This window comes from Manihot esculenta, chromosome 6, assembly GCF_001659605.2.
Source record: "Manihot esculenta cultivar AM560-2 chromosome 6, M.esculenta_v8, whole genome shotgun sequence".
NCBI classification, from domain to species: Eukaryota; Viridiplantae; Streptophyta; class Magnoliopsida; order Malpighiales; family Euphorbiaceae; genus Manihot; species Manihot esculenta.
The window spans coordinates 6,324,856-6,396,944 of NC_035166.2; the positions used below are offsets into that span (position 1 = coordinate 6,324,856).

Here is a 72,089-nt window from a genome sequence, read left to right on the forward strand (position 1 = left end):
GACAACTCCCTTCAGCATCTGATAAATTAAGTCTTTTCTGGATGTTTTCTTTCATTTTCTTTGAAAGAGGGCTTTGTATAAAGATTGGGCTTTGAGATGGAGATGGTGTAAGTGGCGAATGAGATTCTAAACATGCATGCTCATCTTTAAAAATTTAAGTGACTCTAAATGAAATATTTGATGCATGTTCTATTCTTGAACTTAAAACTACTAGAAAAATTCTTTCATTATTATATATCCTTATTAACACCGATGGAATTGAATTCTTATCCCTTAAGCCATGAACCAATGTAGATGCAAGAACACCGATCAAATCTGCAGCCAATCTACCAAAAATAACAAATATAGTCATACCATCGAATCTTCAACAATGATGTCCAATTGGTACCAGTAAATAATTTATTAAAAAAATAATTGTGCAATAAGCAAATTAAAAATATAGATGATATACCAAGGCATTGAAGGTTCTTTTAACATGCCACATTTATTATTACACCAAACGTTATCATTATGGTTTTGCGTACTACTTTTACAATTTGGGTAAGTTTGTTACCACCAACCAAATGATTCATCAATATGCTTAATCATGGATTTGCACATAAATTTAATGTCCTAATGAAAGATATAGTTACATAAATGTACATAAAAAAAATTAAAAGAATAGATGAAAATATAAATTTTGAAAACATATACCTTATCAGTGTGAATGTCTACTGAAAGTAACTCACTAATTGTTTTTCTGTTGGTGAACCTTTCCATTTCAAGGTTTATAAGTGGTTCATCATTCGGTTTAGATTTCTCAAACTTTTTTTATTGATTCTAGAAGGTTGGTGTTTAATTATGTAAGTAAAATATTTCAAAATAAATATAAAAAATAAAATATTGTTAAGAATTACAAACCTTGTAATAAAAGCAATGACTTTTGGAATTTGTGGATTTATATACACTTTTGTAGCCTATGCATTAGGTTGTTTGCATTAGAATTCACGAATATGATGCATTGCATAATTTACTGTTGATGTGGATGGATGTTGGATGACCCACTAGCCCTCGAGTATGATATGTTATGGCGGATATAGAAAGACCAGGGCTGCCCATTCTACGTTCCTGGCACTATGTAAGGGAAAGACCAGGACTGTCCATTCTATGCCCCTAGCACTATGTAAGGAAAAGACTAGGGCTGCCCATTCTACGCCCCTGGCACTATGTAAGGGAAAGACTAGTGTAACGACCCGAAAACCGGACCACTACCGGTGCTAGGATTCAGGTCGACTTAAGGTCGCCGGAACCCGTAGTAAGCCTACTATGCATCCTGTGTACCTGATAAAATCCCATACATGAACATACATTTTCATAAAGAATTTTAAACTTTTCCATATATCAAGCTTGACCTGTGCATTCAACATAAACTGTATACATAAAACCACACTAGAGCCCTTATCAAATGCTCTAGTATGGTTAACATCACATACATCAAGCTTGGTTCAACATAACTCATTATAAAAACTTTTACATAAAAACATGTTCACTGGGATTAACAACATAAACTAGGGTAAAGCACAAATCTATTCCATTAAAAATTACATGTCCATTACTATCTATTACATAAATTATACCCGCCTCAAGCTGACTTCCCGAGCTAATCTTGACCCTGCAAACCTGGGGTTAGGAAAAAGGGATAAGTTACAAGTGCCTAGTGAGCAGAACCATAAAAACAGTTTAAATAAATATATGCTCGCATGAAATGCATCACAACACAGACAATTCACATCAAGGATGGACTTGTCACCAGTAACCCTTTACATATCCAAATAATATCCGGCCCTCGACGGAGCTCCTCAGGACTTCCTCTTAAACATAACATAACATATCCAACCGTGCCAAGGGCGTAGAATGGGCCTCGACCTGGACTTTCTCTTACATCGTGCCAGGGGCATAGAATGGGCCTCGACCTGGACTTCCGTATCATACCATATCATATCATATCGAGGGCTAGTGGGTCATCCAATATCCATCCACATCAACAGTAAATTATGCAATGCATCATATTCGTGAGTCCTAATGTAAACAACCTATTACATAACATGGCATTCATGATGCATGAACATGCTTAAAAGTTTGATAATCTTTAAAACAATGGATTAGTTTAGTTCTACTCACCTCTGGCTGACGCTTTACTAACACTGGAGCAGTTTCCTCACTGCTGGCCTTTACGGTCTCCCAGGTCCGATCCTACACAGGTGGACTTAAATGAGGGACCAAACATACTCTAACAAGACTTTAAACGTCTCCCCAAAAACTCCCTAAAACATCACAAAACATGCATATAAAATGAGTAAAGGAAGGCTGAGCAGAGGACTTTCGGCGGCAGGTTCGGCGGCCGAAGGTCCTCAACAGATCCGAAAGTCGGGGTCCTTCAGGGGCAGGTTCGGCGGCTGAAATTCCTACACAGATTCGAAAGTCAGGGACTTTCGGGGGCGGGTTCGGCGGCCGAAACTCCCTTCCAGGTCCAAAAGTGCATGCTTTCGGGAGTGTTGAGAAATCTAGAGATTATTGCAACCCAAAGGCGCAGCGGAAAAATAAAATTTCTCTGATTTTCTTTTCCAGAATCCGAGTGCTTCGTTTATTTCATAAGAAGAATATGAGACTAACCTGTTAATCTCGTAAAGAAGATATAATACCAGACTGATGGTGCTGCTTTTTCAAACGAACACCCTCAATGGTATTCACACGAATGTCTTCTATCCTTCTAGAGTGCTAGCTCTCGCAAGGATGGATAGATTATGTGCTCCACAATCTACAATTGTTAGACTGAATTTTTTCTCAAGAATTAACGTCATCCTTCCACAATTCATAGAAGGAGTATTTATATGTTTCAGTCTTTTATTTTTCCCACAACTCCTTTTCCTAAAAGGAGTTGTGTTCATAACCCACTATCACAATCTCACAGATACTTAAATATCTTATGTGTAATAGTTACAGATAGACTGCAGATCTTTTAAATATTATTATCTCATAATAATAAATAATTAATAATAATAACACTTTATTATTATTAATTAATATTAATAATAATAACACATTATTATTATTAATTATATTAATGGTTAATAATAATAACACTTTATTATTATTAATTATATTAATGGGCTTTGGGCTTTTAGCCCATTAATATTTCATAGCACATCAATAACGTTCTTTTGTGTGTGACCCAATAGGCTCACATTAATTGGTAATAGGCCCAGTCCCACAAGGCCCATAAGTCATAAGTGGCCTCTAGCAATATATTATGACTACCCAACTAATATGAGTATCAATAGTCCGATAAAGCCTAATAAATAGAACATGTATTAATCCCTTTGTCACACGATATCTAGTTTGAACATAAGTCGTGGTCAATGTCAAACTTATAATGTTCAAACTTATGATTTCTCGATCTCTAAGTAGACTGATAAATTCAAATGATATTGATCACACTATCAATTCATTTGAGCACGGCCATGCATTTCTCAGTCTCACTTATCGAGGGGTCCAGAAGATATCTCTCTCAGAGAGAGGGACAAATCCTATCTTGATTGTTCATTATCCTCTACATAATTTTTATTATGCTCAATCGTAACCTTTATGATTGTCCGATTAAAGACAATGTTTGGTTATGTCAAAACATAATAGTCCTTATGTTGGAAACTATGACAATCTCAAGTCAAAGGATTAAGACATAACTACTTTGAGATTCACTTATGACAATAACCCATGTAGTGATCTCAATGCGGGTCCATCCAATACTTTATTCTCTAACAAGTATCTATGATTATTGAATTATGTCAACATATACATAATTATCTCATGATTATCAATCAATAATCGTACTAGTTATATTTTATTATTATCAACATAATAATAAGTAACCAGGGATGATAATCATTATTATGTAACATGCAAACAAATAATAATGATTAAAAACCTCTTTTATTAATAACCAAACGACATACAAAAAGGTCCAAGATAATGGCTTAGGGCAAATACACCAACAGGGGGCATGTTAGGCAGCCAAAAGGCTGCCTCCCATGCAGGTTCGGCGGCCGAACCCTGCTTCGACCGCCGAACCTGGGTTCGCCAGAATGGCAGAACTCAATTCTGCCACATGCATTTCAACCCCAAACTCTCAAATCCTCACATCCAACTTTCTAAAACATGCATACTCACTCCAACATGCATAAGAGGCATAAAAACTAACCTAAACCCCAACAAACAACAATAAAACATAAGAAGGAGCATACATTCATCAAAAACCCAACTCCAACCCTATAGCTCTAGATCCAACCATAACGTGCATCTTTACTCCTTAACCCTTCATAAAACTTAATTAAAAACATAAGAGAGGTAAGGATCTAGGCTTACCTCTTGGAAATCTAGGAGTGATAGCAACCCCAACGTGGAGATGAGTCAAACGGTCTCCAAGGCTTCAAAAACTCGGGTTTAAGCTTAGATCTTCAAAGACAAGAGAAAGCTCGTGAAAACATTGAAGGATTTGAAAGAAAATCACAAAATCATCAAGGGGAGGGCGTGAACTTACCTTTGCCCGAAAATGGAGAGAAAAGATCGCTCGTTTTCAGACTGGGGGCCTCTTATAGGTGGCTGGCCAGACCACCTTCGATGGCCGAAAGAGCTCCCGCGGCAGCACCATGTTCGGTGGCCGAACCTGGGCTTATCCCTCAAAAACATTTTCTTTTCATTTTTAAAACTTTAACTCAAAAACTTAGCATTAAAACCATGAAAAACATTTTGTAAAAACATATTTTACCCTTCCAGAGGTTTCGGTATCCGAGATTCTGGACTCCAGCGGAGATTCCGTCGGAAGGTTGGAATTTTGACACCGGAGTCTAACCGGGTATTACAACTAGGGCTACCCATTCTACGCCCCTAGCATTATGGATATGTTATGTTATGTCTGAGAGGAAGTCCTGAGGAGCTCCCGTTGAGGGCCGGACATTATTGGAATATGTAGAGGGTTACTGGTGACAAGTCCATCTTGATGTGAATTGTTTGTGCTGTGACGCATTTCATGCGAGCATATGTTTATTAAACTGTTTTTATGTTCTGCTCACTAGGCTCTTATAGCTGACTCGCAGTTGTCGAAGCCGGTCAAAAATAACCTTTTCAGTTATCAACAATATTACTACTGCAGATAGTGGTGAAAGGATCAAATCCACAGGGGATTGAAAACTTACCTATCTTCCTCGTCAAGACCAACAGAATTAACTGAAAGCAAAGAAACTAAAAACAAAATAAAAATAAAGTGCAATAAAAGTAAAAATGGGGATTTTAAGATTGATTGAATTGATCTAATGCTGAAAGCAATAAAAGAAAGTGAATAATAAAAATAAAGAGATTTCAATAATGAGAAAGATCTAGTTGAAGAATTGGATCCACTTCAGTTGTTGGGATTGATCATTGACACTTAGTTTTCCTTAATAGATTCAATAGATTAGTTATGGATATGGAAGACGCTTCTCATCACCATGTCTCTCCTTAATCATAAACCAATTAGGGAACGTCCTCTAATTAATCAATAATCAACAAGTTGCCAAGGAACGTCCTTGGACCTTAGACATCAAAACAACTGTCAATTGCATTAAGAAATAGAGAGATCTAATCCTAACTACCCATACGCATGGTGATATTGCTAAATTATGCAACTTCCTTAGTTTTTACACCAAGTGTTCTTGTAATACCCGGCTAGACTCCGGTATCGGAATTCCTACCGTCCGGTGGAATCTCGGATGTCGGAAGCCTCTAGTAGGGTAGAATCATGTTTTTATAAAATGTTTTAAGGTATTTCATGGTTTTAAGTAAAATGGAAATGAGTTTTTGTATAAAAACAACCTTGAAGGAAAACTCAGGTTCGGCCGCCGAATCTCAAGTTCGGCCGCCGAACATGCATGCCTTCGGGAGCGCCTTTAGGCCCCCGAAAGCATAAGTGAGGAAAGTCCAGGTTCGGCCGCCGAACCTCAAGTTCGGCCGCCGAACATGGCATGCATGCAGAGGCACGTTCGGCCCCCGAACGTGGCTTGGCCAGCCACTATAAAAGGGTCCCTTAGCCGAAAACGGGCGAGCTTTTTCCCCATTTCCGGCCAAGGTGAGTTCTCCGCCACCCCTCACCGATCTTGAGTCCTTTCCTTCAGATCTTTCAAGTTTTTCACTATTTTTCATCTTGTTTTGAAGATTTCTGAGTTTTGAGCAAGTTTTGGGAGCTTTGAGGTTCAAGAACTCAAAATCTTCCACCTCCGAGTTTAGGACGTCCCTCCCTCGATCTTCAAGAGGTAAGAGCCGATCTTAAGCTCATTACATGTTTTAAGTGATTTTTATGCAAGATCTATGGGGTAGAATGCATGTTTAGCTCATGGTTAGGTTTATGGGTTTTATATGTGTTTATGGACAATGTGAGTTGCTTGTGTGTTGTAGTTGGGGTTTTTGATGGTTTGATGCCCCTAGGAACTTGTATGTTTGCTTGTGTATGATTGAGGAATGTTGTAGAATAGGTTTATGCATGTTTGGATGAGATAGGAGGCATAAATGCATAGGGGAGCTGAGTTTCTGCCATTCTGGGAGAAACCAGGTTCGGCAGCCGAAGGAACTTTCGGCCGCCGAACATGCTTGTGGAGGCAGCCTTCGGCTGCCGAAGCTTGCCCCCGAAAGGAGACTTTCATCTCTGTCTGGGACTTTTGGCCGCCGAAGGTGCCGCCGAACTTGCATGAGTTTCGCCTCTGTCTGGGAGTTTCGGCCGCCGAAGGTGCCGCCGAACCTGCCTGACTTTCGGCTCTGGAGGGACTTTCGGCCGCCGAACCTGTCGCCGAAAGTGCCCTGTTCAGCCATTTCTTGCATGTTTTTCTATGAGTATTTCATGATGTTTTAGGGGGTTTTTGGGGAATAGTTTAGAGTTATGTTCATGGATGTTTGGTCCCTCATTTGAGTCCGCCTGTGTAGATTCGGACCCGAGGAACCGAGGACCCCAGCAGTGAGTCTGTTGCCCCAGTGTCTGGTCAGAGCAATCCAGAGGTGAGTGGAATAAACCTTTACGTTTAAAGTAAATAATTTCAAAGTTTTGAGCATTGTTCATGCATCATGAATGCCATGTGATGAATTAGGTTGCTTGCATTAGAATTCACGAATATGTTGCATTGCACATTTTGATGTTGATGTGGATGAATGTTGGATGATCCATAGCCCTCGATCTATGATATGACGATGTGATATGTACGGTACGAAAAGTAAGACCAGTGGGACCCATTCTACGTTCGCTGAGACTATGTAAGGGAAAGACCAGGACCCATTCTACGTTCTGGCACAGTTGGACCATGTTATGTTATGATATGTAAGGGAAAGACCAGGACCCATTCTACGTTTTGGCACAGTTGGACCATGTAGAGGGCTATTGGTGACAAGTTCATCCTTGATGTGATTAGCTGTGATGTGATGCATTTCATGTTATCATATGTTTTAAGTGTTTTATTATTCTGCTCACTGGGCTCTAGTAGCTCACCTCTCTCCCAATTTCCCCAGGATTGCAGGTACAGGGTAGACCAGGAGGTTTACAAGAGTAATGAAGTCACGTGTATGTAATAGTTAGTGTGGACATGATAGATGTATTAATGTTATGTAAAGGTACAGTTTCAGTCATGTAATGATATTGAGGATTAGATATTATGCTTGACATTGTGTATGAGGTATCCCTTTTATTACATGATCAAAATGGTTTATTATGTTCATGAAAGCCAACTCATCTTATGATGTATCGCCCATTGGGGTATTGATGAGATCCCACAGAGGGATCATGATTATGATTATGAGTATGTTCAGGTTGAGTTGGATGTATGAAAGAAAAGTTTTAAATTTTTATGTATGTTGTTGATCATGTATGGGATTATACAGGTTTACAGGTTTCATGTTAGGCTTGCTACGGGTCCCGGCGGCCTTATGCCGACCTGGATCCTAGCGCCGGTAGCGGTCCGATTTTCGGGTCGTTACAGTTCTTATGTTTAAACAATCCAAGCAATTACGGACTCAAAATTATTCAAACTAACAATATATTACCTTGCAATCAAGAATCAAGTGGCCACATTGATCATAATAACAAAGCAATAATGGAATCAAGCATGAAATTGCACAAATATTGAATAACCAAAAGATAAACAACTTATGTTCAGATCTCACAATCCATAAAACAACCAAAGTATCACCTAATCTTCAACTAGAATAAAAGGTTTCAGCCACTCATGGCTGAAACAAAACAAGAAAATAAAGAAAGGAAGAAGAAGAGATGGTGTCACTTGCAATCCCGTATGTGTGTCCAAGGGAGAGTAGAAAAAGCATGGGGAGGCTCCTTATGTGTCTTTTTATAGTTGAAAGTGTTGGCCTAGGTCCTTACTTGCTGCCCAAGTTGTTAAGTTGCTGCCCAAGAGGCTGCCCAAGTGCTGCCCATGTCCTTGCATTAATGAGGTGGAGCTTCCTTTTGAATTTTGAATGTGCAAGACTTAAGGTGGCATGTGTGACTTCTTTGGCTTCTTTGACAAGCTGAATTTGAATTTCAAATTTGAATGTGCATCTTCTAAAGATTTGGCTTCTTCAATAAGAAAAAGGATTCTTGAAGATCTTGAATTTCAAACTGCTCTGCAGACTGCACTTTCCTTATTTGCCACTTTCCTTATTTAGCACTTTCCTAAATGAGCTGAATCTTGATTTTGAATTTTGAATTCTCTTAAGGATTTGAAATTTGAATTTCAAATTACTTTTCTTATTTGGCTCCTTTCAAGTTGCATTTGGCATGCTTGCTCTCCTTTGCTCCATTTTAGGCAGTTTTAGGGGCATTTTCACCAAATTGTCTCTTTACACGATTTTCTGCATAATAAAATTAAAATCACAAAATTAGACAGAGAAAGTGTAAATTAACATGAATAACATCATGATAATATGGTCTAAATTATGCTCTATCAATTCCTTTGTTTGATTCAATAAATTAGCTATGGAGATGGAACACGCTTCTCACCACCATATCCCTCCTTAAGCATAAATCAATTAGGAAACGTCCTCTCATTAATTACTAATCAACAAATTGCCAAGGAACGTCCTTGGGCCTTTGGCATCTAACAACTGTCAATTGCATTAAGAAATAGAGAGATCTAATTCTAGCTACCTAAACTCATGGTGATATTGCTAGATCATGCAATTTCCTTTGTTTTTATATCAAGAGTTATTTGTATTTAAATAATTCAAGCAATTACGGACTTAAAACTATCCAAACTAATAAATTATTACCTTACAATCAAGAATCAATTGTCCCTACCGATGAAGTTGTTGCTGACCGCCCTTGGAGCTTTTGTTGTCAGTAGAGTCGTTAATAGCAACCAGCATAACATCAACGCCACCTTTTATGGTTGTACATGGTGCCTACTCGGCCGGAATCTCACTTCAGAACTCCTTCATCCTTCAGGAGTGAAGTCCTATTCTTACGCTCGAAAGTGGATGCTGCAAATCCTCGTTAACCGCTTTGAATCGCAGTCAAAATCTGGAAATCTTGTTCGTGTTTTGGTTGGTATCAATACGGCATGTTTTGCTTACTAGTTTTCACGTGTTTTGGCAATAAGCTTAATCAAAAACAGATTGAATAAATCGAGAGAGTTGTCTGGCCAAGATTGTCCAAAATTGTGTTTCACAAATGCTAATCACAGTTCTCGCAGCTTCGGAAGGATCAAGAAGACGTATTAATTCCATTAATTAGAGCAAGAATGAAGGTGAAAGAAGAGAAATTAAGCAAATCCAACAATGAAAACAATGACTATAGCTTATAATATGTTGATACACATCTTCAACTCTCCCATGAGAAAGGAAGCTAAGCGAAGATGAAATTGTTTATGCGACGAACTTCTTAACGCCGACACAGGTACTACCTCCACAGCCTTGCAATGGATTATGGCGAATTTGGTCAAATACCCATAAATTCAAGAGAAGATTTTCGTGGAAATCAAAGGGGTTGTTGGGAACGCGACAGAAAAGATAAAAAAAGAAGATATGCAACAGAAGAGATAAAGAAAGAAGATCTGCAACAAAAGGAAAAAGATGAGAGAACCATCCTGTGAAATGAAAGAACCTATTCATGATTTCTACAGGAGAATCATGTGGAATGAGAGATCCAGAGAAAGAGGGAGAGAGAATGATTTCTGCATTTAGAGAAAGTATTTAAGACTTTTCTTGCGTATTTAACAGAAAAACTAACGATTATTAACAGAATACGTACTTGTTGCATTTTAAAAACATGAGAACATTATTATTTGACCTAAAACCAATTAATGAATTTCATTAAAACTCAAAAACCCATAGTAATTTTCCCACAATCTTAATATTTAAATTCATCCCCAATCTGATTTAAGATATCAGACTACTCGTACCATCCTCAAAACTGCATTACAGTCAAATTTAATTTCTTACCAACTAAATCTCTCTGATTTATAAGAATACTCGAAACATACAAGTAAATAGCAACTTCAACTCTCCAACGCCTGTAATATGGCTTCTCTAATTTGATTTTTAAATTAGGAAAGGAAAAGGGGACAAAATGTTCTCATTTTACAGATCTATTTCAAATTACACCCCGCCCAAAAAAAATCACTCGATTTGAAAAGGGCAGTATTTTCAATCGTCCTAGTTTTTATGACCATCAAGAAAATGAACCTTACAACCAAACAATATATACTGCGAAAAACTATCCTGTTCCTGCAATTTTATTCATTCAAATAATAACGAATTCAATTCTTACAACATCATGGTCATAATATTTCCCGAAGGAAAGAAGAAAAAATAATAAACCTATACAGTTTCACTATGCTACATGACATTTCTGTATGCTTATCATTTAACTGATTCTGGAGATGCTGCTTATGCAATCGGCTTTTCTTTTCATCCTATGCTCTCGTATGCGAGGTACTAATATGATCAAAATGTTCAGATCCTACATAATACTGATAACACAGTTGTTGAATTCACTCGATGGTACTCGTGCATCAAGCAAAACAACTTCTCCAAATATGCATAATATATATGTATGTATATATATTCTGACTGGCACTCGGCTTAACTCAATAAATGATCACTGTCAAGTGATTGCTTTATTGTACGAAGCTCCCAATTACCCTCACCATCAATAAGCCGTAATTCCACAGAATGGAATGGTATTAGAGCAGGACGCTGACAAGGAAAAAAAAAAAAAAAAAAAAAAAAAGAGAGAGAAAAGAACAGGTGAGGGATACTATTTAATTCTATGGTAAAAATGCAAAGCTAGGACAAATAGTTTGTTGGAGATGATCATATCACATTGCTATTATTATGTAAATTAATATTTTTTTTTATAGTATTGAAACGGAAAATGCGTGTTTTTTAAACTAAAATCAAAGATGATCTAACCAAAACCACGATGCAACTGCGATCATCAGAACTTGATCGCATCAGATCATATATACCATGCTTTCATTTCCATTAAAATTAACACGACACTTGCCTGTGAGGATGTAACAAATGTGATGTTCATATCAGTAGCAAGCCTATAAAGTTGTTCTTCAACATCAACGCTCGTGGCACTGAGGAAAAAGCAATACAATTGTAATTAAGGCACCAACTTGTAATAGATAAAATTGAAGGTGAGGTTAAGAAGAATAACATACTTGGTACACTCGTCGAGAATGCCAAATTTAGGCTTGTGGAAGAATAGGCGTGCCTTGCAAAACAAAAGCATCATGACAAATAGTCGAGGAAACCAATTGTGGAATCCTGTTCCTTATCCATTTAAATGTGAAAAGCAGTCAGATTAGCTTTACTCACCATGCCTAATCTCTGTTGTTCTCCAAGAGAGAGAATGTCTTCCCAATTCAAATTAGCATCCCAACCACCTTCCTCCCTTTCCAGAAGATAGTTCAGTCGAACATTCTCCAGAATTGCTTTCAAACGTGTATCCAGAAGCTTTGTGGTGTCACCAGATATTTTACCTAAAATTTAACACAAAGGTTACCAAGAGGACAACAGAATGGAGATATTATAGCTCAGAAAATTATATCACCACTATGAGAAGGGAAATAATGCCCAGGCATGAAAATTATAAAATCATTCTGCAACTTTACTTGGGGATAAAAAAGGAGAAGATTCAATACTTGACATAAAAAGGTACCAAAATAGCTGCATGCAACTGTTACTTTCATCACTAAAGCTAATGAAAGGAACTGGCATCTCTAAATGAAGATGTTACAAATGGAACACTAATAAAAACTTAAATTTTGGCATTTAACCAGTCTCTAGTATCTCCGTCAAGGACCATATTTGAGAGTAACAGAAGCAGAGAGCTAGAATTCCAAGGTTCTATGTGAAAAATAAAGCAAGCAGCAGCAAACATTTGTTTCCCAACAATTTCATACTCATACCAGTTTCAACAAGATATCAGTTCCCGCTGCATATTTCTCTCTATTTTTGCTCTCAACTTTCTTGGTTGAGCAGATAACCTCAAAGGCTGCTGCTGCTGTTACATTGCCAGAGGTAGCCCATCCCCCTTCTCGGTTTAGTTTTTTAATGCTTTTTTCTTTAGATTTATCAATTATTTGGTTGGATTCGGGAAGTTTCTGTATTTACAGTTATTTTCCTTCAGAAAGGTTTGCCTTTTTTGAGTCTCAGTCTTAGTTTTTCTCAGATTTTGGTCTTTCCTTACCTGAGGTTTGTTTGCTGGCTTCTTGGATTAGATCTTCACGATGACCCAGCATAGGAAAATTCCGAAGTCTTTTCACAACCTTTCCGAGTCTTTTACCAAAATTCTAACGTCCATAGTATTCTTTATACTCAATAAGTAATCATATGTATTTTATGTGCAACATGTATAAGTATATATGTAATAGGAATGAATAATTTGCTGATTACGCAAAATGTTAGGAGCTTACATTGTATGCATGCCTTGCCAGGTGCATCAGTTTAGACTTTCATCCATGTACATAAAAGACATGGGAACTAGGAAAAGATGAAGGATTTGAAACATATGCAAGTACTTTACCTCTACCATGCAGCTTTAATGTCATGCGCACTGCTTCATCACGAGAGAGAGGATATATAATTTGATCTCTCAAGGTTCCTAAGCATGTGTATGGTCGTTGAGGAACATAGAAGATGCCACAACCATATTCACTATCTTCATTAGAATGTGCTGGTTTGGAAAGTCTGCCACTCACAATGGGCCAAAGACCACGAAGGACTCTGAAAACAGAACTTTTCCCACTTCCATTTGGACCTTAATCATTTGATATAATATCAGCTTTAAGATTGTACAATAATAAAAATAATGCAAGTGCATAGATGTAACTTTGCATAACAAGGTAGCTAAAGAAATTAATTCACTACCTGTAACAAGCAAGCTTTTTCCTTGTACTACGTCACATCTCAACTGCCTGGCCAACAATTTCTGTGCAGGTGTAATGATATCAACATCCACAAAGGAAATGGCATCTTGCCCATCACTATCACTCTCCTTAAATGGAGATAGTTTTTCAGTCAACCAATCCCCTGATTCACCAACAATTTCATTAGCTTCTAAATAATATCAAACAAAACAAACATAATGGATTGTTTTGAGCATCCATAGGTAAGTACTAATGCCAGGATAAGCATGTGGATAAAGATAAAGCTGGCTATACTATATGGTATATTTGCTCAATATTTTGCAAAAGGGATATGTTGAAATCTTTAACCAATTAATTCTACTGCAACATATACATACAAGTTTATTTACAACATTGATCTCCTCCAACACCAGTTTCATGCCTCCCTGTGGCATTGCATTGCTGACGCAAGATTTTTCCAGAGAAAGATTCTTTTTTCTCCTGAGATAATAATTTCTCATCTATATTTTTCAATTCATTTCCATGATGAAAAATAAGAAAACACTGGTACCAAATGAAAAGGGAAAAGCAATACCTATTATTGAACTACTGAAAAAAGAGGACAGCATTACTAGGAAGTTAACTTAGGACTTGAAGTGGTCCCTGGCTTGGCTAGATGGGCTTTGATTCTGTAAATTAATTCTAGGTATTATATGCTCTGTTTCATTGAACCTAGTGGCTAGTCCATACCTTTTTGTTATTCTGGCTATATGTTGCCCTGTTAAAATACAGAATTCCACTTAGCTTCAATCCTACGCTAGTTCGAGAGGCTATATGGATCATTTCCTCCATTATGTTCAACTCAGGGAATAGGGATATATTCAATAGAGATCTATGGTCCTTATATATATGGCTGCTTCATTCTTTGATACCAAAGAATATCATAACAACTATGAAGCCATCCACCTCAAGGGCAAAGCACTTCAAAATTTCAAACCAATATATATCCTTTCATCTCACTGATAACTCCAGATAAAAGGATGAATGCTGTTGGATATCCTTCTTAAGCACTGGAGTGCACAAAGCAAGCAGGCAAAATTTAGAAGTCAAAGTTGGATAAAAGCATCTTTAGCAGTCGGACATTTCCTAAAAAAAGAGAAGGCAAAACCTTCTCAAGTGCGCAAACGCAAGCAAAAACCAGATTCTCTTCGAAACTCATCAGCTCCTTCATTAGAAGATTGAGTGCATATATATAGGCCATTCTGGTTCCGGTTGTGGGACTACTTAGGAACCGGAAAGAAACCAAAACTTTGGTGAAGTTCTGGTTCAGTGATTTGCTGTTCCTGTTCCAGTATGGTTCTGGTTTGTTTCTCAGTTCTTAAAGCTATTTTATGCAACTTTTTTTATAAAAACTCATACTTAAAGATTATTTAAATTTTAAAATTATTAATACAAACTATATTATATACATAATACACATGAAACTACTTACTAATCATATAACCTTTAATTATAGTGTACATCTACAAATATATATCATAAGTATCAAAATAGTAGTTTATAAGAATATCATTTAAAATAAATTTTAGTTACTTCTAATTATAGGATACATATATAACAAACGATTAAATATATTATAAAAGTAATACACATGTAACTAAAAATGATAAAGTGATTTAGTATATTTATAACTAAAGTTATTAAGAAAAGGTTTGTAAATAAAAGATATATTTTTTATATCGTGCATAATTATAATATTAGTGTGTGCATGAGTGTAGTGAGTATATATATATATATATTTATATATAAAAAATTATTAAAAAACATGTTTACATAATTGGTTCTCAAATTGCTTCCCGCATGGTATGGTTCCAATTCTGTTCTTAATAAAGAATCAGAACTGAACCAAAACAGTAGAATAAAGTCTGTTCCATACAATCCTTGTGGTTGTTTAGTTCGGTACAAGACCCCTGAGAACCATGCACATCTCTACATATTTATACAAACAAAACGACCTACTCCAACATAAACACAATTTTAAAATAAATTTACTTGGACGTATGTTGGTTACAGGTTGTATGCCATCTTGACATTTACTAAACCAAAGTATTTATCTGATCCTACTCAATAAACATCTTTTCTTCAAACCTTAGGGCTAAATAATTCTGCAAATTGTTTTTTCTTGTTGATAAATCACAATTTGGTTTCATTTGATCCTGCACTTATTTTTTTTCCTTGTCTGTATTTCTCAGTTTCAATTCTTTCTTACTGCAATTTGCAAATGATAGGCAGAGCTGTTCCTGTTTCCAGTAACATTAAAAAAGGATTTGATCTCCAACCTCCCCCCCCCCCCCTTCTTACCTAAGGATCAGGAATCGGGTTAAGCAGTATTCTAACAAACTATTAGTATAGGTATAAAAGAAAACAATCAATAGAATGAAAAATTTACCAGACTGAGCAGCATCCAGAAGCTCTTCCAACTCAAAAATTCTATTTATACTGCCAGAGAGCTCAAGGAACTTTTTATGCAGTTCAAGAATGTCTCCAAATGCTAAAAAGCTCTGAGATACTACAGAGGCTAAGAACCGCAATGCATGTGCCAGCTCACCTGAAAAACATTTAACAAATGTGTGAGAGAGGTAGATAGAAAGCTGCAACTCAAGTTAATTACAAGCTAATCTCACCTTGAGTTGAAATCTGAGCCCGGTCGCCCTTGTGTTCCATGGCATACAACAAGCTCAAACCCCAAGTCACATTATGTGGGAGTTGTTTTGTGACAAAATCATCTAGGATACCGTATAACCATTTCTTCTTTAGAAGTAACAAAGAATGGTCAAGCAATTCCCTGAATCTTGACTCAATCATCTGGTCAATGGAACTAATAAATTAAGGATGATAAAATATATATATAAATAAGCGAATAGTATTAGAGTTGGGTAGGAGATTACAAAATATTGCCAGAAGCACATTGCAAGACAAGAGATTCACACATACTGGACTGTGATTGATAGTAAAGCTCCTACGAAAAATCTCTAACCAAAAATCAATTTTCTTACGTGTTCTCTGGATGTGATGCATATGAAATGCCAAACATCTGCCACATCATGACAACATCACAAACGTATCTAATACAAGCTACCTACCAAAGTTTTAAAATATTTTGCAGGTCACCATTTACAAGCTGCTTAATAGTTGCTAGAAACAATGGTTGCGGTAAAATAGAAGTGAATTTATTTAAACAACTTACAAACAGAAGATAAATACTGATGCACAATCACACACATCTCTGCTGATTCAAGGAGGCGTAGAGCATTACAAAGTAATGTTTACCAGAAAATAAAGGTCACAGGAATAAAAGTTGACATTATTGTAACATACTCACATATTTTCGTCCATGTCTGAAATCCTGTATTCCATCTATAAAGCATGGTTCATGTCTAATAATCAATGGATAAAACATTAACCAACATCACACACAACTAGAGCAGTAACACATATACGTCTACAAACATAACCATGTGTCATGTCTCTTTTCTCGACAACAAGCTTCTTATTTTTCCATATAAGACAAACTTTCCATGTGGACATTGAGAGACGGATCTCTATTTAAGACATAATTATTATATGCCTTATTATGTTCATAATAAAAGTACATTTTCAATAAGTTATGACATTTTTATATTATAATATAAAATCATATCATAATAAAATATATATGGGATTTGCACGGGCATATGACTAGTTCTAGTATAAATTAAGTAAAATGATAAATCTCGAGCAGCTTACTGCTTTCTCTCTTGCACCGCCTCCAAAGAAAGCAACAGACTCGGCATGTGTACGCAGTCTTTCATGCATGAACCTGAAACATGCATGACAAAATGCGACCAGAAGTTATTGTCATCATATACATTTCAAACATAAATCTTTGTTCAAATTGAAAAATATATAGCAACACCAAAAACACTGTTATTGCTACAAGATAGGAGTATATTAGTGTTAGTATTGTTTTAGAAGTCTATTTTAGAATTCGTATTTTATATTGATTAGGAAAACTCTCATAGCTTGTATATAAATTCTACTCATTGTGAATGAAAAATATACAATTTTGCAATCAATTAACACATACAATTACTCAAATAAATTACCTAAAAGTGCCTTCAAGTTGTTGCTCTCGACTTGCAAGATCACCGAAGTCGGGGGTTACAGTTCTCAGAAAACCCAGACCAAGCAGCATATAAGCATACAATATGGCAACCCCCCTCCGACCTGTTAACAGCTTCATTCTCCAGGTGAACCTTACAAATTGAGCAGTGGAATCATTATGGCTCACAGAAATAGGAGAAGCACTTACAGAGTGTTAAATCCTTTTTTTTTACATTATACAAACAAGTGTTATAACCTATACCATAATAATTAAATGAAGTTGACCCAAGTACTCACCACAAGATGTCTACTGATGGCTTCACCATTCCGGTTACTAATCCAGACAAGTCTCTGGTCAGCTTTTCAAGATCATCAGTTATCCTTTGATCTGCATCAATATTTTTGCTCGACAAATGGAAGACCTGCAATAAAATGTAATGGACACAAAGAGCTTTTGATAGCTGACACAAGAATTATGTGAAATACTATCTACATATATATAAATACATAGCTCCAACTAATTAAAAACCAATTTGCGCAATAAAAGCACCTACACACAAAAAAATGCACACCCAAGAAGTTTTCCATTTCAATAGTAAATATCAGCTAATAACAGAAATTGTTATCTATTGTACCAGGAGTTCCTAAGCATGTAACTACTGTGCATTCCAATTGAGAATCAAACAACAAATATAGATGTTAAATATTCCAAACCTGATTACCTTGTAGAACGCATTGTTTCTCAAATAGCTCCTCAGTAGATGCTGCGTCAATCGGATTCTCCATCCAAGAGCCAACCTGGCGGTCAAGTGCCTGCAAAGGACAAAATAATTTACAGAGGAAAACAATCAAAGATTTTAGATGGGGCGATGAGAAGAAAATTTATTTGCATCACACCAATTTTAGGGCTAAAAGTTTGTCATAAAGGAATCAATAGCCTAGACTTCGACCCATGAACCCATTTCTCAGGAAGAATATCATATTCAATCCAGAAGGTGATAACTAATGCAATTTCCCATAAGTACCAAGCCATGAATAATAAGGAAAACAAGAAAATAAGGCCATTGCTCTAGATATTGTGGTCACCACAATAAAGTAACCTTGAAGGTTGTTAATTACCCAACCATAACATATATATGTTGAATTCAATGGGGACCCGTTTACTAGTGGAAAATTGAGAGAGTTTTCTAAAAAAAAAAAATTCAAAGAAATAGAAAACAGTGTTTTGTATTCACATATACTAGTTTTCCAAATAACAAACTGGAAAACTTGATTTTCAGTTTTCCTAAAGATTAACTGATTCAGAAAACAACAATATAAGTCCTATGTTCCAAATGGAAACAATAACTTTTCTACACCCAAAATCACTATAAATTTTCCATAACTAAAATTGAATAATTATTTAGGAGAACATTTATTTACGATCATAAAAAAAAATAGTGATATTAGTATAAAATAAATTAATAAGACAAATTAAAAAATTTTAGAAGTAAAATAAGTTTCTAAAATATATTAATTTTACCATGATTTTTTTTTTTAATTATGGATGACAGATAATTTTTTATTGCTTTGAATTAAAGAACTCAATTATTGAAAGGTGAATGCATTTTCCATGTTTTCCCTTATTTTCCACAGAAATTGAAACTGGAGTTATCTTAGGAAAATAAAATGAAAACAGAACTAATTTCAAGAATAAACAGGCTCTTTATAACTACATGAATCACATATCTAGTTGTAAATAATACTCAAGTGTCAATATAACACAATTCACACAAGAATTACCTTAGTGAAGGTGCAATGATAGAGGATGCAGCACTTTGAAGAATACTAACACCAATTAATCGAATAAAGGATGTCTTATCCTGCTCCAAAACAAACTTTACAGTGGTGCCTGTGAAAATTTGTGCATTCAATAAGAAGAAAACTATTCCTTGGATTATTGAAGGCATACAGTCAATTATGGATACTAATACCATTCAACGAGGCAATCCGATCTGAGACCCATGTTCTTGAGACAACAAGAAAAGCAACTGCAAGTAAGTGTGCCCCTTGTTTATCAAGCACAGTTGGTACCTGAAATGAAAGCATTAGAAAAGAAAAATAAATAGATAGAAACATAAAACAGACACCCAAGAATCGATAAACTTTTGAGACAGATGCATTGTAGAGGCCATAGCATCCCATTCAGTAGGTTGTGGGAAAATACCAATGCAACCAAGCAGAAGACCACAAATATTGATGGGATTATGATGGCAACAGACATACAAAAGGAGTGCCAAAGCTAACTATAATGACCGAGCACTTTGGGAACTTAATTAGAGATCCATTAGTCTTGTTTTGAGCTCCACTTATCTGGCACTTTGACGATAGGAATCATTGTGGGGAACTTAATTGGAGCCCTTCATCTTGTTTTGGTGTTCCTCGCCCAGGAAATTTGCAGAATGTTACTTTCTAGAAGAAGGTTGTTCTTCCAATTTAGAGTCCATAGAAAGTTCTAGATTTCTACATGGGTATTTATTTAAATTGCTAGTTGATTAAGGATTTTGGGTCCAAAGCAAAGCTTAACCTTTAATTTATCTAAAAAGCATAAAGGTTAAGCTTTACTTTGGACTCAAAATCCGTAAGAATGAGGATTAACTTTTTAAGTCTATAATACCTATGTGATGTTGTTTCATAGTTTTCTGATCAGCAAAATTTCCTGCATTTTTTTATCAGCAAGATTCCTGCAGTTTTGCTTCTTAAGAGTTGTTTGATACATTCCTACTCTTGATTGTGATGCCTAGGGATGTTTAGGTGAGAAGCCTACTCTTTGCTCACTTTGACTAATTTGGTCCTGTAACCAGGACTAACAATCTGCTTCTTGTACAAATTCTACTTCCAAGCCTATACCCTTGTAAAACTGAACTTTCCAATCACTTCCCACTTCAGACATCAACAAAACCTTAAATTTTAGCCTTAACCCTTAATCTGCAGGCTGTCTCCTGCATCAGATATATAATGCAGTTGCAAGAAATTTATAAGCTAACTAGCTCTCAGATTTTGTGTCTTGTGTATAAGCCGATTCCAAAATGATAACACTATCAGAATGAAGTCAGAAGTCATGAGCTCACTAATATAGCACTACAAATTTATTAAAACCTATTAATTAGCCACACAATCTAGAGTCGACAAAATCTTACGCCTCATGCAACTTTTTAGCTTGATATATGAATGGATAATGAATGCAGAAGTGAATTAAAGAATTAGCAATAGGAAGCCTCATGTGTCTGAGTCAAGTGTGCTCTAATTCCTTCTAGAAACAACAACAATCTACAGAGACTTGTGAGGTGTATCCTAACACCATGATTTGTCAGGCCTTACGATCTACATCAATTGATGACATAAATTAATTTCATGACCTGAGTTGAACAACTTGAATTTCTACAACATAATGTAGCCGTTCTTCTAGATGCAAATTGCTAACTGAAGGAGGATTAAAATCAGCCATATAATAATTTCCTCTTGAACTTTCACATATAATTTTATTGAACCCACTATAGTCCATGTCATGTGTACTTCAAATAAAATATTATCTGTGTAATATGGCACACTCTACCAACTAAAAGAACCACCCAGCTCTCTACTGTGAACAATCCATAAAAATAAAGTAAAATTGAAATCCGAGACCATATGCCCCTCTTTCCCTCTCTTCTCAACACAAGCATACTGATAGGTATCAACAGCAGATGGACCAGCCAGTTCCAAATGGGCCGAGACAGCTGCAAGTTTATTCCAGGAGAAAATTTAAAGAGTCCAAAGAAAAGGGAATTCTAGAAGAATTAGACGTTACTGCTGCAGGAATAAAGGAAACGGAAAGGACAGAAGGACAGATGGCAGAGGGAGCAAATTAGCAACAAGGACAGCAATGATTGTTGACGGTAAGAAATATATAAAAAGAAACGGGCAGAGAGTGAGGGTATGCTTGAATGTATTTCTCTCTCTCTCTCTCTCTCTCTCGGAGGGACGAATTAGCAATGATGACAGCAATTATTGTTGACAGTAAGAATTATATGAAAAGAAACGTGCAGAGAGTGAGGGTATGCTTGAATGTATTTCTCTCTCTCTCTCTCTCTCTATTAAATAGCCCGACAAGATAAAAGGAGACAAATTCTGGAGATTAAAATCACTATATATTGCAGTATCAATATTAACTTCATAGCACATCATACAACTTAAGCATAATCAAATACTCATCACAAGAATCCATAGCATTAGCTGATTTGCATAATGCATTCTCAAAAGAAACAAAACACAAACCAGTATTTTAGACATGGCTGCTACTCTCAATGCCAATGCCCTTGGAGCCCTTTGGAGTTGTGGGACAATTGGCAATTGAAGACCAGGATCTGCACCGTGAAATGCCACTATAACCTCTGAAATATATGATTGCGCCTTTGAATTTGAGAATGCAGAATCCTATATGAGGGTTACATAGGGAATCACATCCAAGTAAACAGAAAATCCATTTATTGAATATATATATAATATATATATATATATATATATATATATATAGAAAAAGAAAGAAAGAAAGAAGCTTTTAGGATAAAGGTCACCTTATTAGAGGTGGAAAATGCACGTTGAACTAACATTGCATCACTCTTGCGTTCAGTCTCACAAGCGCTTGTGTCATTGGTCCCAGGTTCAGTCAGGGCAGCAGAATCCCTCCTGAAGTCTCGAGTGTTTAGTACACACATTCCCATCTTCCCTTCAAACATATATAGAAAATAAAATAAAAATTTGACAAACTAAAAATGAGACCTTTTGTAACTAACTTGCCAGCCCCCTTCTCCATCCAAGGACAGAACAACATCATGAAACGCAACTAGAGCTGGACGGTGTGATATGGTTATACATGAAGTTCCCATAGCTCTAACTTTAGCACAAAATCGTTCCTCCATGTCAGTAGTCACTGCACTGGTGCACTCATCTAGAATTGCAAATTTAGGCTTGTGGTAGAATAGTCTGGCCATGCCTAACCTTTGTTGCTCTCCCAAAGACAATTCCTCACCCCAATTTACCTCCTGCTCAGGTGGATAACGGTCTAACAGATACTCAAGATCAACCTACACAGTGGACAACCAAATTTCCAGCACTATATGATTTGAATGGAATAATGTATTAATGTTACAGGAAAAACAAGCAATAGTCTATGCATTGTCAGAAAAAGACCAAGGAAAAAGGGGATAAGACAAGATACATTTTTCAAGAGCTCCAACATTCCACTCTGTGTTAGTGGTTCAACCTCCTGGTCCACAGTGAGAGGATAAATTAACTGATCACGAAGTGTGCCTACAGCTGTATATGGCCTTTGTGGCACATAGAAAATCTCCTTATTAAGATCAGAACCAACACCAGGTTTCACAATATGGCCAGACACCAAAGGCCAGAGGCCACCTAGAACTCGGAAGAGTGAACTCTTACCACTACCATTTGGACCTTCAGTGAAAATATAACACATAAATTTTAGACAGAAGCATGTCAAAAAAGCTAATGAGCAAATAAAACATGTTTTGACACCTAGTCATAATAAGCATTTTCATTAAATTATAAATAAAGCACAACATCAGAAAACATCAAAAGAAAGTAATACAAGTTACTTATGCAAACAAGATACCAAGAAAGAAAAAATAAATGAATAACACAAGATTGCCTCCAAGCTACATTTATTACTAAAACTCATACAACGTTGACACCAGGAGCTTAACAAAAAACAAAGGTTGCCAATCAGTTAGCGTGATGGCCAGCTGCTTTGGGAAACAAACGTTTCCCACATCGATAGATTAGGAAAATTAAGAAGAATATATAATTAGCTAGCAAAAACTAAATAACTTGGGTTAACAATTTTCAATCAAGTGGAACATGAGTCCAAAAATTATTTGGGTCAGTTTGGACCGAACTGTTACAATTGGTATCAAAACCACTCTGCATCAGAAAAATTATGCAGAGCTAGTGGACTTGCGAGGAAAAAGCTACCATGCAAGATGAGGTGGAGCCGCCCGAGACACCAGTGAACCATAATACCCGAGTGCATAGTCCGAACTTAGCAATTGTATCCGATTCAACGATCATGATAGGGACGTCACAAATTTAGTGGGAAAGAGTGTGACGGCCAGCTGCTTCTATTTCCCACATCGATAGATAAGGAAAATTAAGAAGAATATATAATTAATGAACAAAAGATACTACATAACTTGGATTAACCATTTTGGGCCAAGTGAAAAATGAGTTTAAAAGTTATTTAAGTCAGTTTTTACAGTTAGAATCCCAATAAAGCAATGTCTCAGGATGGCAATCTCAAAATGCAACATGCACCCTTGCACTGGCAAACCAATAATATCAATAACCCCTTGGCTTTTACCAAAAAATACATCAGCCAGTGATTGATATTATCTGCATTCAAGTCCATGAAGATCAACAATGACAAACCAAAGAAAACTTTTCCTAGTAAAGTAAATGAAGCCATATAGGCAAAGGTATACCGTCACAAGTAAATGAAGCCATATAGGCAAACGTACACTGTCACAACAAATATAAGATTTAAGTCCCTGCTCAACTGCTATAGATATGAAAACAAATGGGGACTGTAAATATATTGTTAACATAAACACTGCTTAGAAGAGATACTGCAAATACTAAATTTTTTTATAGGTCAATTAGTCTTAAAAAACCCCATCGTTTACGTGTTTTTGCAATTTAATCCTAACTTTTTAATTTCGGCAAACTAGGCCAAAATTAAATTTTTTTTTTATACTGCAAATACCATAGTTGCTTCTTAATCATAGCTCTTAGTTACCATAGTTAGATTAATAAAATAATTGTGGTTAAAAATTAAATTAGGTTGAAAATAAAAAAAAAAAACCCTAAAACAATCCCTAATTCATCTAGGGATCAGCCTCATCAAGACTATTCAAAGTGGGTTTCTTTTGAGGAGCTATCTTGAAAATCAATTGGTGGATACATATTATCAGACCATTTAGGCTCTTTCATTTTCAAGGATTTCTCGAAAGCATCTAAACTCAAGCATCCAATGGAGTTCTTCTTTAAGCGATTGTTTCCTTTGAAAGGCCCTTAGGGTTCGAAAAGGAGTCAATATCCATATTAAAGCCAAATTTCTTGCCGCAATCCCAATTATGAAGAATTTCCCGAATTTTATCATTAGAACTAAAAGTTGAAGTCGAAGCTCTATTACCTAAATTTGTGTCTATGGTCATGGATTCAAAGCCGACATCAGCGACATCAGCTCGGATCTTGACTAGATTTGTCAGTCTAGGAGCTCTGGGATGTTGGGAAGCAAAGGAAAAGGGTTTGGATGATTTAGCTGAATCAGAGATGGGCTAGAGAGAAAAGCTAGAAATATTATTAGCCAGAAGAGAAGCCATGGTTGTGGTTTAGATGGTAGAACAGAGAGGAATAAAAGTGAATTTAGATAGTTTAGATGGGATGCTTTTAGGATTTCTTTTTAATTTCAACTTAATTTAGTTTTTTAACCACAATTATTTTACTAATCTAACCACGTTAACTAAGAGCTATGGTTAAAAAGTAACCATAGTTGTTTACGTGTACAAAGGGAACCCACTTTTAATATTTAAAAATATCACGTGGTAAGCCACCTCAGCAACGACACACTCCCCAAATAGGATTTTAAATTAGGATAAAATATTTCCAAAAGTTTCAATCTTGGCCTAATTTGCCAAAATTGAAATATTATGATTAAAACGCAAAAACACGTAAACGTTGGGCTTTTTAAGACCTATTGGCTTTTTTATACTACCATCTAGTTCCTCTGTTAAATTCCAACTCCAAGCTGATACAAAACTGAAAATTCCATTAAAGCAATTTGTGGCATATAAAATTGAAAGCAATGCTAGAGAAACCACACAGTGAAATGAAATCTATGATACTTTCCCTTTCCCCGGATCATCAAGATAAAGTCAGAGAGCATGAGCATTTACACCTTTTGTTTTTTCATTTTTCTGTAGCAATTTATTTTCTTTCAGCATATTAGGAAGCGATTCCAAGCTAGCACACATTTAAATGAGGGAAAAGTAGAGTCCCCACATGCTTTGAAAAGAACCAGGCTTTATGAACTGCTCTTACCCATAGCTTGTCTTAATAAAAATCTTGACAAAATTCCCCTCACCTGTGACTCTTCATATCCAAAATGGAATGAGAATTTTCAATTGTTAATGTCAAAATGTGACAGTATGGGAATATTGGACTATGTCCACAACCTCTACAAATTTTTTCAACATAACTAAATTACTCAATCTCATAGTCCAACATATATTAGCCAAGGTTTTCAAACCCCAAGCCACTCTTCAAACTGGAAGAAATAGAGGGTGCCAGATTAAAAGTTTAGCTGGCAGTTGAACCAGGTTTCTTCGATATATATTAATATCAATGAAAAAGTACAAAAAAGTATCCTATGGTTTCGTTTATTTTCACTTCTAAGTCTATGGTTCAATTTGTAACATAATGGTACCTCATGGTATCGCACCATTAGCAAACAGCATCAGAAAACGTTGACATGGGAAGCAAAATATGTTTAATTAAGAAAATAAAAAAGAACTTAAAACAAGAGAAGAAAAATAAAATCAGATAACAGTACCCAATTTTTTTCTTTTTATTTCTTTTTATTTTTCTAAATTAAAAATTACATTTTACTTGCCACCGTTGCCAATGTCGCAATATCACATGCTACCATTTTATTATAAAAACCGCAAACCCTAAAGTGAAAAATCGATGAAACCACAGGGTATTCTTTTTGTACTTTTCCCCTGATATCAAATAACTATATTAAGAACAGTAGAACATTAAAATTCACAATTAAATTAAAATATAAAAATAACAATATAATCAAATTTTTGATATAATAAAACTTTTTAACAAATAATCTGATATTTTAAAATAATAAAATTTTACAATGAAAAATAATTAGAACTTAAAATAAAATTTTAAATGACAATAAATATATTTATCATAATGAAAATAAAATTAAAGCAGCTTTGGATATTACTTCTTATGTCTAGACAATGTTGACTTTGACCTTTAGAAAGTAAAATGAGGTTAACTTGGGAGAGAATTTAACCAAAATGGTCATGTAGTTTCTAGATGGAAGAGCTTAAAATTTCTAAAACAACTTTGTAGGCACAATTTTTTCTTTTTTTAAAAAAAGGGCTGGTAGCCCTTTTCATTTAAAATACAATCAGCAAACTAAATAAGAATTTATAAGAAGACCCACTCGCATACTTTTTAAAAAAAGACCAAGTAAGAGTTGGGTTTTCCAAAAGTGGAGTAAACAGTTCTAAATACACATAAAAAGAACAAAAGGAAAATGAAAAAGATGGAAAGAAAGAGCCAAACGGTAATTCCCCTTCATATCATGCTCTGCAAACAAGCCCATTACTTCTCACTATGTAATGATGTGCATCAGAGGAAAATTACAAACAACACATCCATGAATCCCAAATTCACCATCCCGTTAAGCACAATCCAATATTGGCCAGCATTTTTCTATTGGGATCGCAAAGATAAGCTGATCAAATATTAAATGTTTGTCCTAATCCAGTACTTGACATCAACAAGGGATTGACGATAAAAAGCTCCTGTGGGATGGCCATTAATAGGTATGCATATTACAAAAAAAAAAGGTTAAAAATTTGGGAAAGAAGTACCCTAGTTTCACATAAGATATGCGTGTTAATAGAAAAAAAAAAAAAAAAAAAAAAAAAAAAAAAAAAACTTTAAAAAAGTTGTGAAGAACCATACTGAAATGGCAAGAAAAGATAACTGATAGAATACAATTGAAAAATGGAGATATTTTAATTTGTAAGTTGAACAAATACCTGTAATTAACAGATTAGATCCTGATTCAACTTTAAGAGTCAGATCTTCCACCAAAACATTACGAGTTGGGGTAACAACCTAGAAGGCATTACTGCTATAAGCAACACAAAATGTGTAATAATAACAACATGAAGAAATGAACTCCTTAAGTTTTGACTTTCGAGTACCTTGACCTTAGAAAACTCCACATAATCAGCTTCACTGAAGTAGTTCCTACTTCCACTTCTTTGTAGAGATGTTTTATCTTCACAGTTTAGCTCTCTTGATATTACTATTAACTCATGAATGCGATCAGCATAACCACTGCAATAACACAAATATTAGGCTTAGAGGATAACCAGAACCATGTGTAAAGCATGCCCAAGGACAAATCAATCAAGTTCCCTACTAATCAGTAAAATAATAATCTTTTATTTGTTCTTTTGCACTCTTCCTCTCTTTTTCTCTCCAAAAATAATTTTCTCACTTCATTCCATAAATTATTTTCATTGGAGAAAAGTGGAACATGGATGTGATGTAGAACAAATAGAAGTATAGAACACTCAAAGGGAAATAAACAAAACTTACAAAACTCTATCAATCCTCAATTTTTTATAACAATAACTCCAAAAGACCTGAATTGCATAGGTATTTGTAGACTACTACTAGGAATTAGGAATCCCGAAGCAAGAAAATACTAAACCACTGCTAACTAGGAATATCAAACCACTGACTAATTAAATAAACATTACTTTCTAATTAAATTTCCTAAATCAATGTGGAACCTTCTTCTACCACATAATTTAGTTCTAACTTCTTTCAGAAGAAATTGGGTAGAGTTAATAACTACATAGGTACTTGTAGACTAATACTAGGAATCTCAAAATAAACAAAATAGTAAATCAATGTTATCTAAGTATATCCAAGCAACATTAACAAGGAAATTCTAAACAACTATATAATTAAATATTACTTCCCAATTAAATTTCCTCAATTTCTTCCTAAAATCCCTGATAGAAGAAGGTTCCACGTCAGGAAGCAAGAGCAGTTTTATGGAGGGAGGGGACCGGGGGCAAAGGGAAAAAACTGCTGATATTGAGAAGGTGAACAAACAAATAAGGCCTCCTTCGAGGCTAGGATGCCAAGAATATATTGTTAACCACCTGAGACGATTGAGTCGTCTTGAACTTATAGAAAGAGTTCCCAAGGACTGAAATAGTGATATAATAACACTGGTGTGATATCTTAAGTTGCTTAACATTGTTGCCCTTCCCAAAGTAGAGGCATCAGGTCTAAGATTGCCAGCAAAAAAGGGCTCTATAATCAATACAACTGCGACTGTAGCACCAAGATACTTCACCAAAAAATCTTGAATCATGCCAAACCACCAATGGTCATGAAGAACAATTCTCATGTGTCTTACAAGATCCTTAAATTTCTGCTGAATATGTGATTCCTCTCTACGTTCTCCACCATAGAATGCTATACTTTCAGCATGGGTCCTTAAACGTGAATGAAGCTGCCGATATTCACCTTCCAACTGTTGTTCTTTTGACATCAGTTTCCCAAAAGCAGGAGAAAAGTTTCTAATCATGGTCCCTGCTCCCAACACATAGGCCTGAGAACATTAACATCATGTGTCAACTATCAAGTGGAAAATTTTTAAGAGACCAATTTCATCATATTAAGCTCAAAGCCCATCAGAAGCCATTCAAAAGTATAAAATACCATAAAGAATATCAAGAATTCAGATAAAAAAATACCAATATCCAAAAAATATATTTTGGGCTAGCATAAGAGCACAGGCGCCAAGTATAGAGAAGGCCATCAGTAACTGCTGTCAGGTCTTCCTGTACCAGTTCACTCAACTCTGAACAAAATCTTGGCACATCACTTGCAATTCGTTGTTCAGGATTAGTAATCCGACCATCAACATGTGATATCTTATAGTAAGCCATGTTCTGAAACCCCAATAAAAGTATGAATAATTGCTCAGACAAAACGAAGCAAGCACTGAATAAAGCCATAAATGCATTCATTTTTCAAGAGAAAATAGCTTTTTCCTATACAAAATTGCCAACAAAGTAAAAAAGCTGCATCTACAGTAAAGCATGGAGACAAAGATCATATGTTCTGCAATGATAAAGCAAAAGCAGCATATTCTAAACTAAAGCATGGAGATACAGGTCATATATTCTGTATTGATTTCCAAGTTCCAGCGTAGTTCACAAAGATAGGATCTACACATGCCATATCTCCACCAAAACACGTGTATGTTTTGACACATGCACACTATGAATTTAAATCGCAGTTGCAGCCACATTCGCAGTCAGTCACAAATAATGGGAACAGGATTCATGTGATGAAATCCAAATGAATTGAATTCGAATACTAATAATAAAAAAATCAGGAATGTTTATTTCCCATCAAATATAAATGTATCATAATTACCTCAAAATAATGTGAATGGATACGTTTAGTCAATATTCTTCTGAAACACAGACTTAATGTCCCAGTTACATACTTTGAAGTAGAATGAATAGTGGATAGGAGAAAACATAATAGGATATTTTCAGATATCAGCCTGAAAAATAATGGCACGCGTCGAAGGAAGGCAGCACGGAATAGAAACCCCTGTACTTTTGCTAATCTATTGCTCAAAGCAGTTCTCATCACCTGCAAAACAGTGGAAAAGCACATTTCTAATCAAGTAATGAATAAATCAATAAACAATTCGAAGACAGAGGATAATGTTGGTTCTCATATAATAAACTAATCCTTTGCATTAGTTACAATTGCTGATACTCGCTTTGCAGGTATGAAAAATCCATTTAAAACAGCACTTGTCATCGCTAAGGTCAACCAACTCCTTGGTACACAACCTATTTCTGTTGTGTTAAGTTTGTTGTTTCATAAACTCTAGTTCCCAAGTAAGAGCACCCAAATTTCAAATAGTTCACTTATTTGATTATTTTATTTGTTTCAAGAAAAAAGTGCAGCAAATATCATTAATATAATGGTTTCCATCTGCAGAGGTGCAAGGATGGGCTGATCATTCTATTAACCAAAAAGAAATTGTCATGTCTTTCTCAGCAAAGATATGACTAAAACAATCAAAGTTGTGCTATTATCAATTAAGTTTGCTCAACCAATCATTAAGTTGTTAAATGTGACAATAGAGAGCCAAGGCTGCAATGGATTGTCGTACCTCAAAGGGCCTGCAGACAAGAAGTCCATCAACTCACCATATTATGGATAAAAAAATCTGATGCAGTAATAGAATTTATAACAGCTTAGCAGCAAAACTGAAGAAAGTAAAGGTGCAACGGGCTTATTAGGTTTATTTTCCAACCGTCCTCAGAAAGTTACGTATTTCTTTTTGAGATTAAAAATGTATTAATGGCTTATGCAGTAGGATGCCAAAAACTGTTTGCAAATAACATGCAACACATTGCTTATGTAGTAAAAAAAAGCCATGAAATCTCAGAATATTGAAGGGCCATAAAGAGAAAATTAAAATTTATAAACCTAAGAATTCTTATGCCTCTTCAACCAAAGGGAAGAAGTAATCAAGACTCTTTAACCCCTCTTCAGCTATGAGAATCCATGGAAAAATGTTACTGGGAATCACATCAACACAAATATTGCTACTGGTTCACCTCATCTTTTGACCATCTTCTATATTCAGTTTTGATATTAGGTCATTTTTTTACCCCTAACCTATATATCAAAATGTACTAAATAACTTTACTCTTAGTTGAAATCAATTACATTGGATATAAGAATAAGAGAGCCTTTGAGAGCTAATGCACTGCATTGTCCGCACGAGATACACAACCGACCAGTGCTTCGTGCATCTGATCACCAGCTAGCATTTACAGTGATGTCAGGTCATTTTTATCCCTCAATGTAGCATCACAACACAATATGAATGCTGGATACACAACCAGTATTATTTTACGTATTTCTTGCCAGTAGTACAATGCTTCAAATCATAATATCCTACAGAAGCTAGATATCTTTGGAACTTGTAAGATATTTGTTGCTGCAATCAACTACAGTAAAGTTGAACCAAGTGGGTTTTCTATTGTAAACTTGAATTTACAGGAGTCAACTGACTCCTGATACTGGACAGAGCCAGAAAACATATTTACAGTTGTATAACTTCTTTGCAATAAGTAGAGAAAAGTTCCCTTCTGGGGTACTCCGAAGGTGTAACCTAGGCAACGAAAAATGGGCCCGATACTTCTAAGGAACTACCAAAAGGAGTCTCAAAACTCTCCCTCAAACAAAAAAGGGGGAAAACTTTAAAAAACTATAGGTGAAGAATAAGAAAATTAAACCATTATTTGCATATTTGAGCATAAATTGTTTATGTACTACCAGAAAAGCTTAGAAGAATAGATGATGAAAACAAGAATATTTGAGTTAACATGTAACAAAGACTTACTGCTATGGCTATCATAGCAAAAAGGTCGCTTGTTCCCCTTTTGCCCATCTCAGACAAAAGAACAGAAGCTAGAACATGGAGTGATTTCAAACTTCCTTTCTTTTTAATAGTTTTCTTAACTTCTTTCGTAACCCGCTCGTCCGAATCGTCATTATCTTCTCTAAGCCCATTGTAATGACCAAAAGAATCAAACTTTTTAGAGCTGTTCCGTGACTTCACATATGCAGTAGTCCCACCAACCACCAAGATACCGGCAGCAAGCAGTAGAGATTTCCTGTTTAGATAACAGAAAAAAAAATAATCTTAGTTCATCCATGAAATAGACGACTCAGATTGTGTTTTGAAAGTTGCATGCAGCATATAATAGTAAATAAATGATTCTCTACCATAATGTTATCTAGTAGAGCAGCTAAAGTTATAATAAAAAAATTTAAAAAAAAAAAACAAAGGGGAATAAAATAGAAAATCATCTCCACAGGCACAACCAAATAGGAAGGACTACAAGCAACAATTCTATTATTCATTCTTTAAAAGAAATTGCCAACCAAATCGATAACAGATGAATGATAATGAAAATCACAAAAATATTGATATTTTTCTTTTAAATTAAGAAATGTAACATCAAAAATAACAGAAGTTTGCAAATTAATAAAAAGGAGGGTCTGCTTACTTGCATTAGAAGTATTCTTCTTCACGTTCTCTATTATTTCAAGTTTTATAATTTATTCAAAAGGGAAACACCTAACAGCCTTTCATCATTGCTTTCTACTACCTTCTGTTACTTAACATGTTGCACTTAAATCAGATAGTGTATTGAATTAATTATTCCCTAAAATATAATAGTAATGGTCATAGTGAGATGACAATGTTGAGTAGCAATAAAAGATTGTCAAGCTGGTGTTGTGATGAACGGCAACAAATTTGGAGGCGGAGGACGATGACGGCCACAGCATCCATATGGATACTTATTTGGGTAGTAAAAGTGTGTAAATAAGCCAACAATGACGGTGAGGTGCCTGTAGTTGACGCAGGGTTCCTATAAACCTATTATAAATATACTATTATTTTGAGTAATGTTTAGGTTTTATTTCCCCATATTTCAGGGTTCCTAGGACTCTTATTTAAATAAACTTGTCCACGTATAGTTAGAATCTAAATTCTAATAAATAGGCTAGACACTCGAACAAAATTTACTTTCCCTTTTTGGTCCTTGTGTGAACTAAAATTCATAGATTTACCAGTTATCCTTTCTCACCATTAAATTTTCTTTTTTCACAAATTATAACATCATCACAAAGCACTTCTGAAAAAGTAAAACAGTGAACCAAGTTGTGCCTAAACATATTAAAAACCTCGCAACCTTGTCAGGAGCACCCCTCGAGTAAAAGTTTCCACAGCCAATTGACCAAAATGAGGATCGAATTTGCACCAATTTAATTTGACATAAAATAGACAAATATGATAAATCTTTTTTTTTTCAGATAATGAAGGGATTCCCCCCATTCTATTATTGCTCATATTAACTAAAGCAACTAAAGAATGGCTCAATAATTTGTCTTTCCTTTTCAAAGCCAAAACTACAAGGCAAAATAAGAGGACCAAGAACATTTCATTGTATTTCGATGAAGGGAGAAGGGGAAGAGAGGGGGGACAATGCAAGTCATGGTATTAAAATATCTCCTTTACCAGGACAAATGTAATTTACTAATGAGTCAACCAACAATGCCATAACATCAGGTTCCTACATTGCTAACAAGAGACACAGTGTGATCTCCAAAAGCCCATGTTAGAAAGTAAAACTGGTTTGAGATCTCCTTCACTCTCATATTTTTCCTTCTTTTACTTAGAAATAAAATAATAATAATAAAAAAAGAGAAGCTGCTCACTAATGAATATCTAACAACTTCAAGGAAACAGATTCAAATGCAGATTGCCACCATACAACATTCTAAACACATAAGACTATCCACATATGGTAACTTCCATTTGTTATGGGATGTAAGTAGACAAAATTGCTTCCCCATAATCTCATCGAAAGAACAGTATGGATTATTTGTAATTTTTATAGATCACACCCATCCACTGGGCATCTCATGATAAATCACCCCCTCCCCTTTCCATAATTATCATCTACTTGCTTAGAAGCCTTAGGTTACATCATTAGTTCATCTCCTGTGTCATTTTGCTAGCAGAGATAAGCACAATGAAATATAAATGATTGTAGACAAAATGAGAGATGGCAGAAGCATTCATTTCATAAATTTCACATGAAATACCGATGAATAATAGCAATTGTTGAGGACCAATTCATTGGCTTTTAACAGCCAAATTATGCTATATGTACCTAATATTGTGGGAGAACATTCAAGTTGACAAAAAGCAACATTCTATGAATACAACTTTTTCTTCCAATTATGACCAAAACAAACATAGAAGAAAAGTTAATACCTTCTTGAAGCCAAGAGGCTTCGACCATGCTCAGTTAGTTGCAACAATTGCAGAGAAGGCATGGCAGTAAATAAACCTTCCCCTAACAACAGATATCAGCAGCTGGAATACCACCTTCTCGATTTAAAAGGAAACAGAACTGCAATGCACATGAATCAAAAAAATTGCAATGTACAGAGATCAAAGGGAGCAACATCTTTATCTCAAATAATCTGGATCATCTTTTTGTTATTTAATTTTCAAATTTGAGTAATGGGTTTCATGTATTTTTGAATTTCAGTTATGATGTAACTTCATTCTGGATATTGCCTTTCCTTATACAGGGCAGGGATTTTATTAATAGAAACAACCAGAAATTGAGTCCTACAATGAGTCCTCATCAACATTTCACAATAGGTTCCTCACGAATGAGTAGAAACATCAATAAAAGAAAGTCAGCCTGGCGAGAGGAAGATTTTCCAGTACATTGACAACGATATCTTATAAAAGGGGTGTTACCGAAGGGCCTAGTTAACACCATTGCCTTTACCTTAAAGTTCTGCTCTCATCCTATTGTAACTCGCTTCTCTTGAAGCCTAATTTTCCATGAAAAACTAATACAGTTAGCAGAAATTTGTTGATAAAAAATCAGAGAAACTAGTGAAGAGAAAATTATTAGGCGCAAGTCGTTAAGAGCTGGAAAGACATTTTGCTTTCCAGATAAGTCTCTCAAAAGTTCCCTAAAAGAACCTAATGCATCAACCTCAAACACGAACTTCCATCTTCACATGCTTTTTTCTTAATTCGTTTTTCTCGCTAACTAAGCCTATACCAAATCTTCGTGCACTACAGCTGACTGAAAATAACAGCAAATGATAACACGTATTCAATCAACAAAAACGACCCAAGCTAAAACGATTTCAATTCAAAACAAACAATCGCTAGTAAGCTGTAGCACACCTCAAGGTTAGCTAACGATAAGCAAAATGGCATCTCACTGGAAACGACATTCATTTGTCTGCCTCTCTGTCCCAATCTCCTCCAGTGCACTATAATAGCTTCAACCGATTCATGAAGAGTAGATTCAATCCAATAAAATCGAAACCCTAGAAGAATTTGATTTTTGCTACCTACCGCTCTTAAAATTTTGTAGAAAGACAAAATTGAAATCAATTCCCAAGTCTAATGGAGAGAAGGTAAACAGGACAATTTCCTTTTGCAGCTAAGACTGAAAAGAGATGATGATGATTGATGTTGGTGATTGATGATTCATGAAGTGGGCGAGGATCAATTTTCCTGGAATATAAAGGGAAAAGTATGTTTAGGATGACTATTGCCACAGCCATTTTGGCTGTCCGCACATCCTCATATATACTTAAAAATCTAAAAGACTAATTTATCCCTTTACCGGACCAGAATTTATCCCTTTATAATATATCCTTAACTCATATTTCTAAAAATATTTTGGAGTACACAAAGCATTCTCCTACTTCAGATTGAAAACCAGAGCATGCTGGAAATTTTTTGAAAGCTGTGTTTGATTGCTGGGAAAATTTGTTGGAAATTAAGAAATCCCCAGCCTTCATTCGCAACTGTTCGTTTTGAGAAACCTAAGGAAACTTGAAATCCTATGGAAGAGGGCATTTGGTTTGATTTATAAAAATTAATTTAGCCTCATTTGTTTTATAAAAAATAATTTTTATGAAAATATTTTCTAAATATTTTAAGTTTAAAATATTTAAAAAATTAGTTAATAAAAAATTAAATTATTAGAAAAATAATTTTTTCTTTAAAAAAATAATTTTTTTATTTTAAAAATTTTAATAACACTTTTATATATAAATTTATTAATAAATTTTATTTTTAAATTAAAATTAAATAATAAAAAATAGTTATTTTTGTTAAAAAAATTTCCACAAAATTTTTTAAAATATAAATTATTTTTCAACGAATTCTTAAAATTTTAAATGATTATATATTTAACTAAAATATGAGTCATAAGCAATTGGTATATTTGGTACTGTGTAATTTATAAGGATATTTATTATTAAAATTATTAAAATTATATTAAATAGGATAATATAATAATTTATTTAATTAATCCAACGTATGTATATCAAAATAAAAAATTGATTCATCTAAATTTTTTTTCAATCTGATTTTATAAATTTAGAAAATATTATAAACGAACTAATTAAAGTTATTTTTAGAGTTTACAACATATAAATTAAGATAAATATCTTTTAAATTATGATTTATATTCTCCGTTTACAATTTATTTTTTATAAATAAACAGAGATTAAATATTTATTAAATATTATTATTTAGTATTAATTTCATGATAACATATTTCTATATAAATATTACATCCTTTTTAAATATAATGTTATATAATTTTCTATATTACTGAAACAAAAATTTAATCAACGTTAATAACACATTCATTATAATTTACAAAATTTAGGTTTTCGAGAGTTTCAAATTTTACTATACTAATTTTTTTTCACATACCAAATTATTTTGTTAAGAAGATTTTAGTTCATTTTATAAAAAAGTGAATTTAATAATCATTAATTAAATATTATATTGATATTTATATAAAATTAATTAAGTATAATTTGATGAAAAGGTACGAATAACTAATCTAGTGGATATAAGTTTGAGTTCTCCTCATCATTTTCTTCAAATAAATTTTGGGTTTTTAAAAAATTTCAAACATACAGTGCCCCTTTTTTCTGTCAAATTAATGATTTAAGAATTTTTATTTTCAAAATCTTATTTTATTTTAATAATTTCAATGCCGATTTATTAAATACAACACCCATTTACGTGTACTTGTTATTAATTTTATTAATAAAAATAAAAAACAAAATTTTTATAGTTAAAAAATATACGCTCTTACAAATTTAGTATACAAATTTAATTTAATACTATTCTAACTTTTTACGGTTATTAAAATTATAATAAAAATAAAAAGAATATAAATTTTTTTATAAAATTTAAAATCAAAATGCTGTGCAAAAATACCCTATAAATTTATTAAAAATTTAGGTAAACTATAATTTAGTCCCTCTAGTTTAATAAAATATTTACTTTAGTCCCTGTATTTTTAAAAACCTACAATTTAATCTTTCACGTTTAAAAAAACTGCAAAATAGTCTCTACCGTCAAATTTTCAGTTAACATTCCATTTATTTTAATAAAAATGATTAAACTGCCCTTTAAATAAAAAAATCAAATCAAACACTCTTCGCTCCATCCCACTACCTCCCTTCCCCAAACCTCTCTTTCTTCTTCTCCTCGTCCTTTTCTTCTTTTTTTTAGTTGCGGCAGCTCTCCTTCTTCTTCTTCTCCTCATCCCACTACCTCCCCTCTCCAATCTTCTTCTTCTTCTCCTCATTCCAATCCTCACCCTTCCTTAATTGACTACCCTTTAAGTAAAAAAACTCAACCAAACACTATTCACTCCATCCCACTATCTCCCCTCCCCAATCCTCTTGTAACAGCCCGAAAATCCGGACCGCTACCGGCGCTAGGATCCAGATCGGCGTAAGGCCGCCGGGACCCGTAGCAAGCCTGACATATATCCTGTAAACCTGTAAATCCCATACATGATCAACAAAACTCATAAATCTGTAAACATTCTCATATAACAACCAAGCTCAACCTGCACATAAACATAAACATAAACATATCATAAACCTCCACTGGAGCCCTCATCAAATGCTCCAATGGGGTATCTCATCATACATAAGCTTGGCTGAAACATAACCTCATATCTCATATCATAAAGACCATGTACATACAAGTGGGATCAACAATCTGTATTGGTCAAGCACAACTCTATCCTCAATATTCAAAATTTCACAACATGAATTAAAACTCTTTTACATTACATCATAATACAATTGTCATGTTCACAATCTAACTATTACATAACATTGCTTCATACTCTGGCTAACCTCCTGGTCTACCCTGTACCTGCACATCTGGGATTAGGGGAGAGGGGTGAGCTATAAAGCCCAGTGAGCAGAATAGAGAAAACATATATTAAAATATTTCATGCTTCCATGAAATGCAACACATCACAAACATATCACATAAGGATGGTATTGTCACCTATAGTCCTCAACATAGTCCAATCGTGCCAGGGGCGTAGAATGGGCCTCACTGGTCTTTCTCTTACATACATAACTGACAGAGCATATTTTAGCCCACTTTATCATGATGTTCTTAATGTTTATTTACACCTTTTCTACCTAATTTTGTGGTTTTAATCATGTTTTGCAGATATTAGGTGTAAAGAGACAATCTGGAGAAAATGCTCTTAAAACTGCCAAAAAGTGCCAAATATGGAAAGTTCCAGAAAAGGAAAGTTTTCATATATGGAAAGTTCCAAATAAGGAAAGTCTTCATATATGGAAAGTGCCAAATAAGGAAAGAGTCAGAAAGCACAGTCAGCAAACTGTCCGAAATTCAAACTGCAGAATCTTTCCTGCCTTATTTAGAACATGTGCTAAGAAAGGAAAGTTTTCAAATAAGGCAGGTTTTTAGAAAAGGAAAGTCTTCAAATGAGGAAAGTGCAGAGACAAAAGCAAATAAGGAAAGCTCAGTCAGGAAATTATTTGAATTTCGAATCGCAGATCTTTCTTTCCTTATTCAAAGATGTGCACGTACTGCAGCAATCAAATCTTCCAATTTAGGCAGCAAGGTCTCATCAAGGCACACTTGCCTCTTCTGCGTTCAGCGTTTAAAATTCAAATGAAGGCTCCACCTAAAAAGGAAAGACTGGACATATATCTTTCCACTTCTGCACATTAATGACTGCATTCTCCTGCCTCTTTTCCAATCCATGCGCGCGCCACCTCTTCTGGAAGCATGATCCGCGCATCCTTCCTCTTCTGAAAGCCTTAGTACATGCATATTTCCTTATGAACATCAAGCCACGACTTTTCTTCCTCTATTGGCAGCCTTGGATCGCTCTTCCTTCCTTTTCAAGCACAAGGTACGCTCCTTTCCTATTCTGAAGGCAATCTGCGCGCCAACTTCCTTCTGAAGCCTTGCAGTCCGATTCTTTCCTCTTTTGCAACAACTTGGGCAGCAAGTTGCATATGGGCAGCACCTTGGGCAGCCTCTACACTAATTAGGAAGCAAGGTCAGCATCTAAACTTATTTAGGAAGCACAATCTGCGCCTCCTTCCCTTTTTGAGAGCAAACCGCGCGCACCAACTTCCTTCAGCAGTGCATTTTCGCGCAGCCTTCCTTCTGAAGCCGAAAAGCGCGATTCTTTCCTTTTCAGACACATCTTGGGCAGAAAATACCTCTTGGGCAGTAAGTATGACCTAGGGCAACACTTTTCAACTATAAAAAGCCACATAAGAAGCCTCTACAGGGTCCCGAAGCTCCCCTGGGGAGACACCTACGAAATTCACATCTCTTCTTCTACCTTTCTTCTTTTCTTTTATTTTTGGTTTTTGTTTCAGCCATGAGAGGCTGAAACCTCTTTTCTAGTTGAAGAACAAGTGAAGCTTTAGTTGTATTGTGGATTGAGAGACTTGGACTACATTGTTTATCTTTTTCTTATTCAATATTCTTGTGATTTCATGCTTAAAGGACATTATCGCTTTGTTATTTAAGATCTCCATTGATTTTTATTGCAAGGTAATATATTGTTGGTTTGAGTGATTTTAAGTCCGAAATTGCTTGATTTATTCAACCATAAGAACACTTGGTGCATCACCAAGGAAATCGCATGATCTAGTGTTGTCTCCATGCATGTGGGTGACTAGAATTGGTTCTCTCTATATCTTTATGCAATTGACTATTGTAAAAGGCCTAAGGCTCAAAGACGTTCTTTGGCAATTGTTAATTAGTAATTAATTGGAGGACTTTCCCTAATTGATTTAATCTTAAAGAGAGACAATGGATATGAGAAGCTTCTTCAATCTCCATGGCCAATTTATTGAATCAACAAAGGAACATATGAGTCAATGATCAATCCTATCAACTAAAGTGAATCTGAATCTTCAACTAGAGCTTTTATCATTATTGTTTCCTCTTTATTTTTATTTGCTTTATTTATTTGCTTTCACCATTAGATTAATTGAATCAATCTCAAAACCCTTTTTTTTACTTTACTTGCACTTTATTTTCATTGTCTATTTATTTTCTGTTTGTTTATTTGGTCTTGACAAGAAAGATAGGTAAGTATCAATTCCCTGTGGATTCGATCCTTTCACCACTATCTACAGTATTTATATTGTTGATAAATGAATTGATTATTTTGACCGGCTTCGACAACCGCTCTGTCAATAACATAACATAACATTCCAATGTGCCAGGGGCGTAGAATGGGCCTCACTGGTCTTTCTCTTAACATAGTCCAGGGGCGTAGAATGGGCCTCACTGGCAATCCGTACCGTATCATCATCATATCATACCATAGGAGGACTAGAGGATCATCCAATAGCCAATCCGCATCCACATCATATTATGCAATGCAACATATTCGTGATTACTAATGCAAACACCCTATAATATCACATGGCATATATGATGCATGAACATGCTCAAAAAGTTATATTTCATTTATTTAAAAACTTAAGGTTTATTCCACTCACCTCTGGCTGAAACTCTACAGACTCTGAAGCAGCTATCTCACTGCGGGGGTCCTCGGTTCCTCGGGTCCGAACCTACACAGGTGGACTCCAATGAGGGACCAAACATACATAAACATAACTCTAATGAACTCCCCAAAAACCCCCTAAAACATCAGGAAAACATCACATAGAAATATGCATGAAATGGCTGAACAGGGCACTTTCGGCGGCACCTTCGGCGGCCGAAAGTCCTGGACAGATCCGAAAGTCGGGCACTTTCGGCGGCACCTTCGGCGGCCGAAAGTCCCAGACAGAGACGAAAGTCTCTTTTCGGGGGCAACTTCGGCAGCCAAATGCTGCCTCCACAAAAGAGGGTTCGGCGGCCGAAAGTCACTTCGGCGGCCGAACCTGAGCTTCTCCCGAAGGGCAGAAACTCAGCTCCTCTATGCACATTTTGCCTCCCAAGCTCAAATCATGTAAAAACTAGTTCTAAAACATGCATACCTCACATACATTACACCTAGGGGTCTCAAGCTATCATATACCCCAACTACAACACTTCAAACAACACATAACAAGCTACATTGTTCATCAAAGCATTAAAACCCATAAACTCAACATATACCCTAACATGCATTTCTACCCATAGATCTTGCATAAAAACTTAGTTAAAACACATAAGGAGCTTAAGATCATCTCTTACCTCTTGAAGATCGAGAGGGAGACGACCTAAACTTGGAGATCCACAAAAATGGGCTCCTGAGTTCCCAAAGCTCCAAAACTTGTTTCAAAAGCTTAGATCTTCAAAACCAAGGGAAAACAAGTGAAAATCTTGAAAGATTTAGAGGAAGAACATCAAAAATGGGTGAGGGGCGGCGGAAAGCTCACCTTGGCCGAAAATGGGGAAAAACTCGCCCGTTTTCGGCTAAGGGACCCTTTTATAGTGGCTGGCCAGACCACGTTCGGGGGCCGAATGTGCCTCCGCATGCATGCCATGTTCGGCGGCCGAACATGAGGTTCGGCGGCCGAACCTGGACTTCCCTCACTCATGCTTTCGGGGGCCTAACGTGCCTCCAAAACGCATGCATGTTCGGCGGCCGAACTTGACTTTCGGCGGCCGAACCTGGGTTTTCCTCCTAAGACTTTTCATGTAAAAACTCATTAAATTTCATACTTAAAATCATTAAAAACATGAAAATATTTCATAACAACATACTTTTACCCTTCTAGAGGTTTCCGACATCCGAGATTCCACCGGACGGTAGGAATTCCGATACCGGAGTCTAGCCGGGTATTACACCTCTCCTTCTTCTTCTCCTCATCCTTCTCTTTCTTCTTCTCTTCATCCTTCTTCTTCTTCTTCTTCTTAGTTGCGGCTGCTCTCCTTCTTCTTCTTCTCCTCATCCCACTACCTTCCCTCCCCAATCCTCTCCTTCTTTTCTCCTCATTCCAATCCTCACCCTTCCTTAATTGCCAATGGGAAATCTTTGATTCACCCTTCTCCAATTGCATGAAATCAAACACAAAAAAAGAAGAAGAAGAATGATGAGGAGAAAAGGAAAAAGAGAATCGGGAAAAGAAGGAGAAGGATGAGAAGAAAAGGAAGAAGAGGATCGGGAAGGAGAGTTAGTGAGATGGGTTGATTTGGAAGTGAAAAATAATATTTGATTTGATTTTTTTATTTAAAGGGTAGTTTAGTCATTTTCATTAAAATAAATGGGAGGTTAATTGAAAATTTGATGGTAGGGACTATTTTGCAGTTTTTTTAAATGTGAAATATTAAATCATAGGTTTTACAGGGACTAAAGTAAACATTTTATTAAATTAGAGGGACTAAACTATAGATTACCCTAAAAATTTTAATGTATCTTTTACATTTATTTTAAAGAATAAATATAAATAAATATAATTATTAATCAAATCACCATCATTTATATTATACTTTTAATTTTTAATATTATGCTTAATTTATAAAAAAATCAGACCTATTTATTAAAAATAATATGTAATATATTTATTTTTATAATTATATAATAATTTTTAATTAAAAAAATATGTAGTAGTCATCCATATAATTAATAAATATTCAAGGGTTTGTAGGTTTACTGTCTTTGCTAAGAAATTTAAATATCTTATTTTTTATTTAAAGTAAATAAATTTTTAACTTCATACAAAAAATATAATACTTTAAATTTATATTAATTCAGTATAAGAACACAAATATATATATATATATATTCTTTTAGAATAAAATTAATAAAAATAAAAGAATCGGTATTTAAATTATAAAGATTAAATTATACCATGAATTAATTTTTTATTTTTAAAATCACTAGAATTAAATAAATAGCTTGTACAATTTTACTAAACTATGAGGATAAAATTGTAATTAACTATTACTTAAACAAATCTTAACGGGATTCTATTGCGAGGAATTTTTCTTTTTTTAAAAAAACCAATTTAGCGTCATTCTTGAAAAAGGCCAGAGATGAAAAGCCGAGGGAGGAGAAATGCAATGGCAATTTTGTCATATTAAATAAATAAGATTTATGATGAGGTGGCAGTAGCCATTACCTATTTTTATTTTTTATTATTTTTTTAAAATTAACTACTTCCCAGACGCCGTTTCGTTTCTTTTTTCGATGAAAACCTTTTTCTTATCGTAAATGACTTTGCTGTTTGTTTGAAAGGAAAAGTTCTGAAGAAACTTTTTCCCTGCGGAGGACAAAGACCGACTAGTTTAGGTGAGCGATTGCGTCATATTTATATTTTAATATAATTAATAGATATATTCTCATATTTTTAATATTAAATACTTCAATTATCAATAATCAATTTATCTAAATTAAATATTATTTTATTTATAATTATATTAATTAATAAGTTAAAATGAAAATAAAGATTTAAAATATTTAAAACATCCTCATTCACATTTAAATTTTTATTAATATTGATGAAATCTTTCATCTTGAATAAAATATAATTTAATTTTTATATTTTAATGTAAATTAATATATTAATTTTTATATCTTTAAATTGATCCATTAAATACTGTTCATTCAAAACGATAGAAGAACTATCAATCTCAGTAGAGGTTCGAACTGTCTCAAGGCCCCTACGATTGTCCCATCTCTAACAAGATAAGGACTTGTAAAGAGCTGCTCAAGTTGGAGCTCCTGTTGAACTAGCGAATGTAGGGCTGTGCAATCGGTCGGTTCAGTTTTGAATCGAATTAAATTAAAAAAATTAAAAATTAAATTATAAAAATATTAAAAATTAAAAAAATCGATTAGAAAAATATAACTGAATCAAATCGAACTGATAAAAATCGGTTCGATTTGGTTCGATTCAATTCAAACTGAAATCTGTAATTTTTTTTAATTTTCTACTTTTAATTTCAGTAGAATAATTTAATAAATATTTCACATAAATTTATTAATAAATATTATTTAAATATATAATAATAATGCTTAAAAAAATCCATAAAAATTAATATAAAATTTAAAAATATATATAAAATCAGTATTTTTATGCATAAAATCGGTTTTTCAGTTATTTAATACGTTTAAACCAAACCAAAAACCGAATAAATTGAAAAATACTAATCGAACTGAACCTTCCAATTAACCAAACCATTAAACTAAAATTGATCAGTTCGGTTCAATTTTTCGATTCAGACCGATTTATGCTCTCCCCTAAGCGAATGTCTTCATGTTTTCCAAGAGAGAGTTCAGAATCCCTAGCCGCCATAGTCCAAGTTGATGGGGATAAAACTTTTAAAAATACAACTTTTTTTAAATTATTTTTTAAAAAATTTACAATTTACTTTATCTTAGTTGATATCATTTAAAAATTATTAAAGTGGGTAATTTCTTTTAGAAATTAAATAAAAAAAATTATTTTAAAAATTTTAAAAATATTAAATACTGAAGTATTGTAATAAATAAAAATTTAAAAATTAAAAATTAATTGAATTCGATAATTTAAATAAAAGTTATTAGAGATTCAATTCTTTTTAAATAAAAAATAATAATTAAAATATTTAAATTTTAATAGATAAAGAAAAATAATAAAAAGTTAATTTTATAATAATTTTAATTTAAAAAAAATATTTTTATACTTTTAATTATAAAAAATAAATGAATTAAAATTCAGATAAATTAATTATAAATAAATTAATTTTAAAATATAAAAAATTATTAATTATTCTAAAACTTAAAAATTAAAGTCAAATTTAATATTTTGAAATGACAATAAAATTTTTTTTATTTAATTTTATATATTATAAAAAAATTTAAATATTAAAATTTAAAAATATAATCTTCGATATATTAATTTTATTAAAATTTATAGATTACGATATAATTTATCCTTATATTTATTTATACTTTTAAAAAGGCTTTGTATGTTTGATTCAAAAAAAAAAAGGCTTTGTATGTTTAACGATTTTTTAAAAATATTTCAAAACGTTAAATTATTGAATAATTAATAAATATAAAATATTTTTTATTAAATAAAGATTATAGCATTTAAAGGAAATCATTTTTTAATTTTTAAACATTTAAATTATTTTCTGAATTCTTGAAATTTTATCAATAATACTAAATTTTATGAATAAATTCATATATAAAAAATTTAATAATGTTAATGATAAGATTTTTAAAATTTAAAAAATTAATTTCTCTTTTTTAAAAATAAAAAAATATTTTCTTAAAATTACCTAATGACAAAAATATGATTTTTATTAATTAACTTTTGAGTGAATTAAATATTAAAAAATATAGAAAATATTTTTAAAAAATTATTTTCATAAAAGGAAACCTTAATAATTTTTTTTACATACGATTTATATTGCATGAAACGAACATATAAGATTTTTTTTTCATATTCTAAAACATTAAATTATTAAAAAATAATAAATAGAAATTTTTTATTTTAAAGGAAATTAATTTTTTAGTTTTAAACGTTTAAGTCATTTTCTAATTTCTTTTGAAATTTTATTAATTATACTAAGTTTTATGAATGAATTTATCTATAAAAAAATTAATATTATTAATAAGGTTTTTTAAATTTAAAATTAATCTCTCTTTTTTAAAAAATAGAAAATCATTTTATTAAAATTACTTAATAAAAAAATATATTTTTTATTAATTAATTTCTGAGTGTCTCAAATATTAAAAAATATAAAAATATATTTTTAATTATTTTTCATAGAATAAACAGAACCATAATAAATTTTTTTAGATACAATTTATGTTCAGTGAAACTAATTTTAAATAATTTAATTAAACTCTCTTTTATGATTTGATTTCTCACAGAAAAAAAATATTTTATTAGATTTATATCATTAAATTTTTGTAATGGATTATTGTATACTTATGAGAAATCTCTCTTTCTAGTTGTAATTTAAAAAAAATTTGTGTAAAAAAAAAATTAAAGGTTGAAATAACCTATTGACAAAAAAAAATTACTGATTGAAATCTCTAATTTAACTTGACATGAAAAGTCTAATTTTATTTATTATTTTTTATTTTTATTTAAAATTTATCTTTTAAATAAAAAATAAAAAGTTTATAAAAATAGATGATTTTTCAAAAAAATGAAAAAAAAAAGGTTTCTGATTGTCTAGCTATAAATAGCCATAGAAAGAAAAGTTTAATCCAATACTTTATTTATGTCCTAATTGATCATGTCCTAGTTGATCATGATTCGATATTAAGAATATATTGATTTTTTCTTAATAACCGAACTCTCGAGAAAGGATAGGAGAATGAGATCTATTATGAAATATATAATATATTACAGACGTATAATCATTATATTTTAACTGTATTATTTTATTTTTACCTCTTAAAAATAAAAACATTTAAATCAAAATATTTAATAACATGAAAAATTCATCTTATACAGTTTAAACAGAACCATCCAAATATCGGTTGAAACAGACATATGTAATATAAATTTCTTATCCCCGAGAATATTTTAGACACGAGGGGATAGTGTTTAAATACAAAATTTTAGTTTATTTAATAATTTAACTAGATTAAATTATACTAATTAAACTGTCAATTTCAATCATAAATCTATTTGGTTTTATTTTTAATGTTTTATCTTCTTAATTTCATTGTTTTACAGCTATGACCATGAGTAAATAAATTTGTTTATTTTAGAGTTTGAAAAACAATATTTTAATTATATAGATCTTTAATTATTTTTATTCAATAAATTTAGAATTTCATTATTTGATTCAATCTTATGTAGTCTTAAGAAATTTCGACAAACTGTATTCGGATTTTTAACCAATAAATTTTGGATATTTTAAAAATGAATTCGGATTAGTCTTAACTTGGTGGTATTGAGACCAGATTTTTAGACAGTAAAATAACTAGTAGACCGTTTTAAAAAGTGGTCATGTTTATAGTTATCTTCACCATTTTTAAATACTCTGAACATGTTCTAAAGGTTCATTTTTTGAAATGTAAAAATCGAAGTCCAGCTGTTTAAGTTTGAGTTATAAAGTGTATAATTATTTAATAAAATATTTTATGCTTTTTGATAAATAATTAAAATAAATTTTAAATACTTAAGAACAAAAAGAACCTCAGGAATATTTTTATAACTTTTCAAGCACTAGGGATAAATTTTTTTACGGTGGTGGGGTTAGACATGGAGATGTGGACCTAAAATTAAAATTTGATACACACTGATGGGCATGTGAAATTTGTTGGTGCAAGGCCTTGTGTTGTCGTTGAATTTGCCTTGCACGTGGGTTAAGTGGACAGACTTTGCCAAAATTTTGGTAAATATTTAGAATTGTATTTTGTTTTTATAGTTTATTTATTTTATTTATAATTAGTATTTGATAAATATGGAAATGTTTTATAGATAATTAGTATCAGCCATCTTTTTTATTCCCGCTGCAGTAATAATAGAGTTGATAAATCAGTGAGTTGAATATTAATTATTTTTATAAATTTAATATTATTTATATTTATTTGAAATTTTTATGTATCACTTAATTAATACATTAGAAGTATTTTTTATTTTTTATATTATTTATTTTATATTGTGACGATCGGAAAATAAGTTAAAACTTATATATACAGATGGATATAGAGTCTGAAGCTGGATACGACACATTATTTCAGTGACTCTTGAGGATATGAACAGGCGAAATATGTATGATACTATATTTCGCTAACTATCACCGTTATGGAGTATGTATAACACTATATTTTATTGACTCTCGCAGAATGGTATAAGATAACATATTAGATTAAGAAAGCTAGGATATGGGATGACTTCTAATATTTATTATGTATAGACATGTAGGGGGTGAATATTCGGTCTGTTCGGTTCAAAATCAAACCGAACCGAATAAACTGAAAACCTAAATTTTAGTGTTTATAAAAATCAAACCGAACTGATATTGGTCAGAAACCGAATCAAACCAAATCGATTTGATTCGGTTCGATTTAGTTCGGTTTGATCGGTTTCGATTTTTAATAATTTTTCATTTTTTATATTTTATTTTTAATATTTTAAAATTTAATTAAAATATTTTAATCTTAATATAATTTAATTTCTCTATATTATTAAAAAAAATATTATTATCACTAATCGGTTCGGTTTAGTTTTTTCGATTTTTTCTTATTAAAACCGAATCGAACCGAAATAACTAAAATTTCTAAAATTAAAAACTGAACCAAATCGAAATGTATAAAAAACCGAACCAAATTTTTAAATCGATTCGATTTGATCAATTTTTTTAATTTGAACACCTCTATAGACATGTGAGTAATTCTAATATATTCTTTATGACACATTTTCATTCATAGGATTGCATTGATAATAGATTGTTATAGGATTTATGATTATAATTAATATATAAACTCACTGAATTTAATGATATATTTAAAATTAATTATATTATTATTATTATACCCTTAAAATTAATTTTAAAGCTGTTGTGAAGTGTTTTATGTCATTTAAAAAATAAAAAATAAAAAATTAATAAATAATAATAAAAAAATAAAGATACGGGCAAAATGATTTTTTTTTTCAACCAATGGAGTCTTAAGAACAAGTGGGTTTAGCCTAAAAGAGGTCCACCTTAGCCCATTTGTTCAATCCAAACTAGTTTCTTTTTAGGAACGAATCATGCATGCATGTATTTTTATATCTTTATTATTTTTAATGGTAAAATTTTAATTTTTAAATAATATTTTTAATTTAATTATACAATTGATGAATCTATATAAATTTATAAAAAATATTACTGATTTTTTTTATCTATTTGTTAAGTAAAAAAATTTAAAAATTTCATTATTATTGTTAGCTAAATCCCTCTATAAATTAAAACTGATCGTATTTTGTAATTTATATTGAAAATAAAAAGCTATTCAAATAATTAAATAATAATATTCATATATAAATTAATATTATATTTGATAAAACAACCCAGCTATTATATTTACTTTGCATGTATAATTATGATTTTTTTTTATACTTTTATTACATAGGATGATTTCATATGGATAATTATAATTTAATTATTATAAATTAACTCAAAATAAAATTAAATATAAAAATATTTAAACTATATATATCTATTATTTTATTGCTCTTAGTAAATCTATTCACATATTTAAATAGTATAAAATTATAATAAAATTTTTTTTATACAATGATATTATTTTATTTTACAATAATATATTCTATTAATTTCAAATTAATTTTTCATAAATATTAATATATTTAAATATCAAATAATTTCACTACACTGTTAATAATAATATAGATTTTCTTTAAAATGATATCTAAATTTATTTACTGCAATAACAAATATTATTGTTAATATTTTTCCTAAAAATAAAATAAATATCAATACTTTTTTTAAAAGTAAAATTTTTTTTCTTCTATATATAGATTATAATTTTCACATAATAAATTTTGTAGTTTTATATATTTTTATCTTATTACCAATTAAAATTATTTTTCTTTTTTTTTTTCTATTACCATCTGTATATAATTGTTATTTTACATTTTGAAATACCATTATTTAAATACTTCAATTTTTTTGAAATAAATCTATTACAATAATTTGAGATAATTCTTTTATATTGATAATTTATATATTAATCTTAAATAAAAAATATATAACTACTAAATTATTTTAAATAAAATAAAAATTATTTTAGAACAATATTAATTAAAAATATCTCATTATATTATATAAAAATTTACACATTTTCATGTAAAATAAGACGATTTATATAGATGTATTTGACTTGTCGATCTTAAACAATAAATAATATTAACAATTTAATTTAATTTTTGTAAGGAGGACTTTTTCCTTACTTCGGCTGTGTAGTCCGAGATACTAATGGTAGATTTATGGCGGTTAAAGCAGGCTACTTTTGCAGTCAGATGGAGGTTAAGTGTGCTGAGACAATGATTTTTCGAGAGGCGTTGAGCTGGATTAAAGAGTGCGGATGGGATCGAGTTCTTTTCGAATCGGATGCTCAGATTCTTGTTGTGTCCATTAACAATGCTTCGTTAGATGATTTATCACATTTTGGTCTTTTAGTTCAAGATTGTAAATTGTTTCTATCCAGTTATGAAGAAGCAAAATGTGGTTTTATTCACAGGTCTGCGAATGATGTCGCTCATGTTCTAGCAATATCGGCTCATTCTGAGTCAGGTTAAGGAGTTTGGGTTCATGTCTCTCCTTCTCTTATAGTTTATTTGATCACTTTGAATTAATGATATTTCTCTCATTTTTAAAAAAAGAAAAGTTAGTAACTTATTATTTAACATTTATTATCCTTGTTATAGACACACTAATTAAATTAGATAATAATATATACACTAATTAAATTAAATAAAATTATTATTATTTACAGTAGAAAATTTTATTAACTATATTACGTTAATTTAATATAAATTTCTGATTTAAATTTTTTTAATATTTTATTAAATGAATTAAAATAAAATTCTTAAATAACATAATTTCTATCATAAAATTATTATGTATTGATCTTTGTTGGAACTCTGATATTAAGATTGCAGTCAAACTCTCCTAAAAATTAGGTCCAAAATTCATTAGATCCTATTATACAAATCTGTCCACTAGCATACAATCTGGATCATGTTTTAGCAAATCGGACAGACTAGGATTCAAACTCAACGAAGAAGGATTTAGCTCTTCTAATTTGATGGGTTAGTGGGAAACCGATCCATCTATATGACCTTGTCAATACGAATGTCGGAGAAAATTAAATAGTCACATGATGATGAAAAAAAAAAAATACATTTATACGTATGATTTTATATAATAACGACAAGCGGCATTATAACATAATAGTAATTATATGTCAATAAAAGATAAAGAAAAAAGAATAAAGAAAAAAAGTGCGAATATGTATAGTGTTAATAATACTTTATAATTATATATATTATATTAAATGAATAAGAAAAAGAGCTAATTATTTTTTATTAAGATTATATTTATAATCAACCTTATAAAAATTTCAATCCAATGGTATTCGACATCAAAGTTTAGTTTGATTTATAGTAAATAAGTTTTATGGTTTTTGTTTAATTAAGTTAATATTATTAGGAGTCCCATTTATGAACTGATTAAAAGTTTTAATAATAATTAAATTTATATATAAAATAATAATTTTACTCTAATTAGGATTACATTGAATATATACATAAAATAATTTTAAAATTTAAATTTAAATTTAAATTTAAATTTAATTTTAAATTTTATATTATTACTTAATTTTTGTAAATATTTAAAAATATATTTTATTAATTTATACTGAAAAATAAAAGTTATTAAGATGATAAAATAATAGTAACCTTAAATTAATATTATATTTAATAAAATAATCTGCATATGTAATTCTGATATTTTTTTGTGCTTTTATTATATGTGTTAATTTCACATGAATAATTATAATTAAAATATTTTTAAAATAAAAAAACAGATATTAAAATTCAATTATTATAAATCAAACTTAAAATAAAATAAAATATAAAAATATTTAAACTATATATACCTATTATTATTTTGTTTTTATTAAGTATATCTATATATTCAAATAATATATTATATGATAATTTTATTTTCTTTGAAAAATAATATATTGTGTTATCAATTTAAATTTTCAAAAATATTAATATATTTAGTGTCAAATAATTTCACTACATTATTATTAATGGTATAAATTTTCTTCAAAAATATATATAAATTTCTTTATTATAATAATAAACGTTACTGTTAACATTTTTTTTCTTAAAAATAAAATAAATATCAATAATTTTATAAGAGTAAAAAAAATTATTTTTAAATATATAGATTATAATTTTCACATAATAAATTATATTATTATTTAGTTTTTATAAATATTAAAAATATAAAATATTTTAATTGATTTAAAAATTTCCCTCATTTCCACTTATATATATATATATTATAGATTATAGATTTTTAAATGTTTAATTAGAGTTATCCAACAAAAACATCAGCCCAATGAGTCAATGACACCGCATAGGCATCGACGATGGTAGAAGAAAAGAGTGATTTGCCTTTTTATTTTTATTTTTTCTTCCGATTTTGATCTAATTAAACCTCATTTTCTCTCCCAAATCTAACCGTCAAATTATTTTCACTCTTCTTTCCTTGGTTGCCGGCCTCTCCATTTCTTTCGCTCAAAATACTCTCAATTTTTACATCAAAACAATTTTCAAGAACTCTCTCCAATTCTCTCAATCTTCATCTTATCTTTTTTCTTTTATTATTATTATGGAAAAATTACTTTTTAGTCCCTGAAGTTTAACATAATTAACACTTCTGTCCCTCTATTTTGGCGACCCAACACTTAAGTCCCTCACTTTCTTTTCTGTCCAAATTCGTAGTCCTTCCGTTCAAAATAGCCGTTTGGGACACCTTAATTGACAAAATTAACCCTCACTAAAAATCCCGCTATTTCAAAATCACAAAACCCAAACTCAAATGCCTCTTTCTCTTCTTCTTCTTTTTCTTCGTAGTCCTTCCGTCCAAAATAGCCGTTTGGGACACGTGAATTGACAAAATTAACCCTCACTAAAAATTCCGCTATTTCAAAATCACAAAACCCAAACCCAAATGCCTCTTTCTCTTCTTCTTCTTCTTTCTACTCTTTCTACAACAGAAAAAAACATGAAAGAGAAAAAAAATAGAGATTTCACATTGAGAGAAGGGTATTTTTGGAAAAAATTATCATCTCTTACCTTTAACTCTTTAACCAAATGGTTTAAATGGACGGAAGGACCAAATGGTTTAGATTTGAATTTTTTATTTATTCTCTACAACTTACTTATTATTCTCTATAACCTACTTATTTTTAATATATTTCTTGCTTTATTTAATTATTTTTATCTTATTTTTAATTATTTTTTATATTATTTTTAATTAGTTTTTGTTTTATTTTAATTTCTCTAATTATGATAATTTTAATTTTGATAAGTAATTAATATCAAAGAATGAAAAAAAAAATCCTCTTATTTTATTTACACTAGTCTAGGCTAAATGTCTCCCCCATTTTGGCGTGCAAGACTTACCTTAGTAGACTTGAGGAGCCTATGGTAAGAGTCTAATCAAGGATAGAAGTCTAATAGAGCATTTGAAAAACCCTTTGAAAAGGATGGTGGGTCTAAAACTTTATAATAATATAGGAGTAGTTGATTATTTTTATTTATTTTGGGATGTAATTTAATTCTTTCACTTTCATCCTTTATTATGGCCTTTGAAATTTAATTCTTTTCCGTCCCATCTTTCTTTAATTTAAGATTTTTTTTTTCTTCCCTTGTTTTGAATATTTTAATTTATACATCTCACTAAGATATAAATAAAAAATTAATAATTTAAATAATTCATTTTGTAATTTATAAAAGTAATTTTTACATGATATAGAAATATGATTTTACTTGTTTAGAAGGTGATTTATACTTTGAAATCAAAACAAGTGAGTAATAATGAATTTAAGTCAAATTAACCATAAAATTGGATTTAAGATATATACTTGGAAATCTAGTGAATATCTTTTTTATTATATGCCGAATTTAAATTTAGAAATCGTGCATGTTTAGGACAATTTGGTGATTCCTCTACTCCACGTACGGTTTTGAAGCCGAGCCCCATTTGAGACTCGATTTCGATTCACCCAACCGCGGATGTGGGACTTGCAACAGCCCTAAGTCAAAAAAAAAGTTTATATGTTTAGACTAACAGATGCACATGAAATGATTTGCATATGCCTGAAAAAGGATTTTTAACTAAATATACTAAGACAAATATAAGAATTAATATAAAGAGTTGGAATGGATTCTCAAGTAAAGTAGAGTTGGTATTGATTCTCAAGTAAAGTCTGGGTAATAATAGTACCTACCACATTTTGTCTCTCATATCTACTATTCCAAATCTAGACAAATGGGGTATAGATTATGAATGATAATGGACCTCTATTAGAAGTAAGTCACTCAATCACATCCTTATGTTTGTCTCTGCTTTCATTAAAATAACAACTTTTTTTCTATACTCTTCATTGACCGATAAAATATATAGATCCATGATAGTGTTACGAGAAAATAAGACTCTAATCAATTAGGAGAATTCGTACATTCAGACTATGTGAAGTCGACTTGTGTTATAAATAAAATCCTCTTATTAGAAATGAGAATTGAAAAATTAAATTATTAAATTAAATTAGATGAGGATACACTTATATAAAGTATAAGATTCTTGCATGGAATTTTATCTCGTTAGAAAAGACATTGTGAATAGAGAGTTGAATTTTTAGATTTTTGTATTATAAATGTGCTACACGCGATAAAAAGAAAAAATAAAGATGTTTTAATAAATTTCTAATAATGTATGAACTGATTTATTAATAATGACAATATTCAGAGACTAAATTGTAAATCTTACTTATATTAATAATTTATTAATTTTTAAATTCTTTAAAATCATCACTGATTTTATACTAACTGTACATATATATTGAAATAGTAAAAGTCTGATGATAAAAATTATATTATTATTCTGATATACTTAAAATTAATTATATTATTATTTTGATACATTTAAAATTAATTTTAAAATCGTTGCGAGTGTTTTATGTCATGTAAAAAATTAAAAAAAATAAATAAAAAATAATAATAAAAAAAAAAGATACGGGCAAAATGGTTTTTTTTCCCAACCAATGGAGTCTTAAGGACAAGTGGGTTTAGCAAAAAAGAGGTCCACCTTAGCCCATTTGTTCAATCCAAAAAAGTAAGATAATAATACTGCTATTTTGACTCTTAAAAGAGACTAGTTTCTTTTTAGGAACGAATCATGCATACATGTATTTTTATATCTTTATTATTTTTAATGGTAAAATTTTAATTTTTAAATAATATTTTTAATTTAATTATACAATTGACGAATCTATATAAATTTATAAAAAATATTACTGATTTTTTTTTGTCTATTTGTTAAGTAAAAATTAAAAAATTTCATTATTATTGTTAGCTAAATCTCTCTATAAATTAAAACTAATCGTATTTTGTAATTTATATTGAAAATAAAAAGCTATTCAAATAATTAAATAATATCATTCATATATAAATTAATATTATATTTGATAAAACAATCCAGCTATTATATTTACTTTGCATGTATAATTATGATATTTTTTTATACTTTTATTACATAGGTTGATTTCATATGGATAATTATAATTTAAATATCTTTAAAATGAAAATATTAACATTAAAATTTAATAATAAATTTAATTCAAAATAAAATAAAATATAAAAATATTTAAACTATATATGTAACATCCTCAAACCACTCACTAAGTATAAGTTAGGCTATTTCACTATTAAAACAGGTGGCATTAGGGGAGGTGTTAGCTTACCCGAGCTACTTAAGGGAGCTGCTAACATAACTTTAAACTGTTAATAACTGAATTATAAAAAACCCAAATAAAGAAACGGACATATCTAGAAATAAAATAGACAGTGTGATTAGAAAGTCGGGAACGAGTCACTTTTGGAAGGTGTTTAGGGTTTCCCGACGTGCTTGCTCGAGATACTTGTTTAAATCCATCATGCTTACTTAAGTAAAAAGGAATTCTAAAGGCTAAAAGCATAATTTAGTAGGTCAATTTATAAATATTGAAAGTTTAAAAACTAAATTGAAATATGGTAAAAAAATTTAGTAGGTTAAAGTGTGAATAAGGAAAGTTTAAAGATAAAATTTAGTTTAGTCTTTCATATTTTTCACCTCTTCACCTAAACCTTCCATGTGTTACCTAACTAAGCATGGAAGAAATGATAAAGCAAAATGAAAAAAAGGGATTGTCTTCTTCCTTCCTTCATCTTGCCATAGGTCACTCCATTTTCAAGGAAAAAACTTTGCTTTTCTTTCTCCCAAGCCAAGCCAAGCCAAACTCTCACCAAATCATCTTTTTTCTTTAACCAAAATTAACCCTAAGATCAATAGCTAAAGAAAGAGTCATATATTGAAAGAATTGAAGAAGAAAAGTTTAGGATTCCATATGCACCAAGCTTGAAAATCAAATGTGAGCTTAGAAATGTGTAGGAAATAGCATCTTATCATTTCTTCATGCATGAATTTGAATTATAAAGGTTTAATTTACAATTTATTCAATCCTTCCCTAAGATATAAATTGACCAAGGGAAAGGAACATCAAAGGGAAAGGAGATAGCTAGAGAGTAGAAGTGGAAAAGAAAGAGAAATTCAATAAAGGTTTGGTGTTCGTATGATTTTATATTTTGCTTTGATTTTATCATGAATATGTGAAATTAGGGATTGATTTTACTCGCTAGAAATGTTGTTTTAATTGTATAAATATGTTATATGAATGTTAAAATGGTGTTTGAAAGGCTTAGAATAAAGAAATTTAACATGAGAGCTAAAAGTACAAACCTGGTAGAATAGATTATAACAGGCTAACTTATGTTTACAACTTCATAACTTATTGTGTAATTATTGATATTAGGCTTAAGATATACCAAATGAAAGCTGAGACAAAGAACTAAAACGTTTATAAATTAACCAAATAATGTAATACCCAGCTAGACTCCGGCGTTAGAATTTCAATCTTCCAATGGAATCCCTGTTAGAACCCGAAATCTCGAAGCTGGAATCTACTTAGGAAGGGTAAAATAAGGTTTTTATAAAATGAATTTTGAAAATTTTAAGGTTTTAAGAAAGAAAGAAAAGAGTTTTGAAGAAAATGGTTTTGGAAGGGAAAAACCAGGTTTGGCCGCCGAACCTTAAGTTCGGCCGCCGAACGTGGTGCCGCCGCTGGACCTCCTCTTTCGGCTCCCGAAGGTGGTTTATCCAGCCACCTATAAGAGACCTTCAGCCCGAAAATGAGATAGTTTTTCTCTCCATTTTCTGGCAGAGGTGAGTTCTTGCCACCCCTTTGATGTTTTTATTGTTTTTACTTCAAATCTTTCAGAAATTTATGAGTTTTTCTCTTGTTTTCGAAGATTTGAGCTTGAATCCAAGTTTTAAAATCTTGGAGAGCTCCGAAGACCATTTTACCTCATCTCCACGTTGGGGTTGCTGTCACCTGTAGATCTCCAAGAGGTAAGCCTAAATTCTTGCTTTTCTTATGTTTTAGTCAAGTTTTAAAAAGGGGTAAAGGGTTAAAAATGCATGAATGGTTAGATCTAAAGTTTTAGGGTTTGAGTTGGATTATTAATGAATGTTTGCTCTTGTGTTGTTTTTATGGTTGTTTGTTGGGGTTTAGGCTAGTCTTTATGCCCCTTATACTTGATGAGTATGTATGCATGTTTTGAGGAGTTGGGTGTGAGGATTTGAGAAGTTTTGGAGGCTGAGTGCTTAAGGCAGAATTGGATTCTGCCTTGCTGGAGAACCCAGGTTCGGCCACCGAACCTGCTTGTGGAGGTAGCCTTTTGGCCGCCTAACCTGCCCCCGAAAGCATGTGTAACGCCCCGGAAATCCGGACCGCTACCGGCGCTAGGATCCAGATTGGCATAAGGCCGCCGGGACCCGTAGCAAGCCTAACATATACCTGTGAACCTGCTTAATCCCATACATGATCAACATCATACATAAAAATTAAAACTTTTCTTTTTATACATGCAGTCAATCCCCAACTCAACCTGTGCATACTCTGAACATATACATAAATAAAGTCCCTCTGTGGGATCTCATCAAAGCCTCAAAGGCTATACATCATGTGTTGAGTTAGTTTTGCATAAACATCATATCATAAGATCATGTACATAAAAAAAGGGATTAGCAATACACTATGGTCAAGCACAATTCTAACCTCAATAATCTCATTACATAACATACTGAAAATTCTTACATTTCATCATAATACAACTGTCATGTCCACAATCTAACTATTACATACATATGACTTTTCTCTTCTTTTCTTCTCTATCAATCCCGTGCCTGCAAACCTGGGGGTTAGGGGAGAGGGGTGAGCTAGATGCCCAGTGAGTAGAACTATATAAAAAAAATATTTAAAACATGCTCTAATGGAATGCATCATTGCACAAACATTTCACATCATGGACGGACCGACCCAAGAATCCCTCAGCTCCATGCCCGGCCCTATTATGGGCACCACAGGACTTCGTATTGCCGGCCCTATTATGGGCACCACAGGACTTCGTAAATCGGAGCTATTGCCCGGCCCTATTATGGGCACCACAGGACTTCGTACACAGGACTAGTGAGTCGTGCAATGTCCCTCCTCATCAACCACAATATAATAATGCAATGTAGCATATTCGTGATTCTAATGCAAACATCCTATATTATAGTCATGATGCATGAAACATGATAAAATATTCACTTTCTTAATTTAAAAAGATTAAGTATAGTTCCACTCACCTCTGGCTGACTCTGTCAAACTCTCAGCAGCTGTCTCACTGCTGGGGTCCTTGGTTCCTCAGGTCCGAACCTACACAGGTGGACTCCAATGAGGGACCACATATATAATCATAACTCTAATGTATCCCCCAAAAACCCCCCTAAAACATCATGAAAACATCACAGAAAATATGCATGAAATGGCTGAACAGGGCACCTTCGGCGGCACCTTCGGCGGCCGAAAGTCCCAGACAGAGACGAAACTCAGCTAGGTTCGGCGGCACCTTCGGCGGCCGAAAGTGCCAGACAGAGACGAAAGTCTCTTTTCGGGGGCAACTTCGGCAGCCGAAAGGCCTGCCTCCTCAGCCATGTTCGGCGGCCGAAAGTACCTTCGGCTGCCGAACCTGGTTTCTGCCAAAGGGCAGAAACTTAGTTCCCTTTGCACATTTCGCCTCCAAATCTATAAATCATGCATATTTTTCAACCAAAGCATGCATACAAGTTCCTAGGGGCCTCAAACATGCATATACCCCATCTACAACACTTCACAATCACACAATCAAGCTACATTGCTCAAAAACATAACCTACACCCATAAACTCAACTTATACCCTAACATGCATTCTACTCCATAAAAATTCATAAAACTTGCTTAAAATACATAATGAGCTCAAGATCAGCTCTTACCTCTTGAAGATCGAGAGTAGAGGCGATCTAGCTTGGAGTTGGGGAGAGATTTAGCTCCTTGGTTCTCCAAGCTCACAACTTGCTCAAAACTTGCTCAAAACTCACAAATCTTCAAAATAGAAGTTAAAAACTTGTTAAAACCATGAAAGATCTAAGGAAAACACTCAAGATTGAGGGAGGAGCGGCGGAGACTCACCTTGGCCGACAATGGGAGAGAAAAAGCTCGCCCGTGCGGACCAAGGGGACCCTTTTATAGTGGCTGGCCAGGCCACGTTCGGGGGCCGAATGTGCCTCCGCATCCATGCAATGTTCGGCGGCCGAACCTGCACTTCCCTCACTTAGACTTTCGGGGGCCTAACGTGCCTCCCAAAGTCCATGCATGTTCGGCGGCCGAAAGTGAGTTTCGGCGGCCGAACCTGAGTTTCGGCGGCCGAACCTGGGTTTTTCCTTAAAGAATTTTCATGCAACAACTTATTTAAAATCATACTTAAAACATTAAAATACATGAAAACATTTTATAAAAACATGCTTTTACCCTTCTAGAGGTTTCCGACACCCGAATTCCACCGGACGGTAGGAATTCCGATACCGGAGTCTAGCCGGGTATTACATTCTCCCCCCCTTAAGAACATTCGTCCCCGAATGTTCCTCAACTAATACACGCATGTCATAAACATAACATACACACATATAGCACATGGAACACATCTCAACTTACCTTAGAAGAGGTGGGGGTACTGCTGGAGCATGGACTCCCGGGTCTCCCAAGTGCATTCCTCCAAATTGTGGTGGTTCCAAAGGACTTTCACCATCGGGATTTCCTTGTTCCTTAGCTTTTTGATCTGAGTGTCAAGAATCCGCACTGGTTGTTCAACATAAGTGAGATCCTCTTGGATCTCCACATCAGGCTCACTAAGAACCTTGCCCGGATCTGACACGAACTTCCTCAACATGGAAACATGGAAAACCGGATGGATTCTCTCCATAGAAGCAGGCAAGTCCAGCTTGTACGATACGTTCCCAACTTTTTGCAAGACCTCAAAGGGTCCGATGTACCGCGGAGCTAGCTTACCCTTCTTTCCGAACCGAACCACCCCTTTCATTGGGGACACCTTGAGCAATACCAGATCCCCCTCCTGAAACTCTACCTGTCTCCTGCGGATGTCTGCATAACTCTTTTGCCTGCTTGTAGCAGTCTTGATTCTTTCTCTGATCATGGGTACCACTCTGCTGGTGATCTCTACAAGCTCAGGCCCTGCTAAGGACCTCTCTCCAACCTCTTCCCAGCAAACAGGTGACCTGCACTTCCTCCCATACAAAGCTTCATATGGAGCCATCCCAATGCTAGCATGATAGCTGTTATTGTAGGCGAACTCTACCAAGGGTAGATGTTGCCTCCAAGAACCGCCAAAATCTAGCACACACATCCTGAGCATATCCTCTATTGTCTGGATGGTCCTCTCTGATTGTCCATCAGTCTGGGGGTGGAAGGCAGTACTGAAATCCAACCTGGTACCCATAGCATTCTGCAGACTCCGCCAAAACCTGGAGGTGAACTGGGGCCCTCTATCTGACACTATAGAAACTGGGACCCCATGCAGCCTGACAACTTCATCCACATAAACCTGCGCTAACTTATCCACAGAGTAGTTGCTCCTAACAGGGATGAAGTGAGCAGATTTGGTGAGTCTGTCCACAATCACCCATATGGAGTCTAGTCTGTTGGATGTTGCCGGTAACCCCACTACAAAATCCATAGCGATATTCTCCCATTTCCACTCTGGAATCGGCAGTGGGTTAAGCATTCCAGCCGACTTCTGATGTTCCAGCTTCACCCTCTGACATATTTCGCAGGCTGACACGAACTGTGCCACTTCCCTCTTCATAGCTGGCCACCAATACACTCTCTTCAGATCCTGGTACATCTTGGTGGCTCCAGGGTGAACACTGTACCTTGCATTATGAGCCTCTCTCATAATGTCTCCTTTTAGCCCGATGTCATCTGGTACACATAGTCTATTCCCATAGCGGAGGATCCCCTTACTATCGAACCTGAACTCACTGTTTTTGCCTGACTGAACAGTCCTGGCAATCTTTACTAACTCTGGGTCCTCATGCTGTTTCTGAGCCACCTGCTCCAGAAACACGGGTGTTACTTTCATCTGCGCAATCAAAGCACCTGTACCAGACAACTCCATCAGTAGACCCTCATTGATGAGTTTATAAAATTCCTTCACCACCGGTCTCCTCTCTGCCGTGATGTGGGATAGACTGCCAAGTGATTTCCGGCTTAAGGCATCAGCTACTACATTAGCCTTACCCGGATGGTACTGTATCTTACAATCATAGTCACTGAGCAGTTCTACCCATCTCCTCTGCCTCAAGTTCAAATCTCTCTGACTCAAGATGTGCTGCAGGCTCTTATGATCTGTGAAGATCTCACATTTTACCCCATAGAGGTAATGCCTCCACATCTTGAGGGCAAAGATAACCGCTGCCATCTCCAGATCGTGTGTGGGGTAATTCATCTCATGCCTCTTTAGCTGTCTAGAAGCATAAGCGATCACCCTACCATTCTGCATCAACACACAACCCAAGCCTACTCTGGATGCATCACAGAACACTGTGAAGTCCTCATTGCTAGTTGGCAGAGCTAACACTGGTGCTGAAGTCAACCTCTTCTTGAGCTCCTCAAAGCTTTCTTCACATTGATCGGTCCACTCGAACCTCTGATACTTTCTGGTCAATCTGGTTAAAGGAGCTGCAATCTTAGAGAAGTCCTGAACGAACCTCCTGTAGTAACCAGCCAAACCCAAGAAGCTTCTGATCTCTGTCACTGAGGTGGGTCTTGGCCAGTTAGTCACAGCTTCAACCTTCTTGGGGTCCACTTCTATCCCATTCTCTGACACTATATGCCCCAAGAATGATATGCTCCTTAACCAGAACTCACACTTGGAGAACTTGGCATACAAGCCATGTTCCCTCAAGGTCTGTAATACAATCCTCAGATGCTGGGCATGCTCCTCTGCATTCCTGGAATACACTAGGATATCATCTATAAAGACAATAACGAAGTGATCCAGGTATGGTCTGAATACTCTGTTCATGAGGTCCATGAATGCTGCAGGGGCGTTAGTTAACCCAAACGGCATTACAAGGAACTCATAGTGCCCATATCTGGTCCTGAAAGCCGTCTTTGGTATGTCTTCTTCCCTTATCCTCAGCTGATGGTACCCTGATCTCAGATCTATCTTGGAGAAACAACCCGCTCCTGCTAGCTGGTCGAATAGATCATCGATCCTTGGCAATGGGTACTTGTTCTTGGTAGTGACCTTGTTCAACTGCCTGTAGTCGATACAAAGTCTGAGGGATCCATCCTTCTTTCTCACAAAAAGCACTGGAGCACCCCAAGGTGAGGTACTCTGTCGGATGAAGCCCTTATCTACCAGATCTTGCAACTGTTCTTTCAGTTCCTTCAATTCTGCTGGTGCCATCCTGTAGGGAGGGATAGAGATCGGTCTAGTTCCAGGCATCAGTTCAATCTCGAACTCTATCTCCCTAGCAGGTGGTAGTCCTGGAAGCTCTTCTGGAAAGACATCCAGAAATTCTCTGACAACTGGCACTGAGGCTGGCTCCCTGACCTGACTATCTAGCTCTCTCACGTGAGCTACATACCCCTGACATCCCTTCCTAAGCAGCCTACGAGCCTGTAGGGCCGATATCAGACCTCTAGGCGTACCCCTCTTGTCTCCTCTGAAGACAACCTCTGACCCGTTCTGATCTCTGAACCTGACTACCTTGTCCCTGCAGTCCAAGGTAGCACCATGGGTAGATAGCCAATCCATCCCTAGAATGACGTCAAAGTCTGTCAAATCTAGAACCACAAGGTCGGCGGAGAGGCATCTTCCCTCAACAAACACTGGACAGTACCGGCAGACTGACTCTGCCACCGTCGGATCACACTTGGGTCCACTGACCCATAGGGGACACTCTAACCCAGAGACCATCAACCCTAACCTCTCAACTGCCCTCGGAGAAATAAAGGAATGAGATGCACCCGGGTCCATTAATACATACACATCAGAACACCCAATGATGAGATTACCTGACACCACGGTGTTGGATGTGTTCGCCTCCTGCTGAGTCATTGTGAAGATCCTGGCTGGAGCTGATGGACCTTCACCTCGGGAACCAGAAGAAGAGGCTGCCCCTCTCCCTCTACCTCTGCCACTGCCCTGTGTTGTGGCTGGAGCTGCTGGTTGTGCCACACTACCCGAAGCTGTCTGTTGGGGCTGGCCCATGAAAGGTGCTCTAGGATAATCCCGAGCTATGTGTCCCTCCTGGCCACATCTGAAACATGCATTGGTCCCCCATCGACACGCTCCCTTGTGTGGCCTCCCACACCTTTGGCATTCTGCACCATCTGAGCCTGAACTCGAGCCACCGCCAAATCCTAGACCGGATTTCAGCTTGTTCCAGAACTTGTTCTTCTTGGGCTTCTTAGTGCTACTCCATCTCTTACTACCTGAACTCTGAGTAGAGGGTCCTGGCCCTCCTCTGCTTGGGGTCTTAACCCCTGAAGACTGGGTCACTGACTGCTTCACTGACCCCTCAACTATGGCACTGGCCTCCATTCTTCGAGCCATATCTACCACCGTGTGAAAACTCTCCCTCTCAGCTGATTGAATCAATGAGGAGTACCTGGACTGTAATTTCATGACATATCTCCTGGCCTTCTTCACATCTGTATCTAGAGCTTGTCCTGAGAAGGGTAATAGTTCCAGAAATCTATCTGTATACTCCTCTATGCTCATGTCTTCTGTCTGTCTCAGTTGTTCAAACTCAATCATCTTCAACTCTCTGGAACTATCTGGAAATGCCCATCCAGCAAACTCATTGGCAAATTCCTCCCATGTCATACTGTCTAGTCTCGGGTCCACATAGCACTTGAACCATTCCTTTGCCTTTTTGCACTTCAGGGTGAACCCCGCCATCTCAATGGCTCTTCTATCATCTGCCCCTAGCTCATCAGTGATCGTCTTCACTGCTCTCAGGTATTCAAAGGGATCATCCCCTGACTTATATTTAGGAGCATCCAGCTTAAGGTAAGCTGTCATTTTCACCTTACTCCCACTGGCTGAGCTAGGTCTAGGAGGTTGAGTAACTGGGGCTACTGGTTCTGTAGGAGGTGGAGGTGGGGATGCAGCATTCCCCGAGGTGGGGTTTGCTGGGTGAGGATGGAAGGATGAGGGTGGATAGGCTGGGTACTGTGGGTACGGTGGATAGAAAGGTGGATAAGGCATGTGAGTAGGGTAGGGATTAAAGCTGGAGTAATCCGACGTACTTCCCATCGGATACCCGGGACTCTGTGCATAGGGTGGGTAATAGGGTGGAAAACCATACCCCGAGGCCTGAGTGCCTCCTTGTGACTCCCCTGTCCCTTCTTCTGACATGCCAACATCCAGATTCCCATCCCTTCTCTGATCTTCTTCCATAACCTCCCTCACATCTGAAGAACTTCCTCCTCTTTCTGTCCCCCTTCTGCTAGTATCAAAAGACCTTCTAGGGTCCCTTGATACTCTTTCTCTGTTTGTTCTGCATGACATTGCCCTAGGCAATGTGGGAGGACGGGCGCTCGTGCCCTCATCCTCTGGTGGGACTCCTGTCAATCGTGCAGATCGACGAGTTCCTCTCATTCTGTTTCTGAAAAACAGCACATAACTCACAAGCATTAGCATCATATGGTTCATGTGGAGTCACATGAACCTACATCACATACATCACATATCATTAATGCACATGCATATTATCATGGCATTTCACATCATCATGCAAGACAGGACTCCACATCCTATCCTAGTGGACATGACCTTTCCTATTGTGCTTGACCCTCTAATACTTCTATGAGCCCGACACGCTAGGTCCGACCATGTGAACCTAGGGCTCTGATACCACTCTGTAACGCCCCGGAAATCCGGACCGCTACCGGCGCTAGGATCCAGATCGGCATAAGGCCGCCGGGACCCGTAGCAAGCCTAACATATACCTGTGAACCTGCTTAATCCCATACATGATCAACATCATACATAAAAATTAAAACTTTTCTTTTTATACATGCAGTCAATCCCCAACTCAACCTGTGCATACTCTGAACATATACATAAATAAAGTCCCTCTGTGGGATCTCATCAAAGCCTCAAAGGCTATACATCATGTGTTGAGTTAGTTTTGCATAAACATCATATCATAAGATCATGTACATAAAAAAAGGGATTAGCAATACACTATGGTCAAGCACAATTCTAACCTCAATAATCTCATTACATAACATACTGAAAATTCTTACATTTCATCATAATACAACTGTCATGTCCACAATCTAACTATTACATACATATGACTTTTCTCTTCTTTTCTTCTCTATCAATCCCGTGCCTGCAAACCTGGGGGTTAGGGGAGAGGGGTGAGCTAGATGCCCAGTGAGTAGAACTATATAAAAAAAATATTTAAAACATGCTCTAATGGAATGCATCATTGCACAAACATTTCACATCATGGACGGACCGACCCAAGAATCCCTCAGCTCCATGCCCGGCCCTATTATGGGCACCACAGGACTTCGTATTGCCCGGCCCTATTATGGGCACCACAGGACTTCGTAAATCGGAGCTATTGCCCGGCCCTATTATGGGCACCACAGGACTTCGTACACAGGACTAGTGAGTCGTGCAATGTCCCTCCTCATCAACCACAATATAATAATGCAATGTAGCATATTCGTGATTCTAATGCAAACATCCTATATTATAGTCATGATGCATGAAACATGATAAAATATTCACTTTCTTAATTTAAAAAGATTAAGTATAGTTCCACTCACCTCTGGCTGACTCTGTCAAACTCTCAGCAGCTGTCTCACTGCTGGGGTCCTTGGTTCCTCGGGTCCGAACCTACACAGGTGGACTCCAATGAGGGACCAACATATATAATCATAACTCTAATGTATCCCCCAAAAACCCCCTAAAACATCATGAAAACATCACAGAAAATATGCATGAAATGGCTGAACAGGGCACCTTCGGCGGCACCTTCGGCGGCCGAAAGTCCCAGACAGAGACGAAACTCAGCTAGGTTCGGCGGCACCTTCGGCGGCCGAAAGTGCCAGACAGAGACGAAAGTCTCTTTTCGGGGGCAACTTCGGCAGCCGAAAGGCCTGCCTCCCCAGCCATGTTCGGCGGCCGAAAGTACCTTCGGCTGCCGAACCTGGTTTCTGCCAAAGGGCAGAAACTTGGTTCCCTTTGCACATTTCGCCTCCAAATCTATAAATCATGCATATTTTTCAACCAAAGCATGCATACAAGTTCCTAGGGGCCTCAAACATGCATATACCCCATCTACAACACTTCACAATCACACAATCAAGCTACATTGCTCAAAAACATAACCTACACCCATAAACTCAACTTATACCCTAACATGCATTCTACTCCATAAAACTTCATAAAACTTGCTTAAAATACATAATGAGCTCAAGATCGGCTCTTACCTCTTGAAGATCGAGAGTAGAGGCGATCTAGCTTGGAGTTGGGGAGAGATTTAGCTCCTTGGTTCTCCAAGCTCACAACTTGCTCAAAACTTGCTCAAAACTCACAAATCTTCAAAATAGAAGTTAAAAACTTGTTAAAACCATGAAAGATCTAAGGAAAACACTCAAGATTGAGGGAGGAGCGGCGGAGACTCACCTTGGCCGACAATGGGAGAGAAAAAAAAAAGCTCGCCCGTGCGGACCAAGGGGACCCTTTTATAGTGGCTGGCCAGGCCACGTTCGGGGGCCGAATGTGCCTCCGCATCCATGCAATGTTCGGCGGCCGAACATAAGGTTCGGCGGCCGAACCTGCACTTCCCTCACTTAGACTTTCGGGGGCCTAACGTGCCTCCCAAAGTCCATGCATGTTCGGCGGCCGAAAGTGAGTTTCGGCGGCCGAACCTGGGTTTTTCCTTAAAGAATTTTCATGCAACAACTTATTTAAAATCATACTTAAAACATTAAAATACATGAAAACATTTTATAAAAACATGCTTTTACCCTTCTAGAGGTTTCCGACACCCGAATTCCACCGGACGGTAGGAATTCCGATACCGGAGTCTAGCCGGGTATTACAGCATGGACTTTCAGATCTGTGAAAGGGTTTCGGCTGCCAAACCCGCCTCCGAAAGTCCTTGACTTTCGGATCTGTGAAGGGCTTAGGCCGCCGAACCTGCCCATGAAAGTCCCTGACTTTCGGATCTGTGAGGGACATTTGGCCGCTGAACCTGCCGCCGAAAGTCCCCTATCCAGCCTTCCTCTTCTTGTTTTATGTGCATGTTTTAATATGTTTTAAGGGGTTTTTGGGGAGTTGTTCAGAGTCATGTAATAGTTATGTTTGATCCCTCATTTGAGTCCATCTATGTAGGATCGGACCTAGGAGACCGTAGAGGCCTGCAGTGAGATAACCGCGTCAGTTTTAGTCAAGCGTCAGCCAGAGGTGAGTAGAACTAAACTAATATATTGTTTTAAAGTAATCAATCTTTTAAGCATGTTCATGCATCACGAATGCCATGTTTATGTATTATGTTGTTTTGCATTAGAATTCACGAATATGATGCATTGCATAATTTACTGTTGATGTGGATGAATATTGAATGACCCACTAGCCCTTGAAATGATATGATATGATACGGTACGGAAGTCCAGGTGAGGCCCATTCTACTCCCCTGGCAATATGTAAGGAAAAGTTTAGGTGAGGCCCATTCTACTCCCCTAGAATTATGGATATGTTATGTTATGTTTAAGCGATCCTGAGGAGCTCCGTCGAGGGCCGGGCACATTGGAATATGTAGAGAGTTACTGATGACAAGTCAATCTTGATGTGAATTGCTTGTGTTGTGACATATTTCATACGAGCATATGATTATTAAACTGTTTTTATGTTCTGCTCACTAGGCTCTTGTAGCTTATCCCTTTCCCCTAACCCCAGGTTTGCAGGGTCGAAGATAGCTCGAAAAGCCGGTATAGTAGCTGGTATAGTTTAATGTAATAGAATAGTTGTAGACATGTATTGTATAATGGATTAGAATTGTGGTTTGCCCTAGTTTTTATCATTGTAATCCCTGTTAACATGATCCTTATGTAAAAGTTTTAATTATGAGTTATGTTTGAACCAAGCTTGAGACATGTAATGTTTACCATACTAGAGCATTTGATGAGGGTTTTAGTATGGGTTTTATGTTTTCAATATGATGCATGTACAGGTTGAGCTTGGTTTCATAGAAATGTTTAAGTTTTTGTGATAATTTATTATCATGTATGAGATTTTATCAAGTACACAGGATGTATAGTAGGCTTGCTACGGGTTTCGATGATCTTAAGTTGATCTGAAATCTAGCGCCAGTAGTGGTCCAGCTTTCGGGTCGTTACAGAGTGGTATCAGAGTCCTAGGTTCATATGGTCGGAGCTAGAGAGTGTCAGACTCATAGATGTTATAGAAAGGTAAGCACATTAGGAAAAACATGTCCATTAGGATAGGATATAGAGTCCTGTCTTGACAAATGTATGATGATGTGTAATGCCATGATATTAAGTATGTGCATTAATGATATGTTATGTATATGTTGTGGGTTCATGTGTGTCCACATGAACCATATAATACTAATGTGTATGTGATGTATGTTGTTTTTCAGAAGGCAGGATGCGAGGCTCACGTCGATCTGCACGATTGACCGGAGTTCCACCTGAGAATGAGGGCATGGATGCCCTTCCTCCTACTGCTCCGTCAGGGTACAGTCAAGAGACCAATATGTAAAATAATAATTTTACTCTCATTAAAATTACATTGAATATATACATAAAATAATTTTAAATTTTAAATTTTATATTATTAATTAATTTTTATAAATATTTAAAAATATATTTTAATCTATTTAAAAATTCGCTTTTCATTCACACTTTTATATATACTAATTTCACTTGATCACTTTTATATATTTATTATTTTAATTTTAAATTTTAAATTTTTTAATTTAATTATATGAATTGAAAATTTTATAAAAAATTAATTAAAAATTTTATTGGATAAAATTTCAAAGTAACGTAGTAAAATGCAGTCATAATATTTAACTGTATTGTTGTTGATTTTCTTTTACCTATTTATTAAATAAAAATTTTAAAATATTTATCATTATTATCATCTGAATCTCTTTATAAAACTAACAATATTTTATTAATTTATATTGAAAAATAAAAGTTATTAAAATATAAAATAATAGTAACCATAAATTAATATTATATTTAATAAAATAATCTACACATGTGATTCTGATATTTTTTTTTCTTTTATTATATGTGTTAATTTCACATGAATAATTATAATTAAAATATTTGTAAAATAAAAAATTGATATTCAAATAATATATTATATGATAATTTTATTTTCTTTGAAAAATAATTTATTAATTATATTTTTTATTTCACATTAATATATCAATTATCAATATAAAAAAATAATTTCAAATTATTTTAAGAAATTTATTTCTTAAACATTGAACTATTCATGCTTGGATAAAAAAACAATAATTTTCACAGATAATAGGTAAAAAATAAACAAAATTATATAATTTATTATGTGAAAATTATAATCCATATATTTAACAATTTTTTTTTACTTTTAAAAAATTATTGATATTTATTTTATTTTTAGGAAAAAAAATTAACTGTAATACCCGGCTAGAATCCGGCACCGGAATTCCTATTATCTGGCGGAATCCGGGGTGTTGGGATTCTATATAAGGGTAGGAATTATGTTTTCTAAGGGTTATGATGTGTTTATATGTTTTCAGGTTAAGGGGAAGTGAGTTTTGAGTTGAAATGACCTAACCAAGTTCGGCCGCCGAAAGTAAGTTCGGCCGCCGAAAGTGTTTGGCTTCCGAAGGGAAGTTCGGCCCCCGAATATTGCATGGTCTTGCATGTGATTGGGCAGCCGACGATGAGTTGGCTGGTGAGCTGAGTCATGGTTTTTGACAAGTGTTGGCCTCAGATTCTTGCCATGGAATGGCCACGTCTCTATGACTCACCTGTACATGTTTTGGGTGATCATACAGAAGCTTGAGGTGCTTGCAAAGGTGTTGAGAGTTGAGAGAAACAAAAGTTACGCGTTTGAGAGTTTGAGAGTGTGAGAGGAGGTGATCCATTTTCCTTTGTTCAGAGTGTGTAGGTTCTTACTACAGGAGGTAAGTGATGTTCTTGAATATGTTTTCTGAAGGTTTTAGGGGGATTTATGGAAGGAAATGCATGTTTAGGTTCTTAATGATAGTTTTGATGAGTTATGCATGTATACATGTTTATGTGTTATGTTTGATTTGTTGTTTGGGGTAATTAGATAGTTTTGGACCCCTGTGATCATATACTTATGTATATGTGTGTTGAGGAGTTGGTATATGCATGTATGGAGAGCTTGAAGGGAAGGAGGAGATGTTTTGCCGTTAAAGCTGAGTTCTGGATGAACTCAGGTTCGGCAGCCGAAGGTTCATTCGGCCGCCGAACCTCTTGCATGGTGGCTTAGGCTGCCATAGCTTGCCCCCGCGAGTTGTGCATGTTCGGCTCTGTTTGGGGGATTCAGCCGCCGAAGGTGCCGCCGAAGGGTAGAGCCTTTCGTCTCTGGAGTGCCTTGTGGCCTCCGAAACTTGCCCCCGAAAGGGTTCGGCCGCCGAACATAGAGATTCGGCCGCCGAAGGTGGTCTGTCCAGTTTCCTTTGCTTGCTATGCATGACTTTTAGAGTGAGTGTAAGGGGGATTCTTGGGAGTTTAATAGAGTTGGTCATAAGCTTGTTTGGTCCCTCATTTGAGTCTTTATGTGCTTATACAGAGGAACCAGAGAGAGCAGCAGTGAGAACTGCTCCAGAGGTTCAGAACCTGCAGAGTCAGTCAGTCCAGTTAGCCAGAGGTGAGTGGAACTACACTTAATGCTTTTGAATTGACCAAATGACATGTTTTTAGCATCTCTCATGCATCACGATGATATCATAGGATGATTGCATTAGTATCCACGAATATGTTGCATTGCATTGTTATTTGCTGATGTGAGTAAATGCTGAATGATCCAATAGTCACAGACAGGAAGTCCAGGAGCCTTTGACTACGCCCTGGCACGTATAGCAAAGACCAGGAGCCTTTGACTACGCCCTGGCAGGTATATAGCAAAGTCCAGGAGCCTTTGACTACGCCCTGGCAATGGTAAGTTCACAGGTGTTATATACACATATACATATATGACAGGAAGACCAGGTGCTCGATTCTACGCCCTGGCACAGAGTTACTGGGACTATGTGGTGACAGGTTTACTCTTGATGTGGCTTGTCTGTGTTATGGTGCATTCCATGAGAGCATATTTTATTGAGATGTTTTACTGTTCTACTCACTGGGCTATAGAGCTCATCCCACTCCCTTAACCCCAGTTTTGCAGGTTCAGTGTACAGTGTACAGGGACAGTCCAGCAGAGTACAGGAAGAGTAAAGAGAGTTGTAATAGCTTAAAGTGGACATGTAATATTAAAGAGATGTAATAG

The 72,089-nt window shown here is 34.4% G+C and overlaps 1 protein-coding gene across 4 annotated transcripts; it reads right to left on the bottom strand.

The window, feature by feature from the left end:
* Positions 1-4,744: 4,744 nt before the first annotated feature.
* LOC110618001 (ABC transporter D family member 1) lies at positions 4,745-35,640 on the bottom strand. Of its 4 annotated transcripts, XM_021760991.2 has the most exons (28): positions 35,251-35,639; positions 34,312-34,450; positions 31,864-32,137; positions 29,865-30,089; positions 29,177-29,374; positions 28,577-29,031; positions 27,602-27,737; positions 27,434-27,512; positions 22,786-23,024; positions 22,347-22,651; positions 22,142-22,253; positions 21,843-22,001; positions 19,520-19,619; positions 19,329-19,437; positions 18,269-18,359; positions 17,844-17,968; positions 17,549-17,698; positions 17,190-17,262; positions 16,088-16,268; positions 15,853-16,011; positions 13,426-13,587; positions 13,082-13,315; positions 11,872-12,035; positions 11,715-11,767; positions 11,552-11,630; positions 11,110-11,241; positions 7,744-7,750; positions 4,745-4,758 (listed from the first exon to the last, which is right to left on the bottom strand). In XM_021760991.2, the coding sequence occupies exons 2-26, from the start codon at positions 34,371-34,373 to the stop codon at positions 11,128-11,130; spliced, it is 4,038 nt and encodes a 1,345-aa protein (XP_021616683.1). In that variant the 5' UTR covers positions 34,374-34,450; positions 35,251-35,639; the 3' UTR covers positions 4,745-4,758; positions 7,744-7,750; positions 11,110-11,127. The 4 variants fall into 4 exon arrangements, with proteins under 4 accessions (XP_021616683.1, XP_043813594.1, XP_043813595.1 ...); XM_043957659.1 differs by lacking the exons at positions 4,745-4,758; positions 7,744-7,750 and having other exon boundaries at positions 10,748-11,241; positions 35,251-35,339; positions 35,425-35,639; XM_043957660.1 differs by lacking the exons at positions 4,745-4,758; positions 7,744-7,750; positions 34,312-34,450 and having other exon boundaries at positions 10,748-11,241.
* Positions 35,641-72,089: the final 36,449 nt, after the last annotated feature.

Coding starts and splice junctions, on each gene's coding strand:
- LOC110618001 (XM_021760991.2), bottom strand. CDS start 34,373: ATGCCTTCTCTGCAATTGTTGCAACTAACTGAGCATGGTCGAAGCCTC. Junction 32,138..34,311: donor AGCCTCTTGGCTTCAAGAAG/GTATTAACTTTT, acceptor TTATCTAAACAG/GAAATCTCTACTGCTTGCTG. Junction 22,254..22,346: donor TGGCAAGTTAGTTACAAAAG/GTCTCATTTTTA, acceptor TCGAGACTTCAG/GAGGGATTCTGCTGCCCTGA.